Source organism: Podarcis erhardii, assembly GCF_964252035.2.
Source record: "Podarcis erhardii genome assembly, chromosome: 8".
Lineage (NCBI taxonomy): Eukaryota > Metazoa > Chordata > Lepidosauria > Squamata > Lacertidae > Podarcis > Podarcis erhardii.
In genome coordinates, this window is record NC_138499.1 from 30,007,666 (window position 1) to 30,079,754 (window position 72,089).

The following is a 72,089-nucleotide window of genomic DNA, read 5'->3' on the forward strand; positions in this document are numbered from 1 at the left end:
GTTCAAACTGTGCAGGCGGGGTGGGTATTGTTTGTTACCATAATGTGCATTTCTGTGTTTTCATACTGTAAATCACCTGTGATCCTCAGACGAAGGTGGGGATATAGAAATTTAATCATCAACAACATTAACAACAATATCTGCACTGGGGATTACAACAGACTTGAGTTCCAATCACACAATTGGGGCACTGGAAAATTTCAGTGTGAATATCATGCTATTAGCATCTGTACACATAGACTCATATGGAAGATTTGTGATCAGTAAGTCATCAATGCATGGACATTGGCTCTGGCTGAAAAGACAGAGAGGCCAGCTACTATGAACATACACTACCTTGGTAGCTCAGTCAGTAGAGCATGAGACTCTCACTCTCAGGGTTGTGGGTTTGAGCCCCATATTGGACAAAGCATTCCTGCATTGCAGGGGGCTGGACTAGATGACCCTTGTGCTCCCAACTCTACAATTCTATGATTCTACACACACCCAGCAACCACAAAACATCTACTCGTGCATTTTGCACCTCTCTGTAAGCATTCAACTTCAGGGGACACGTCACTTTTAAAATAATAATAATAGACAAACAAAATACTGTTACAGCAATGACATGACCACCTTCTGCCTGCATCACACAAATTGCTTCATCTTCAAAAGGAAGGCAAGCTACCACAGCTCGCAATATGAGCAGCTCAAAACAGCTTGTCATTCGCTCCCATGCTTCTGCATATCTCAATACCCTTCATGCAACCATGACCTAATATGGTCCTAATAAGCCCTTGCCTTTTCCAGAGTGAATGCCAATGCCGCCTCATTGTACGGTCTCTCATTTGATCTTCTTTGTTATTCAAATGAGTGTCTGATAAATGATGAATGTGAGTGGGCATTAAGTTTTAATTAATTGCATGGGGTAAATCAGATAACACCAAATGACTGCAGAGTGCCTGAAAAATGTATGGACCCATGATCTCTGTATGCTCACTGCCTTTAAATATAGATGAACCTGCAGCATGTAACCGGGGGCATGATTTAAAAATATTCCACAATGCTAATAAAGATGCCAGTTATGACCTGATGGAAGAAATGAGGGATTTATTATTCCACTGAGATCCAAAGGACATTTCCCCCCTTTAAGCCATTTTAAAAACTGCAGATGAAATCCTTTCTTAACACACACACACACACCATTCAGTTAGGTTATTCATTAGCTCCTTAACACCTTGTGACACAGATCTGCACAATTAAAAAAATCTGTAGGCAGCTGTGGCAGCTGTGCCTGTGTGCTACAGATCCACAAAGTACCAACTCCTCAGGCATGTGTTTGCAAACGACTTCCAAATTTCCAATCAATACAGAATAAGGTTCCAGCACATCACAGGATTAGCTATTTGAGTGACAGGCTGCACATGACTGGACACAGGAGCCTGGCATCATGGCCACTTTCCAGGGATGGTGCAGGACAATGGCACGGCCAGGGCTGTGTGGATCACTAGTTAGTGTGTAACCTGCACAGCCCCAACTGCACTGCCATCCTGCTCTGCCCCCACACCATCCTGGTAACCAGAAGTGTGTGAGAGAAGCATCTCTGCTACACTGTCCCACCATGCTGGCTACTCCTGAATGGATATCTAAAAAGCAGGGGTTTCAATGTTTATAATCTCTGTTCAACCTCTTTTGTCTGTTGAGTCTTCATGGATTACTCATTAAGCCTTCATGCAGGAATATGTTTGTCTGAGTTTATTCTAGAGTTCCCTGGCTCAAGAAACAAGTCTATAGCAGGGTTTCTCCCTAGCCCCAAGTGGGGGAAAGAGGAGAAAGGAATTGTCAGCACATCCTGGAATTAAGACTCAAGATACAAGAGCTATGGTAAAAGGTCACAGCTTTATCAATCATTTAACTCAGAATCTGCAGCAATGAAACCAATATTAGGCTCTCTTGCTGTGAACATAAGAATATAGGAAGAGCCTGCTAGGCTGCAGACTATATTAGCCTTCAATGCTCTCCAGGCTGTCATTGGAGCCTGTTCTGCCAGGACACAAATGTGTAGACCAGAACTTGGAGCTCTCCAAGGTCCTACTCTTTGCTGGTATCCCTCCAGCAATGCATATGAGCTCCACTGGGAACAGAATATTGTATAATGGGATAGCCATTTGTTGTATTTTACGAAGAACATTCCTCCATTTGAAAAGTTGTCAGAAGACAGTCATCTAACTGAAGGGCTGCCTCATTATTTTAATCTGTTTTTATTATGGATTCAGAAATATGTTGCCAGTTACTGTTCAGAAAGCTGCTTTGTCCATTAGCAGTACACTGAAACCATTTTCTCTAAAAGGGAGAAAGCACGATTACATCTGGACCACATTCCTCAAAAGTCAATCTAATGATCTATGTTGCACAATTTACCCGCTAATGAACAAGATATGTTGCCAAGCTTAGCCACCATAACCTTTTCATTCCCCAGTAAGGCAAGAAAGGTATTTAGGCAGTCAATGGGCATTAGAGCTGTGAAGTTATAGTCCTCAATTAATAGCATCTTGCAACTTCTGCATTTTACAGACTGCTTAGAAGGCTTAAATAGCTGTAGTTGACAGGAGACTACCATTATCTAAAAAATAATCAAATATAGGAATTGCATTCCCCCCTTAAAATGTGCCAAGTTGCATATCAATTCAGTTTCCTCACAGCTATGGCCACAGGCCTGATCCAGAGCAGCTCTTGCATTAAAAGGGCGTTTCAAAGATATTTATAAGTCACACTGAAATGTTCAAGTGTTAGGACCCTATTGCATGTGTAAGTTAATGCTGTGTGCAGAGGGAAAGGCAAATTCCTGCATTGTGGCCTTGTGGAGTGCCAAACATGATCTCTTCATCTGAATGAGGACTGTGTTACCGTGTGTTGGTTTCTTGGCATGGCCATTTTTCACATGTGACTTACAAATACAGTGGTACCTCAGGTTACAGATGCTTCAGGTTACAGACTCCGATAACCCAGAAATAGTACCTCGGGTTAAGAACTTTGCTTCAGGATGAGAACAGAAATTGTGTGGCAGTGGCAGTGGGAGGTCCCATTAGCTAAAAGTGGTAACTCAGGTTAAGAACAGTTTCAGGTTAAGAACGGACTCCAGAATGAATTAAGTTCTTAACCTGAGGTACCACTGTATCTTTGAATAAAGTTATGTTTGGTCTCAGCTGGGGTGGGGGCTTCCACATGTAAATATTCTGCCTTGCAACAAAATAATAGATTCCTTTACTCTACATGTTGGTTCTGCTCAGGTTTCAGTTGCCTCGGCCTTGGAGATAGAGCAAGATCAAGCCAATTACTGGAGATGCTTTCCTCTTCCACCCAAGATCAAATCGAGGAGTGGAAAAGATAATGGTGCCTGGATCGGGGTTCCTCCTGCCACATGGCATTTCTACCATACAGATAGCAGCGAAAACTCTTCCAGGAGGTGGCTGTGAGGTTTGGTGTTTATAGGGTTAACCTGCATCTGGGGAGGAGCTTCCTACATCCAGGAGCTGAGTTCTTTGTCTGTGAGTTACTTTCACTTCTCAACGGAGAAGGAGTAGAGACGTACGGGATGGCTGCTGTCTCTGACGGTGTTTGTTATTTTATCTGTCTGATGCAAATAAAGCTGTTTAGATTAGAAAGAAACAGCGTATGGACTCTCTCTTCACTCACACATCAAGCACGCACTGCTGCTCTGCTAGTGGCTGGGAATTCTGGCGCAGTGGAAAGGTACCGGACCCAGTCAGCTGTCCAACAGTGGCTCGATGGCATTGCCCTCCCGTGGGAATGTCACTGGTCTCAGTGGTTGGGAAAAGAGCAAACAGAAGTTCCCATTCACCAGACCCATGAGCAAAACAGGTATAGTAGGCCAAGCTTCTCCTGCCATGAAGTACTCCCCACAAGTAGCTAATTCTTGGTTGTTAGAAGCCTCGCAGGTGTGTCCTTGGTGATTATCATATGCACAGGTCAGCCTTCCCCATATGTTGCTGGGCTTTAGCTCTCCTCACCCATGACAATTGGCTTGAGCCGGTGGGTGTTGAAGTGCAACAGTATCTGCAGGGCAGGCGTATAAACATAAAAATAGGGCACGGGGTTGGATCCAGGCTTGCCCTTCCACAAATGAAAAAACTCATTTCATTCATAGAAGTGGCTTAGATTCAATTGTGGGGGGGCTCTTGCTGGAGGAAGAGGAGAGTCCCCCTTCTTCCTGAAACTCCTAGCAACATAACCCAGACTGTTCCAGAACTCCAGAGAAGCTTTCAGTGGGAGGCACAGGGGACTTCAGTGGCGAGAGGGGAATCAACAAAACCATTTGTCAAATGCCACAAATGGAAGAATCCTATGGGGAGAATCCTATGGGCATGGATAGCTTGGCTCTAACTCACTGAATTAAGATAAGTAGTACAACAGAGGCAAGTTTGATTGCCACCTTTCAATACCCTTCATACAATTAACTCTGGCTGCTTTCCCATAAGAGTAGAAATATCAATATGTGTTGAAAAAATGTGCCATAATAGAAGCATCTGGCCTTCTGTCCAACCCATCCATTCCCAGCAGAGGAGACTGGCAACTTTTCACTGGCATTAAATTCACTTAAAGTTCCAGAGTTTCAGATCACTCAAGTTTATCCTCTTTTCTAAAGCATAACAGTTCAGATAATAATGGGTCTTTCATCCTGCCAGGATTTCTTTATTGATGTTTCAGTTGATAATAACCAGAAATGAATGGGAGAAACTTGAGTTCTATTTTTGCTAAAGAAACGGTGACCTTTTCATGCATCTTTAATAATAGTTCTTTATTTCCGAGATCTAGACATTGGACTAATGTTCTTTCCCCTGCAAAGAGGTTTTTTGAAGCTATGTGTACTGGTATTTTTATGGGAGTTCTTTTTAATGATTTACCTGCTTCTTTTTTCATTTGCATTCATGCCATTACAATACTTTAAAACTAGCTGGTCAGATAAGCGTGAGAGACGATCTCATAAGGAAACCGATTGTATTCCCCTTGTTTCTTACCAAGTGCCCCTCCGGCACTGGACAGCACCACAACACAGGTTTGCATTCATACTCGCACAAAGATATGTTTCATTTTTGTATCCATGTCTCAGTCATCCATGCGTTTCAGACAATACAAGAATCCTGACTTTCACTGGCTTCAACTGTCAGGCCCTATTAAAATTCAGATGCGAAGATAGGGACATTCTCCTTCTGCTCCTTGACAATCAATGGGTTTTATGCAGGGGTTGAATTATTCAACAAAAACTTGTTCTTGACCAGCACTCACCGGCTGGAGGTGACTGATGGTTTTAACTAATATTTATTTCTGTTTCTTTTAGCATTTATTATTTCCAGCCTATTACCTGGTTCACAATGCAGTTCACAAGGTCACCATTAAACAATTTTAAAACCAGTTATAATTAGTCCCCATGATGAAAAAAAAACCAACCCATCCCTATTTAAAAAAAAAAGTCAAGGGGAAGTTTTCAGGCTGATTTCCTTGGCTAGAGGAGAAGGAGGTGGGTGGGTGGAGCTGCTGGGTAGGACTGTGAGAGAAGGTGGCTCAAGTCAAAACCTGAGGCAGGGCACAAGAGAAGGTGGGCAGAGCTGGCAGTAGGAAGCTTTCAGTGCTGATCTCCATGGCACTGGAGCTGATCACTGCAATGAGGCATTGGCAGAAGGGGTGGTCTGAGCACAGTGAGAGGTTGAGGAAGAGCAGAGGCCAGCAGGCCAGATGGAAAGGTGTGGTGGACCAGTAGTTCTTCATCACTAGTGTAGGGCATAATCATGCTGTTTTTGTGTACAGAAGGGCTGCAGGGTTCCCCTTTCCCACCTTCCTTGTTCCAGCAAGCTTTTGGGAACTGACTGCTTTTAAGGAAAGGTCTGGTGCCACACTGTTTTTATTTTAAATATTGGTATGGTTTCAATAGATTTTATATATGTACAGCATATAGTTTAGATCAGGGGTCAGCAAACTTTTTCAGCAGGGAGCCGGTCCACTGTCCCTCAGACCTTGTGGGGGGCCGAACTATTTTTTTGGGGGGGAGAAAAAAGAATAAATTCCTATGCCCCACAAATAACCTAGAGATGCATTTTAAATACAAGGACACATTCTACTCATGTAAAAACACACTGATTCCCAGACCATCCGTGGGCTGGATTTAGAAGGCAATTGGACCAGATCCGGCCCCCGGGCCTTAGTTTGCCTACCCATGGTTTAGATTCTATCAATGTTTAATTGTTTCAATGATTTTTTTTTCCTACATCTTTAGCGGTTCTCATTTTTATCTGTAAGCTACCCTGAGCTTTGTCAGGGAAAAAGACAGGGTCTAAATAAATATATTATAACAGTAATAATGATATGTGTGCACAGGCCCACGCATGCATTGCAATTCCTTTTGCCCGTGCTTGCCTCCTTGAGTCGCACTTCCAGCCCTTACCTTTCTTAGCACACAAGCAAACTGATCAAGCTTAAAGTAGCATTTAGAGAAACGTATAGGGTGAGGATCCTACCCAGCCCAATGTTGTAGAACCTCAGGCTTATATACTAAGTAACCATCCCATCAGTGCAAAATTTTACAATTGCACATTAAGACTCCCCAACCTTACCCTCACATGCACCCTATTCCAGGGGTTGGGGGAAACCAGAACAGATTTAGGGGTATGTGGGATGAGAGGAAGTACCATTACACAAGTGTAAATCCTTGCACTTATGGGATAGTTACTTAGCACTATACTTGGAGTTCAGCAAGAGGCATCAAAAGGAAATCAAGGAATGCCAACAGGACACCTTAGCTGAGTGGCAGAAAGAAGAAGAGGTCCACAGGAGCCTTAAGTAACATCCCAGATCTGGTTTGAAATAAGTAGATTATGGACTTCGTAAAGGGATTTCTACAAGATAATCCTTTTTCTAGAGAGTAAAATTGGTAAACATTCTCTATAATTGCAGTATGTGAGCATTTTGAAAAATGAGCTTGTTATTTCATTGTGTGAAAGAAAAGTTCAAAGGTTTAACATGATTTAAAATTCCTTATTTGAGTATGCTTCAACACAACAGGTAGGGACTTATTTATCCAATGCATGGTTGTTAAATTCCTGGAGAACTTGGTTTTAAATCCGGGTTTGGAAATGTCACTGGAGCCAGGCAACTTCCTTTTTACCCCCTGACCCTGCACTACCATACCGGCACACAGATATGCTCATTAATGGGGCATCGCTCATCAATGGGACCAGGCAAGAGGAAGAATTTGAACAGTAAAATGAGAGAGATCCATTTGGTCAGCAGGATAGCACAGTAAACTTACCTGAATCTAATTTTGCTTATGTCTCTCAGTCATGGATGCCTGTCAGCCCCAAATGCCTAAACTCAGAAACACTTTAGGATTTTTGCATCGATAGCAAGCAACCAAACAGAGAAGACTTTTCCTTCTACAGCTGGTTCCAGTACCACAGCCAGCTCAATACATTTTGCTAGCTGAAACAAAGGACAAGATGCCCACCCACCCTACATATAGAAGCTGGCTGGTCAGTGATGCAAATCTTACTTTTAATACTGGTGACTGAGCAACATCCTCCACTGTATCTGAAAGAATTTAGAGGGTGCCTAGTAAGTTGTGTGGTTTTTGCCTCCCAACACCTGCCACCTAAGGCAGCTGCCTCACTTTGCCTAATGGCAGGGCCGTTCCTGTGCTGTACTAAACTAACCGTGAGCCTGACCTTTAACCAAGTTGACAGTGGAGATGCTTGTGGTCCAGAAGCGGCCCCACAGTCCTGATTGGCACACAACCAGGTATTTGGTTAATCAGAGGATGATCATACAGAGAGTAACCTGGAAAAGACAAGCTGATGCATTTTCTATCTGGAAAGAATTGTTCATCAAGACAGTTTGGCCAAGGAATCAGGCAGCTATCCTCCTGTTTTGCAATAAGGTCAGGCCTGTCTCCACAACCGCCTTCCTTTGCCCTGGTGATAACAGCTCTGTTTCTAAAGGGACTTCATATTATCACTGAAAATCTAGCCTATATGCAGCTGAAGAGGCAACCAACTGCAAAGCGCTATGACATGTCTGCCTGCACCAAGTTAATTATTCAGAACTCCGGGTGGAATACTCCCCACAGTCAATGTCTCGAAAGAACCACAAAATCACCATTCCATTCATATCTGGTGAAAGGCTGTGGATTCTGCATAGCAATATACAGCCTGTGTTAGGGATATATCTATTAAGGTGATACATTTTTCTCTAATCTCTATCTATTGTATTTCTGAATTTCAGCCTATGCAGTGATGATACTTTCCTAACACACTGGCTAAACATACAGGTTTTTTTAATGCCACAAGTTAAGCAAATTAGGTTACTAAAATATACAGTATTGCAACACCACGTTACAACAATCAAGTGCTTGCATGATATACCACCACAAGCGTCCTCAGTTTGGATACTCCTAGTTTGCAAAACATTTCCAGATTTCTGCTTTTAAATGTTATTTCAGCGGTCACCTTGAGGCTCGCCACATCCAGAATAAATAAAAGCAACAGTCAGCTACCATCTGAGAAATTGAAGCAAAATTCTTAAGCAAAGAACCCTTCTTTGATCTACAGGTACAATTTTCAAACACAATTTGTTAAGTTAAACTACTCAGTAAACCTCCTGCAAGATCTAAATTCCCTTTTAGATTTTGCACTACTTGTTCGTGGTTGTAAGAATGAACTTCATTTTCGGAACAGGAAAGGAAAGGAGTCTATATGATTTATAAGGCCAATCAGAAACAAAGGCCAAAGTTCTCACTTCTGCTTTAGCACACCGAATACCTACAGCAAATTATTTTTGGCCAGGCTGTGAAGTGCCATAAACATTACAGCAAAATATAGCTGGCAATTCCAACAAATATATCTGGGGGAAACCAGACCCTGCTTGCAGGCAATGCTGAAAGGAAAGAGAGGTCAAGCCTCGTGTTGTAAATTATTTGCTGAAAACTACTTCCTCAGCATTTTAGGTACACCCATTTTCAGTATGGGTTTGCTTTAATCAGTCTGCTCCCCTCTAATGTGACAAGAAAATGGTTTCAGGGTTACTTTTTAAGGTGTTTTAGAACCGGGTTCTGATACTTGAGGGGGGAAAATGTGCTTCTCATGTTAATTGTGACATATAGTTTCACTACACATGCATAATATATGGATTTCCCCTGCAAAATAGTCAGGAAGCAGGAACCCAGCCCTTAACCAAATGCTGTTGGTGAGTGTTTAGAAATAAATTATACTTACATGAAAATTATACCCACGTGCACCCTTCAAAACACACAAGCATTTAATGCATGGGGTTATATCGTATTCTGCATCAGTGGGTTTCTCCTGGTGCTGTGGGACTTCTATTTCCTCTCCTTCTCCTCTCCATGCACTTCCAAAATCTGCTCTGGAGCATCTCTCTACCATGGGGAGGCCTACTTTGAGGGCATGCAGAGACTGGAGGGGACAGGAGAGAAAAAAGAAGTTCTGTGGTGCACACAAAAGTCCCTTGCAACAGTGGAGTTGCAGTGTTTGATGCATCCCATAATTTCTGCTTGGGCACCAGCACCTGTTGCCAAAATGCCATAAAAAGAAAGGTGCTTGATTTTATTTACCTATTTATGCATATTTAAAATCTGGAAATTCACCAGATGAGCCATTGGCCTGATCCTGCAAGCCTGATCCACCAATGAGTACTTTTGCTTGACTTGAATGGGTGCTTGAACTGTGATACTGTCTCTTGCTTGTCTGAATAGATGATGGAGAGGTGTGTGTGTGTGTGTGTTTCTGTAGAAATCTCTGGTGTTCTACTTTTGCCTCTTGCCCTGGCTGTTCTTGGGATGCATCCCTCAGACAGTTCCTTGCAAGGGAATGTGGCTTTTTCAGGCTGAAAGGGGTATCCCATTTTGGAAGGTAGTAGACTGTCCTTCAAGGGAGGTTTGGGTTGCCATCTGTCAGGGTTCTTTAGCTGTGATTCCTGCATTTCAGGGGGTTGAACTAAATGGTCGTTAAGGTCCTTTCTAAGTCTACAGTTCTATGATTCTATGATCCCAGATTTATATAATTGTTACCTGAGAAACCATAAGCTGATGTAATATATTAAGTGTAAAGCTTCAGGTGCATAAGGTTGGGGGAGTACTTACTAAATATTACAATACAGTGGTACTTCTGGTTGCGAACGGGATCTGTTCCGGAGCCCTGTTCGCAACATGAGCAGAACACAACCCGCGTCTGCATGCCTGTGCATGCACAGGTCACGATTCGCTGCTTCTGCGCATGACAACATTTTGAGCGTCTGCACATGAGAAAGGGGCGAAACCCGGAAGTAACCCTTTTCGATACTTCCAGGTTGCTGCGGGACACAACCTGAAAAGATTTAACCTGAAGCATCTTTAACCCAAGGTAAGAGTGTAGTTTTTAATAGACAAAGAACATACAGTGGTACCTAGGGTTAAGACCTTAATTCATTCTGGAGGTCCGTTCTTAACCTGAAACTGTTCTTAACATAAGGTACCACTTTAGCTAATGGGGCCTCCGGCTGCGCCACCGCCATGCGATTTCTGTTCTCATCCTGAAGCAAAGTTCTTAACCTGTGGTACTATTTCTGGGTTAGCAGAGTCTGTAACCTGAAGCATCTGTAACCCGAGGTACCACTGTATTTGTTTTGAAAGCAGTGACATACACACACACCAATCCGAAAGCACCAGTTTCAAAGACTTATGATTGTTTGTTGGAACATAACACAAAGTTACATGAAAGTCTGAAATGAAAGCAATTAGGCAAACAACACTGGGATACTGTGTAGAAGGCAGCTTTCCATTAACTACAACATCGGAGAACTATTGAACTGTACAGCCCAGCCAAAGTCGAGCACTTTTGAATCTCATTAATTTCAACAGGAGTGTTGAAGAAAAGATGTGCTTCTGCCTCTAGCTCTCAGCACTTATTTTTATTTGTAAGATGGCTATGTTAGAGCTGCTAGGATCTTTTGCTCCTCACTGGAACAGTTTTCTTCATGGTGGCATGAAGAAAATTGTCCAAATGTCATGGTAAGCTTTTGCAGTTGTTGTTTTTTTAAAAAATCGCATGATAGTAGCTCTCGCCTAACGATGAGACAGAGCCAAACCAAACATGCATCAATCAGTTTGACTATAAAATGGCTATAACAGGGATAGATGTTTTTATCATTTGGGGTTTCTCATTTGGTGTTCAGCTGGCATAGTTTTGTAAGAATATACGGGGGAATAGATTTTAGGACAAATCTCCCATTAAAAAAGCTATCTATCCAGGGAGCCCCAAATGCTGGGAGGGCGGGAAAATATTTTTCTTTTCTCTTCCTCAGCTGAGGTAAAAACACACTTCAAGTCAGTCACATGTCATAGCACAATGAAATACCTTCAATATGAATGTATTCTTGGTGACAGCTTTCACAATATACTTTCTGTTGCTGACAGGAAAAAAGGCTGAATTGATAAGAGGTGGCCTTAGGTGAGAGGCTTCCTCAACAATTTCAGCTTTCTGCTTCAGAAAGGAAAACAGCCATCTTGAACCTAACAATAAATACTGTTTCCCAGTGGATATAAATATCAGGAACATACATGGTAGTCACAAGGTCATCTTATGCTCCTAAGCCAAGATTTTTTGTAATAAATCCAATACTCCTTCCCCCAGCAAGAAACTGTAACATCTCTCCATCCCCCACCTGCAAGCTTCATGTGGTAGTCAAAAGTCCCTCTTGGAAGCTTTAGAGTGATCACAGACTCCTCTGACATTTTCAACCCACTGAAATCTTCTGTCACAAGACCTGAAAAAATACAAGGGCTTCAATTGCTTAAGATCTTACATTACATCAGTTTCCTAGGCATTGGTTTTATGGTTTTGAAGCTCCTGCTGCCACCCCAAAGTTATCTGTTTGAAGCATTAAAATATAGTGTCCAGTATTTCCTGCTGAAAGTATGATCTTTGTTTTCTTCAGCATTTGTCAATGAGCTGTAGAGTTCACAACAAACCAAGGAGGCTAGCACTGGCCTCTCTGGGTTGCCGCTGAATCAGTGCCTGGCATTTTCTTGCCAACTTCTAATTTTGCAACCTTGAATCATACAGGATCCTACCTTCTTGATAGACAAATATGCAGTCACACTGCACATGTTTCAAGCAGATGCATAACAAGGGAATGCCAAGACACATGGTCTGGGAAAGTCTCTCTTACCTTTGACTTGTAAGCATATGTGTGCATAATCCTTCTGCCAGAAGATGGCAAGCAAAGCAACAAGGGCAGGATTCAAATGACCGTTTATGAACAATTAACAGAATTTCTGTACTTAACTTCATCTGCAAGGAAATGCATCTAGCTTGTGAATGACAGTGAAAGCGAAAAAGGGTATATAGATGATGCTATTAGACATGTAGCTGTGATTCTTGGGAAAGAAAGAGCTTTTGATATTTGTATCTTTATCTGTACAGAGTGTGTTGTAGCTGTATATAGCTATTTTGCAGAATAAGAAGGGCAATGGACAGATCCCTTCCCCAGTGAACTCGCAGTCTGAATTTTAACAGTGTAGGAGACAATGAAAAGATGGGTGGGGTGCAGAAAGAGACACGGATAAGATACAAGACTGTGTGGATTTAATGACATGAATGTACACTTGACAAATGTAGGGTAGGAGTAGCCCTTCTCACTTGTTTGGAGTGCAGCTCCCAACACCTGTTACCATTGGCCATGATGGCTTGGGATTAATGGTAGTCTAACAAAATCCAGAGGCCACAGGCTGCCTGCCCCTAACATAGAGGAATGAGTAGCAAGCAAGTCCAAGTCATCATGTGAAAGCTTTTGAGGAGTTTATTTGAAGGATCAGAGAGAGGCAGCACCAAGTATGTGTTCTTTATGAGTTCCTTAAATGAACAGGAAGACAGGCAAGAGGTATTAGAAGAGAAATAATGGGCAGTTGAGGGTAGTGAATGTCACAGGCAAAATACATACAAATGGAGGCAGAAAAACGAGCTCCATCCTGAAGGATGCTGAGAGCAGCTGAGACTCCACTTGGCAGCCTATGCTTGCTGTTAAATGCACACTTTATACCAGTCCTTGAAGAATGCAAAGCAGGAAAGAGCACACTTCCCCCAGTAACTATATCCTATTGTTGTTCCATGGTTTGCTCTGCCCTGTAAGCTGCCCTGCCTGATTTTGATTGAACCCAGGAAAAGTTAAAAAATTAAGTTTAGATCTGATGCGTGTGCAGTACGCTATAGTTTACAGTTTGTTCCATCCCTCCCCCTCAAAGATTATCAGTGGACATCAGTGCCTATGCAGATTGATTAAATCACAGGGGAGAGATCTTCAATGATAACAGAAGCAGATCAGGATTCCTTTCTGAACTGTGATTTAATCAAGGTGCACATGTGCTTGGCATACTGATAGACAGAGGGGAGGGGACAGAAAAAGACATGAACTAAAGAACTAGGGCAAAGCTGCACATGTGCAAGGTGGTCTAAACAAAGTATGGAAAGTCCAAAATACAAAAATTGCCATATACTGGTGCATCTGTGCACCCAAAAACAATTCCGAAATCAACGCTAAGCGATTTCAAAATCAAGAAATCCACACAGAGGAAATTCTATAAGCATCACTAAACAATAATGCCACTACTTCTACACGTAGGTTTTCTGTGCAACTGAAAAATAAGCTTTGGTGGTGACACCTTTCTAGAACTTTATGAAAAAAGCAAAGTTTGCAGTAGCTGGCATAGAGAATGTATTTTTAAATTCACAAACCTAGCGATACATTCCAATTGGAGACACCAAACACCACTAACAGTGCAATTCTGTACATCATTACTCGGAAGCATGTCCCCTGTGTTCAAACGTTCCAAAATAAATAAATTCCAAAATAAAGCCATCTGATTCAATCCGCAGTGTCTAAGTCAGCCTTCACAAACCAGGTCCCTACAAATGTTTTGGGCTACAACCTCCACTAGCACCAGCATCTTATATACTGGGGCTGATAGGAATCATAGTTCAGAACATCTGAAGGGCATCAGGTTGGTGAAGGGTTGTCTAGGTTTATTGCAAAGGAAGAAGCATCTACACCTGACAGTCTGTTAGAGTAGATGTAGATTGCTGAGTTTCTAAGTAGGAGCTTGTGTCAACTGTGTCAGATACTCAACACCATATTCTTGCCACTGTATCGGTAGGAAGGTTATAAGCTCATTAAAAAGGCACATTTTATAGGAAAAACCACAAAGGTACATTTTAATAAGTGAAGAGTGAATGACTATGCTCTTCATAGGCAATAATGCAGTATTTTCAAATTATTCAATCACAGCTGAGAATAGAATTCCAGCAATTGTTAAGATGCAAATAATGACAGCCAGAATCAAAATCTTCACAGCTTTCAAACTGTGCATATTCACATACCTTACAGTCAAAAGGAAACACTTATGAACCTGAAATAAACGTGTTTTGCTCTGGTAAGTGGTTTATTTATGAACAAAGACTTCCAGCTTTTCATTAATAGCTTTTATGGAAATTTACATCAACATTGTGTTCACCACAGAGGCACCACAGAGTTCAAGGTGTTGAGAAGTTCTCCTTGTTCTATTTTGCAATGAAATATAATTCATTGTTTTTGGGCTGCAACAGAACATCGTATAGCAGAACGCACCTCAGTATTAAATTGCATACCATGCAAGTGTTCTGTTTTGAGCAGAACATTTTGGACTGACAGAAGCAGACCTAGATTACGATCACAATCCCAGATGTGCCATTTTGGTTCCCTCTGCCTCCTCTTCCTCCGTCACCTCCAACATGGCCTCCACCACCGCTGCTGCTGCTGCACTCCCAGAAGCACCTCTGACCGTGGCATGGAGGTGGAGGAGGTAGAGACCGTGGAAGTCACAACAGCAGAGACAGAGGTGGGAGTGGTGGAAGCCACAGAGCCCACAGCAGAGAGAGAGCAAGAGAGATCTGCTGTTGGTGATGTTGGTCCAGGATGTCCCTATGTAGCTGCTTTAGCAAGCACAAGCTGAGGAGGTACTCAGGCAAGGCAGTGGCAGGCAGCAGGCAGCAGGCACAGGGTAGTGGCATGATATGGGGGTGGGGTCCCAATTTGTCCTCCTGAAAAGGAGGGTATGAAATCAATTCAGGAAGTTTGCTTCCACTTCAGACATCCCACTTCAGGCATCACTCCAAAGGGCAGCTGTGTGTTGCAAGGAAAGCTCTTATAAATCATCCTGCTTAAGAGAAAGTGGAAAATGACAACAAAAGTGAGGTCCAGCGCCAAGGGCCTTCTGGTGGTTCCCTCACTGCGAGAAGCCAAGTTACAGGGAACCAGGCAGAGGGCCTTCTCCGTAGTGGCACCCGCCCTGTGGAATGCCCTCCCACCAGTTGTCAAAGAGAACAACAACTACCAGACTTTTAGATGACATCTGAAGGCAGCTCTGTTCAGGGAAGCTTTTAATGTTTGATCCATTACTGTATTTTAATATTGTGTTGGAAGCCGCCCAGAGTGGCTGGGGAAACCCAGCCAGATGGGCGGGGTACAAATAATAAATTATTATTATATTATATTATTATGTTTGTTAGGCCTGCCATGCAAGGCCAGACCAAGACATTTTGCTGCCAAAAAACAGAAAGCAGGATGCATTTCGCGTACAGGAGCTGACTGGATTGGCACATAAGGGAAACTGGTGAGGGTTTTCTTTGGGGGGAGGGGGTTATGATAGGCCTGCAGTACACATACCTCTTGTATGCAACAGAGGGCAATGCCTGGGAGGCTTAGGAGAATGGTGTGGGGTTGGCACTGTTGCCCCCCCAGCATCTGGTACATGAGGCAATGACCTCCCTCTGCTAGCTCTGCTGCACGGTTTAGGCCAAATACCCTTTGATTGACTAATGGCTGCAGTCATTTGGACTTCTCTCCTGGAGATCTGGCTCAGATGCTCTGACTACTGCTCTCAGTGTTCATAGCTCATATGAAGAACCAAACTAGGCATTGCACAAATTGTATGAATGCAATTAATGCACACATTGTTTCTTATGTCAATAGCAGCTGCAGGGAAGCCTGAACAACATTCAGACCCAGGAAAATGTGTAATTTCTTCTCTCTCTGCCCTGGTCCTTCTCTGAAGCTGCTATTTCTGTGGAAGCCGCCCAGAGTGGCTGGGTTTCCCCAGCCAGATGGGCGGGGTACAAATAATAAATTATTATTATTATTATTATTATTATTATTATTATTATTATTATTATTTGCATTTCAAGGGAAGATCCTATCAGTGGCAAAATTGCATTCACACAATTAATAGCATATATTAATGGCCCTTAGAAGTTGTTGAAGCAAACAAGTTAGAAGGGAATAGGTAAGGACAAGAAGGTTATGCAACAGGTCATATGAAAATGAATTTGTGGTGAAAATGTGAAATGGAAAATGAATTTAAAAGGTTCATTTAGAAGGGATTCTGATATACAGAGTCCCATTAAATCCAGTTATATATTTTTGCTGAATTATCTAGAAGGGCTAGTGAAGAAAGAAAATTAGAAAATGCCTTCTTATTTGCTGGCAGCTGCAAGGACTTTATTTGCAGCTTGGAGAGATTGGTTACTATTATTAAAGAGAGCCATAATAAGATACAGGATCATCCAATAATGACAAAATTAACTTACTACAAAAGATGTAAGGAGTATAATTATAGACAAGATACTTTTATACTAAAATGGATTAAATTTGTTGATTATTGCAGGGTATATGGATTATCTCTGAATCTTAGTAATGGATTCTCTACGTTGTGAATGATAATGGAATATGTGTATATGTGCTTTGTGGAGTGTTGTGGAACTGAATACAACAAAAAGCCAGGGGAGAAAATGAATTGCCAATTTAAGAGATTCTGGACAGGAGTCAATTCCAGGGGGATCTTTGCTTCTTCCCTTGTCCCTCAATCAGTAGCAGGGCAGTTAAACTAAACCTTGCTTGAATATTTACCCATAAATCTTTACAAGTAAAAAACAGTTTTAAACCCCTCAGGCTTTTCTCCCCCCCCCCCCTTTTTAAGGGAAAGCTGGAAATTTGGAGGGAATGTCTACTGTATCTCAAAGGAAGGTAAGTCCCCACAGGGCCTCTATATCAATGGATCTGCACAAAACCATGGGGATTAGCATCAGCAAGACCACAATGGTTCACTTTGGTTTGAGAAGCTCCATCAATCCCACCACACTTAGAAGGTGTTCCCTATTTTGTGCTAACTTTCTGCGCTTTCTTGTAGGCTTCCCGGCTTGTATCATCCATCACTGTTTGACTCTGTGACAAATGGCGCTGCTTTCAAATGATAATCAATTGTAAAGCCATTGCAGCATGTATCACTTTAATGAAACACATTTTTAAGTGTACCTGTAGACAAGGATAACAATTAACCCTTGTCCAGGGGTAGACTCAAGACACGGTCCCACTTATGCAAACATTTAAGATTTGTGTTGTGGCCAAAAGAAAAGAAAAGACCACGTGGTATGAAAGGATTGCAACAGCCTTTTGTTATCACTGCACATTCAAGTCATGTGCAGAGATTGTGCAGCCCTTGGTATGAAATCAAGTATGAAATCAAGTACAACAACAACATCAATAATAATAATAATAATAATAATAATAATAATAATGTATTTATACACCGCCTATCTGGCTGGGTTTCCCCAGCTACTCTGGGCAGCTTCCGACAAAACATTAAAATACAATAATGCTGAGCTCTTCTATTTTGAAGGCAAAGCACCCAGCTGGGAGCACATTCTGGATTGGGACCTCACATGGCTGATTTTTCTTTAGCACGTCTTAACAAGCATGTACATGGACTGCTGAAGTCCTACTGTCTCCTGTGTACATTCAGACTAAATGTATTTGTCCTAGGGGAAAGGCTATTGAAACAGACCATCTATCCCAGTGTTCTCTATATACAGATGGTGACTTTCCACAGTTTCAGACTGCCTTCTACCTGAAAGAGCACATCATTTTGAAAGCACGTCTCTCTCTCTCTCTCTCTCTCTCTCTCTCTCTCTCTCCCACACACACACACACACAGAGAGAGAGAGAGAGAGAGAGAGATGCCATCTTGTTTGTTTTGCTTGTTATTATCCCTAAAGAAGACAACCACAAGGTGTAATTTAATACTGTCTTCTTTTTGAGATCTCCAGTAAGGGAGCAACTTCTATATGGAAGAACATCTCATTTTCTTTATATGATATTTGAAGTCTCTCTCTCTCTCTCTCTCTCTCTCTCTCTCTCTCTCTCTCTCTCTCTCACACACACACACACACACACACACACAAACATGCAAAACCCCTTTTGAACACCAACTTGGAATTATGACATTTTGCAGACCTTTTTTCCTAAGTAGGGAGATAAAATTAAATGCATTAGGAAAATGCTGTTTAAATTGTCTGCCAGATTGCTGCTCTGAATGTTTAATTCTACTGTCCTAAGGTTGTATTAATGTAATTTATTTACATTTAATATGAGCAAGTAATTTTGCAGGACAAGAAAAAATTCAAACAGTGACAAAAGCCCAGTTATGCAAATAATGCTCTGAAACCCTATTGTGATTCAAAAGAATGGCAACTGCACTCAAAAGATTGAGAGTATTTATTTCCTATTAGAGAAAATGGATTATAGTGGCAATATAGAGCACAGTCAAGGGCAATTAGTAGAATGGCTACATCAATAAGCTTTTCAGTCAGCTATAAATCCAATAAAGCATGAGAAGGAGCAGACAGGTTTTTTTCCCCTGCCTACGGTACCATTTTCATATTGTCATTGTCTTAGCCCTGCAGGTAAATATTAGTGTGTCCATGAATATTATTCACTGGGCTATATGTGTTGGACTGAACTTCAAAACCTGTTATGGATGCCATCTGAACCTATTGCACACCTAAACAAACAACTGTCCCAAAAAATTAAAATTATGTGTATCCTTCAAAAATGTTCCCAATTTTTCATATAGGGAGGAAGTCCTTGGCCAAGAAGAAAGGTGAGCATTGTTGGAGGAGGCAGGGATTGCCAAGTGAAGTCCCTATTTCATGGTATTTGAATTAGAAGTATTAACCAAAATTTAAAAAATCCTTCCAATAGCACCTTAGAAACCAACTAAGTTTGTTATTGGTATGAGCTTTCGTGTACATCACTCTGCCGACAAAGGTCCATATAGTTAAAGCTATGGTTTTCCCAGTAATGATGTATGGACAGTGTTCTCGAAGCTACAAACATGAGTTTGACCAAACTGTGGGAGGCAGTGGAAGACAGGAGTGCCTGGCGTGTTCTGGTCCATGGGGTGACAAAGAGTCGGACATGACTAAATGACTAAACAACAACAAAGGCGAAGGGCAAGAAAATGCCCACATACAGGAGCTGAATGAACCAGTAGTTGATTCTTGCTTTAACACTGATGATTAGATAGCATCCTCTACTGTATCAGAGGCAGTGAGCCTAGGCACCTGGTCCTCCACTTCTACCCAACAGTGCAGGTTTTTCTTCTAAGTGCCGTATGTTGTACTCATTTAGTCCACAGCCGAATCTTGAATGCAAGAGGAGCCCTGCTGGATCAAAACTCTGGTTCATCAAATTCCAAAATCAAAGAGTGGCTAACCAGATGTTTCCAGATGCTAACAATCAGGACATGAAGACAATAGCTCTTTGACAGAACACAGTGCTAATGTCACAATGGATCTGGTTATCTTGGCTGCACAATGGACCTAGTTACGTAATAATGCCACAATGACTCTGTAGCTCAAACTCATTCAGCAATTTTGTTTTTAATCTGGAGAGGCAGTTATGTAACTCTGTTGCATACAAGCACATAAAACTTTTTCAAAGGCATTTCCAGGGACAAAATAGGAACATGTGTACACACACACACACACACACACACAGAGAGAGAGAGAGAGAGAGAGAGAGATGTTAGCAAACCAAACCTCCTAAGCTTTTTTTTTAATAAAATTTATTCAAAATTTTGAAAACTACAAAAGAAAAAAAGAAAAAGAAAAAGACAGAAAAAATACAATCATTTAAAAAAGAAAAAGAACAAATTAAACCTTTACATAGCTTTCTTCCTTTACTTATTTCCTTGACCTCCTCACACCTCCCATTTTTGTATTCTAGTTCAAGTTATTATTTCAGCAAATCCTTCCAACCTTGTTTTTATCTTAATAATTTGTTTTAATATACTGTAATTTTACATTCTCTCTTTCATCAATTCATTTTTACTTAATCCTTTATATCATTTCTGCCAAAACCACATAATTTTCTTTTTCCAACATCTTTCTAACAATCCTTAATTTTACAATATTTTTGAAGATAAACTTTAAATTTTTTCCAGTCTTCTTCCACCGACTCCAAACCTCCTAAGCTGCATTGTATGATTTGTGTGATTCACACGCCTGTCTGTGAGGGGCGTGAGAAGGGAAGACAGGCTTATCTTTCTTCCGGTATGAGACTGTAAAACTGTATTTTCACTTTTACGCTGTGGATTCTTCTGCTCTCAGAGCTGAGAGAGAGAGCACCATGATTGCTTGTCTATATTCTGTAAATAAATTAGTAGTTGAGAAGTACAATGTCTCTAACTTCTTGCTGTGTTAAGCCAGAAGGATAGCGTGCTTACACCAGCTGGTGTAGGTCACTGGGAGCGCCGTGGAGAAGAAGGGCATACCTTTTCCAGAGCTACGTCCAGAGTACATCCAGAGGAATGGGGGTTGCAGAAACCCCATGGCATACGCACACACACACTTGGAGAATATTTAATGTGGACTGGTTTGGGGCCTCAAATAGAAAATTGTTGTTGTTTAGTCATTTAGTCGTGTCTGACTCTTCGTGACCCCATGGACCAGAGCACGCCAGGCACTCCTGTCTTCCACTGCCTCCTGCAGTTTGGTCAAACTCATGCTGGTAGCTTCAAGAACACTATCCAACCATCTCATCCTCTGTCGTCCCCTTCTCCTTGTGCCCTCCATCTTTCCCAACATCAGGGTCTTTTCCAGGGAGTCTTCTCTTCTCATGAGGTGGCCAAAGTATTGGAGCCTCAGCTTCACGATCTGTCCTTCCAGTGAGCACTCAGGGCTGATTTCCTTAAGAATGGATAGGTTTGATCTTCTTGCAGTCCATGGGACTCTCAAGAGTCTCCTCCAGCACCATAATTCAAAAGCATCAATTCTTCGGCAATCAGCCTTCTTTATGGTCCAGCTTTCACTTCCATACATCACTACTGGGAAAACCATAGCTTTTACTATACGGACCTTTGTTGGCAAGGTGATGGCTCTACTTTTTAAGATGCTGTCTAGGTTTGTCATTGCTTTTCTCCCAAGAAGCAGGCGTCTTTTAATTTTGTGGCTGCTGTCACCATATGCAGTGATCATGGAGCCCAAGAAAGTAAAATCTCTCACTGCCTCCATTTCTTCACCTTCTATTTGCCAGGAGGTGATGGGCCCAGTGGCCATGATCTTCGTTTTTTTGATGTTGAGCTTCAGACCACATTTTGCGCTCTCCTCTTTCACCCTCAATAAAAGGTTCTTTAATTCCTCCTCTCTTTCTGCCATCAAGGTTGTGTCATCTGCATATCTGAGGTTGTTGATACTTCTTCTGGCGATCTTAATTCCGGCTAGGGATTCATCCAGCCCAGCCTTTTGCATGATGAATTCTGCATATAAGTTAAATAGGCAGGGAAACAATATACAGCCTTGCCATACTCCTTTCCCAATTTTGAACCAATCAGTTGTTCCATATCCAGTTCTAACTGTAGCTTCTTGTCCCACATAGAGATTTCTCAGGAGACAGATGAGGTGATCAGGCACTCCCATTTCTTTAAGAACTTGCCATAGTTTGCTGTGGTCGACACAGTCAAAGGCTTTTGCATAGTCAATGAAGCAGAAGTAGATGTCTTTCTGGAACTCTCTAGCTTTCTCCATAATCCAGTGCATGTTTGCAACTTGGTCTCTGGTTCCTCTGCCCCTTCGAAATCCAGCTTGTACTTCTGGGAGTTCTCGGTCCACATACTGCTTGAGCCTTCCTTGTAGAATTTTAAGCATAACCTTGCTAGCGTGCGAAATGAGTGCAATTGTGCGGTAGTTGGAGCATTCTTTGGCACTGCCCTTCTTTGGGATTGGGATGTAGACTGATCTTCTCCAATCCTCTAGCCACTGCTGAGTTTTCCAAACTTGCTGGCATATTGAGTGTAGCGCCTTAACAGCATCATCTTTTAAAATTTTAAATAGTTCAGCTGGAATACCATCACTTCCGCTGGCCTTGTTATTTGCAGTGCTTTCTAAGGCCCATTTGACTTCACTCTCCAGGATGTCTGGCTCAAGGTCAGCAACCACACTACCTGGGTTGTACGAGACATCCATATCTTTCTGGTATAATTCTTCTGTGTATTCTTGCCACCTCTTACAGTAACATAAAAGGATCCACTTAATGGCTTGAATATGGTTTGGTATTTCCCATGGCACAATTTTAGCTCAATGAGGCATCATGTTTCACAGGAAGCTTTCAAACACACCTTGCATCAAACCTAATCTGTTTTTAAAGACCAGTTCACAACCTTTAATCCAAAGAGAAACTTGTAAACCTTTAAAATTACATTGTCTGGTGACTCTCAGGTGCTTTTAATTGAACGTATTTGTCTACCTTTTAGACACCACTGATGCACCATTTCTTGGTGTTAAATTGTTCTTTTTAAAAAAAAACACACACACACTGCCATTGGGGTCCTTTTTGCTAGACTGAGGAAATGCTTTTTTCATGTTCCCACCAGCACTGTAGTTCTGATACTGCTCCTCCAATTATGTTCCTGTAGGTCTTTTCAGGCCAACTGAGCTTTGCTTATGTTAAATGCATGATGTTGTGACAGCTGATCTGAAGCTTTGACAAGAGGTGCTTTCATTTCTGAGCATACCAACAGTCCTCTCCATCTTTCTGCTCAAAGTTCAGGTGTAGACCAATGCTAGAGGTCTGGAATGCTGCTTTTAATTCACCCCTGAGCAACACAGAGCTGGTTCCGAAAGCAGGCCACAGACCCTGCAGAACACCACAGTGCACCAACAGAAGCACAAAGCTTTTAACAGCAGCAGTTATCAAGGGCAATCGGCAGAACAACTCACATTTTTGAGGTCACCTCCCTAATGAATGAATGGAGAAAAAAATGATGAAGCACATTTTGTTTCAAAGACAAAGCTGTCTGCAGCACTGCATCCTTAATCCCATCAATGCTATATGCAATGATATTATTGCAGAGAAGCTGGTAAGATGTGGACGGGATGAGGTAACTATTCAGGGGATCTGTAGCTGGTTGACTGACTGAACCCAAAGAGTGATCACTAACAGTTTCTTGTCATCCTGGAAAAGTTACAAGGGGGGTGTTGCAGGGTTCTGTCCTGGACCCATTGCTGTCCAACATCTTTATAAATTACTTGGATGAAGGTATTCAGGGGGGTGCTCATCAAATTTGAAGATGACACCAAACTAGCAGGGGCAGCCAATGCCACTGAAAACAGATTCAATATTCACTGATTCACTGAAAACAGATTCACTGAAAACAGATTCAAGCTTGCAAAAATTTATCATTTGCCCGATAACAAATGTTGGAAATGTAGAGAAACTGAAGGTACATTCTTTCACCTTTGGTGGACGTGCCCAAGGATTAAGGCTTTCTGGGAAATGATATATAATGAACTAAAAAAGGTACTTAAGTACACTTTCCCTAAGAAACCGGAGGCTTTTCTCCTGGGCATAGTCGGCCAATTGGTGTTAAAGAAGGATAGAACCTTTTTTATGTACGCAACAGCAGCAGCAAGAATTCTCATCACCAAACATTGGAAGACACAAGATATACCCACGCTGGAAGATTGGCAGATGCAATTGATGGAATATATGGAAATGGCGGAAATGACTGGCAGAATCCGGGATCAGGGAGAAGAGTCGGTGGAGGAAGACTGGAAGAAATTTAAGATGTATTTACAGAAACATTGTAAAATTTTTGAATGCGTATGATGTTGGAATGAAATGAAGGGGTACTAGCAATATGATTAGAAGTTAAAATTCGTGAGGATAATTAACTAAGGGTAAAATTAAGAAGATATGAATTTGCTGTCTAAACTTTTAAATGGGATACAAAAAAGAGAGATGTGAGGAAGTCAGGAAAATAAGTTAATGAATGTTATGATATTTGAAAAAGGGATTTTTATTTTCTTAAATTTTCTTTTTAAATTTTGGTTTTGTTTTTTCTTTTTTATGTGTGTATATGTATTTTCATTTTTGTTTTGTTTTTGTGAACCTTTTTTCTGTAAAACTCAATAAATATTATTATAAAAAAAAAATGAAAACAGATTCAATATGACCCTAACAGATGAAAGAAGTGGGCCAAAACTAACAAAATAATTTCAGTAAGGACAAATGTAAGGTTCTATACTTAGGCAGGAAGAACCAACTGCACAAATATATGATGAGGAACACCTGGACTGCCAGTAGTACATGTGAAAAGGATCTAAGGGTCTTAGTAGACCACAAGCTTAAATGAGTCAACCGTGTGATGCATCAGCAAAAAAGGGAATGCTATTTGAGGCAGCATCAACAGAAGTATAGTGTCCCAATCAAGGGAAGTACGGTAATAGTCCAGCTCTATTCTACAGAGCAGAATATTCTATTGGTCAAACTACACCTGGAGTACTGTGTCCAGTTCTGGGCATCACAATTTAAGAAGGCTATTGACATGCTGGAACAAGCCTGTTCTTGTTGCTCCTTAGAATACAGATACCAGGCTGCTAGTCATTTTATAAATGCTTGTAAATTGTTTACTATTATAGAAACCAGCCAATAAAGTTGTTAATAAAAAATGGTGCTGAATGAGGAATTTATTAATTGAGCTACAAACGCTAGACACGTTTCAACAACTATGTCTTCCCCAAGGGCAGTGGTTATATATTCTCCTGTTTTCATGGGATGCAGCAGTAATCTGCAACCTTTGGTTTCTAACACAGACACTTGTTTCACCTATGTGAACAATTTTCCTGTACTGTTGTGTCCAATTCCATAAGGGGAAGGCAGGAAACTGATTTGGTGATGGAATGTGCAAAATGTTGTGTGGGCTAGGAGGAAAAGGGCAAAGCAGAGACTGAATGCAAAACAGAATGAATGCACATCCATGTCTGTCTGTACTGCATTATTGTACAGTTCACTGCACATACAAATGTGAAGTCTCATCTACAACTAGCACAGTTAGTCTACCTGTAACTATGTGCAACTGCTGGGGCTTGAGTAAAAGATATATGGGTACACCATAAGAATAGCAATTTTTGAACATTTCTGGGATGATCTGTACACCATCCCAGAGATCCAGCATGACTCTTCTCCATTTCTCAATGGGTGCGAGTACTTGCTGTAAAGCTAAACTGAACAGAAGTGGTAGCACAACCACTACCGGTATTGTGTGTGCATTTATGTCAACAAGACCCCTGAATAGACAGAATTAGTTGGGATGGGGCAAGATATCCAGTACTCTCTGCAGACCTTTACATGGATATCTGAGTGTAGGGGAAAGACAAAACACAAAGGTATGAAGAAATAAAGGAGTAAATAGGTATCATGGATGCATGGACCAAGCATTACCAAGCTTTCTGAGCCTACGGACACATTTGGAATTTCCCCCCACTTCACAAATGAAAAACTGGCAATGATGAGAACATACACAAGCATAGCACCTACACCTCCCAAAATAAAACAGACAAAAGGTCTGACAATATCCCCCCACCTAAAAAAGCACCCCACTACCAAACAAAACAAAAAGCAAAATAAAAATAATTAAATCATTAAACAGCAGGGGAAAGAGCAGGGGTCCCTGGTTGGCACCAGGGAGGGGTATTTGAGGACACCTTGTTGGGGACCCCAGATTTGTACACACAGAGAGAAAGAGGGGGGCTACCTAGAAGGTTCTGCACTCTAGCCAGATATCTGATACCAGGTATGAAAAAAACAGAGGCCTTGGATAACTTCTGTTGGAGCACTGCAGCTGATGGACCAGTGATCTTGACAATAAAAGGTAACTTCCTATGCTTATAGCATGTGGCAAATCCTGAAATTACTGCTTTCAGTGTACTTCTGTTCTAGTGCAGCATTAAAACATTCATATCTGAGAAAATCAGCTTGCCTACTTTGAGCTTAAATGAAACTGATGTTTTAATCTATACAAAGCAAACTATTAGTATAGTATTACTATTTGACATCAACGAGATGCAAATTAACTCTAGGAATTTTAATAATGTGGCTCAATAAAACAATATGCTTCCCTCCCCTTGTGTAATTCCTCAGCAGTTTCCTAATGAGATCCACAGGCTAAATCATATCAGTCATGCATTAACACAATACCCTCTGGAGTTTCTACAGCTTGAGTTTATGATGACTCACCAGCTAGAAATCAGAACAACTCTCAGTGACTTAACTTTGAGAACATAAGGTTTAAGGGCACAGTGCAGCAAATACATGCTCTTCTGTTCAAGTCTCATAAAAACAAAGGGGAGCTACACAAAAGCACTTACCACTAAATGGATGTTGATCAAGAGCAGAGAAGTATCAATCCATTCCAATTTGGCTTGTAAACAAGGGCACAAGGAACAACTAAAGAAGCACTAAAAAAAAAAATAGATCCCCCAAAAATGTCCAGAATACCTGGAATAAAAGATTTAAGGTGCCCATAGCCAGAAGGAGTAATTACTAGATAGCAGGGCCAGACAAATACATTTTGCTACCTGTTGTGAAATACTCACATACAGCAGCGTTCAGATGTTGAGGGAGGTCTTCCTGAACCTCAAGTGTGGGAACCATTCAAGGTCCATGGGGATTCCCTTTTCACCTTCTTGGGGACTCAGGACCTTGCAGTCAGGCAGAGTGAGCAAATACTGAGGTGGGGGAGGGGTCAGAGCTGTGAGTGCCATGTGGCCTGCCCTGTACCCACTACACTAGCAGTAGAAGACACTGTCTTTTCAGCCCCATTCGATTAAGAACCAAATACCAGTCAAATTGGTTTCTGTACATGCCTTGGGAGAGAGCACTATCTTGTCCTTTGATCCAGACAGCAAAATTTCTTGAACTGGCCCTAGCTCAGGAAATACTACAACCAGCACTATCTCCCAGTTCCCCACATGTCAAATAGTACAAGTAGGACAGGGCAATAGGACAAGTGTGTGACATGCAAACAAACAACAACCTTCTTGGCTCTTTTCATGGCCAGGCTGAGACTGTAGTGCAAAACTAGGAAGTGCAGACAAGCTCTGAGCAAACAGCCGACTGAGTCAGCAGGATGCAAGGATGGCCTTACATTGCATTCTGATACCTTCACCCCACACTATCTGCATATGGGCACGGAGTGCAGATGCATGCCTGTACCTCGCCCTCCCTTCAGAGGCAAAGGCAGCATTGCTCCTCTAGCACCTGCTGTAGTAAGCTGAAAAGGGAAAACAGGACCTAGGACACTGGTGGAAAACCCTTTTCAGCCCAAAGGCCACATTCCCTCATGAACAACCTTCTGGGAGAGGCCACATTCCCATAGTGAGAAGGACTCCAGAACAAAAGTGGTAGAGCAACAGATGCGACTTACCTTTGTAAAACAGGCTGCAAGACTTACAGGCTTCTATAGACACACAGAGAGCATTTGAGGGTGGTGTGCAGCCCAGATGTGACTGGTGTGTGCAGCTAGAGGAGGGTCCCAAGGACCAGGAAGAGTGGGTGGTCCTGTAGACCAGGGCAGGATTTAGGTTTGATGAGGCCCTAAGCTACTGAAGGTAATGGGGCCCTTGATATGTCCAGCTGTTCCTTGTCAACAACAAATTGTCACTGTTTTTTGTGTTGAATATATGCTATATGGTAATTTATGGATCTAATAGGTATCTAAAGCTGTTTTATTTGTTTTTTATCTTATATTTTGAAAATGTACATCCAGTTGTTGTTTTCTTTAAAAAAAATTGGGGGCCCACTCTCTTGGGGCCCTAAGCTATAGCTTGTTTAGCTTATATGTAAATCCAGCGCTGCTCTAGACCCCTGTCTCAAGCCATGAACTTCCAAAGAAGAAGGGACTAAGCAAGAAAAGGCACAATTCAGAATAAACACTATTTAAGGAATGGGACAAAAGTTCATATTTCATAGTGTTATTTATTTCATTTCATTTATATTCAAGGGACATAACACCTTTGGTGAGTTTGAAACCACTCTCACAAAAGATTAATTGCAGGTATCACACAAAGATATGTACAATCTCAAAGGCGCATTTCTAACAACCATGGTGACATTTTGCAGACCAAGCTCCAAGACGGTTGGAATGCCACCAAAACCCATTTGATACGCCTGCAACATATTATCTTCAGTAACAAATCTACAGTGCTCTCTACCATGTCTGTAGAATATTATTTATAATTTCAGCAGATTACATGACTATAAAATTAATCATAGAAAATAAACCTTAATGATTTGTGGCACTGCAACTACGTGAGCCATAATAAATACTTACATTTGGACAAAAATGGGTTGGATTGCGTATACCAAAGCTTGATCCAACCAATTTAGTCAAATTACTTGGATGTCCTCCCGGAATACAATTTTGTCTTTTACTGATACTGAGGGAAAAGCACCCTGAACATTGAAAAGGCCAATCAAAACATAAATACATAACGACTGGCTTTAATGGGGTTGAATCCATTTCATTAGAGACCCTAAAACAGCTAACAGGTAATTGATGTACCCTACAACCCTGGAACCAGAGACTTAGGCTTAGCTTCAAGTCAAATATTATCTCTTGGCAAAAGGAAGCAGACCTTGCTGTTGCCCATATTGCCCACCATTCATCCTGCTCTTGGCATGTCCTGCCCACTTTCAAAGCCCAGTGTCTCCTTTGGCACTCTAAGCAAATTCTCTTCTATTGATTTACTCCTCTCCTTGCCTTCACTTCTTGTGGTTCAGCAACCTGCTTATCAGTTGTTTCATCCCAGCATGTGTTTTCTCTAAGGATTAAGATACTTGCTGTCAGAGCCACCCGAGGTCCCAGCTCACAAGAGACCAAAGTCCAGTCCAAGTTATGTACAAAAGGATTTATTGAAGATCATTGTAGCCATTACATCCCAACTCCGTGGCTCCGCATCTGTTATCCTTAGATGTTAGAAGTCCCCTCTGAGTCCGTCCCTCCCCTGCACCAATTTAAGAGGCTTGTACTGCTCCACCTTTTCCTCTCTTTCCTTTTCCGCAGGGTCTTCCTGCCCCCCTGTCTTCCCTCTTTCCGGGACTCCCCAGAGGCTGAGTCTTCTCCCGCCTGCTCCCCCCTCCTTCGTGCTTTGGCACCAGGCTCCTCCTCAGAGCTCTCCTCATTTCCGCGCGCCTCTATATTTGAACTTGGCGCGCGTACGTTGCCTCTGACCTTCCTTTCTACAGTTACGCTACTCTCGGTACTACACTCCTCCCTTTCAGGCAGGACGTCTTGCTCCGAACTCCTCCCCCTTCCTCCTTCCTGTTCTGCTCTTTCTGACACACTGGTAACTCCCCCTCTATTGCCCCTTGGCCTGACCAGGGGGGCTCCCTTCTGGGAATCCTCTGATTCGCTAGACGGACTTTGGGACAACCTCGGGTCGTTGTCGTCCTCTTCCTCGTCGCCCTCGCTCTCTGTCTCCTCTCTCCCTAAAACCCTGACATCCATCCCCCCCTCGAAGCCCCCCCTTCCCCCCTCCCGCTCATCGGGTGCAGGTTGTGGAAGCTGCAGCTCTTCGGAGGCGGACGCAGGATACAGATTCTGCACCTCCATCTCCTCTGTTTGCAGTTCGTTGTACGAGTGTTCGAATTCGGGTTCTTGACCCAAGGTGTTCTCTTCTCCCTCCTCCATTGGTACCTGGTCCGGTGCTGCCTGCCAAGGTCCCGTCAGCCATTTCCTGCGCCAGTCCTCCTCTGGTTGCTCGTCCCACCAATAAGAGGGTTCTGTGTCCACCCCCGAACACGATCCCCTGGGCGAGTTGGAGTCCGGCGCCCTTTCTTCGGCTGAAGAAAAGCCGTGGAAAGTGCTGCCTGAACATGTGGGCGTAAAGAGCCAGTCATCAAAGTACTCGGCTGGCATGGGTCTATGAGGGAAAAGGGCATGGAACTCGTCTTTTAAAAGAGGTTCGTCTAAGGCGTAGCCCGGCACCCAACCATTGGCACTGACTGGGGCACCCTCTCTGACTAGAAAATATTCTACTCCCTCTTGCCCCCATCTCGAGTCCAGGATCTCTGTGACCTCGTTGAGTGGTTCGGCCCTAGGCACCCTCTCCCTCTCCTGTGACTTAGTGTGTTGTTGCGGGACTGTGTCAGACTCCTGAAACCTGTGCGGTGCCTTATAGGGAGTGAGCACCGATCTATGAAAGACCGGGTGCACTCTGGAACCTTCGGGGAGGGCTAGTCGAAAGGCTACAGGGTTGATTTTAGCCTCCACCTGGTACGGCCCTAACTGCCTGTGCCCTAGCTTCTTCTTGGCCAACGACTTGGCTGGCATCGCTTGGGCCGCTAACCACACCCAGTCCCCCACCTGGATCTCCTCTCCCTCTCTCCTGTTTTTGTCAGCCTGCACCTTATATGCTTGCTTGGCCAGCTCTAAATGTCTCCGCAACTCTTCGTGCACCTCCTGCAGCTCCGCTGCAAACTGGTCGGCTCCTTGCGGCACCCCCTCTTCCGGTGCCACGAACCCCGGGAAGGTTCTGGGATGACGACCGTTGTTCGCGAAGAAAGGCGTCACCCCCGTGGACGCGTGCTTCGTGTTGTTATAGGCAAACTCTGCCATCGGCAGGTAGTCCACCCAAGCTGCTGGTCGCTGGTTGGCGTAACATCTCAGGTACTGCTGCATGATCGCGTTGACCCTCTCAGCTTGGCCGTTGGTTTGTGGGTGTCTCGCCGACGTAAGGTTGATCTTGACGTTCAGGATACCTAAAAGCTTCTGCCAAAAATTGGAAACAAACTGGCGCCCCCTGTCGGACAGGATGGACTGCGGCAGCCCATGCACCTTGAACACGTGATCGATGAAGAGTTTGGCAGTCTGTTCCGCCGTCGCCACCTTTGCGCATGGAATGAAGTGCGCCATCTTGGTGAACAGGTCCACAACCACCAGTACCGCCGTCTTCCCCCTGGAGCTGGGCAGGTCAGTAACGAAGTCCAGAGCTACCCTCTCCCACGGTTGCTGTGGCGTTTCCAGCGGTTCCAACAGCCCCGCTGGCTTCTGGTGTACTGGCTTGAACCTCTGACAAGTGTCACACCTGGCGACGTAATCCGCTACCTCTCCACGCATCCGGGGCCACCAAAAGTCTCTTGCCACCAGTTCTATTGTCTTCTCCTTACCGAAGTGGCCCGCACTGGGGGCGTCGTGCAACTGCTGCAGAACCTTTGCGCGAAGCTCGTCGCTTGGCACGTAGAGGGCACCTTTGCGAGTTAGCAGCCCGTCGCGTAGTTGGAACTCTTCGCCACTCTGCACACCTCTGCGCAATTCCTCCATCTTGGACTGTGCGAACTGATCCACTTGCAACGCGCGTCGCACCGCGTCCAGATCTACTGTGGCGGCAGCGCACGACCACGCCTGCGGTGTGAAAATGTGCTTGGCTGCTACAGGCGCCGCTTCATCGAGATATTGTGGTTTCCTGGATAGCGCATCGGCTATAACGTTGGAATCTCCTGGGATGTACTCTATCCGAAAGTCGAAATCCGCGAAGAATTCCGCCCAGCGCATGTGCCTCTGGCTTTGGAGCTTCGCCGTGCGCCAATACTCTAGGTTCTTGTGATCCGTGCGGACCTGTACTGTGTGCTTGGCTCCTATGAGGAAGTGTCGCCACGCTTTGAAAGCTGCGTGAATGGCTAACAGCTCCCTGTCCCATATGGTGTAGTTTTGCTCCGCTTTGCTGAGCTTTCTGGAGTAAAAGGCACCGGGTCTCCAGTTGCCATGTGGATCTTCTTGCAGGAGTACGGCTCCAACCGCTCTGTCTGACGCGTCGGTCTCTACTCGCATGGGCTTGCCTGGATTCACGTGCAGCAGCTGCTCCTCGGAGGCGAAAAGGCTTTTAAGCTTCCGAAAAGAGCGCTCTGCCTGTTCCGTCCACACGAACCTCTTCTTCTTGGAACTCAGAGTGTCCGTGATCGCTGCCGTCTCCTTTGCAAAACCTCTGATGAATTTGCGGTAGAAGTTGGCGAAGCCGATGAATCTCTGGACTTCCTTCCGATTGCGGGGGCTCTTCCAGTCCAACACCGCGCGGACCTTGGCGCTGTCCATGGCCAGCCCCTTGTCAGACAGCTTGTAGCCTAGGAAATCCACCTCCGTCACATCAAACTGGCACTTCTCTAACTTGGCGTAGAGCCTGTTCTCCCGTAGTCTTTGCAGGACTTCCTTTACGTCCTTCTCATGGGCCTCCTCCGTTTCCGAAAAGATCAGGATGTCGTCGAGGAAACACACGCATTTCTTGTAGAGAAGTCCCGCTAGCACGTGATGCATAAAGGCTTGGAAGACGTGGGATCCATTTTGGAGACCAAATGGCATAACTCTGTATTCATACGTGCCCAGAGGCGTGAACATGGCCGTCTTCCACTCATCGCCCTCCCGGATGCGTATGAGGTTATACGCTCCACGCAGATCCAATTTGGTGAAGATCTTCCCCTTCCTTACGGTTGCCAGGAGATCATCTATCTTGGGCATAGGGAAGGCCTTGGGCTTGGTCATACTGTTTATGAATCTATAGTCCACAATAAGTCTTTTTTGGGGCGTGTCCTTCTTCTTTACAAAGAAAACAGGACTGCCCCCCACTGCTTTCGATTCCCGGATGAATCCGCGCTGCAAATTGTGCTCTATGAACTCCCTGAGCTCTTGCATCTCGTCCTCAGACATGGAATACAGCTTTGCAGTCGGCAACTGCGCCCCTGGCACCAGGTCGATGGCACAATCATAGGGTCTGTGGGGCGGCAACTGGTCAGCTTCCTTCTCGCAGAAAACCTCCAGGAACCCTTCGTACTTGCTAGGTACTGCCTGCACCATGCCCAGTCGCAGCTGCTGCTCAGCCCCCTCCTCCTGGCACGACTGGATGCAGTTTTGAGCACAGTACGATGAGCAAAAGGTGATCTGGCGTTGGTACCACGCTACAGCAGGACTGTGTCTCTCCAGCCAACTCATGCCCAATACTATAGGCGTGTCAGACAGGTGGGTGACATTGAAGCTAATGACTTCCCGGTGATCTCCAATCCGCATCACCATGGGAGGCGTCTGTTGCACCACTTGCCCTCCAAGCAATTTCCTGCCATCCACCGTGACTACGTTCAGAGGAGTTGTGGCTGGCAGAAGCGCTATGCGATGCTGCTTGACAAATTGCATCCCCACGAAATCGGCGTTGCTCCCGGAATCGATCGTGAGGGGCACTTCTATGGTGGTCCCATTTGGCAACTGCAGTGTTGCGGTGAGCTGCACTGCTGGCTTGGGTGGTAAAGGGTCTGTAGGTTGCAAAAATGCTGAGGACTGTTCTACAGATCTGCCTGGCTGAGCCCCAGCATTTGTGCTTCCAGCCAGGCATTGCCGTTTCCCTGAGGCTCCTCTTCTTGGGTCACTTCTGCTGCTACCGTTGCTAAAGCTGCAGTGTGCTTCTGGAGCCTCTGGGGACACTCTTTCGCCATGTGCAGTGCACTGTCGCAGATGTAACACTTCCTGGTCCCTCTAGGAGGCTTCGCCTTTACTGCACCGGAAGCCGGGGCTCTGGCTGTCGCTTGAGCCTTAGCACCACCAAGTTCCATCGGCTCCTCCCCCTGCTTGCCCAGCGGCGCGGGATGTGACTGACTGAACTCCCTGGGGATGAAAGAAGGCGTCCTCGCTGGTGGACGTACCTGCCGTTCTTCCTCATTGTGCCAAAGACGTCCCTCGTGCCTTATCCCAATCGATAAAGCCCTCTGCACAAGTTCCTCCAGGGTCTGAGGTCTGTCTCCCCTGGCAAGTTCATCCTTAATGGGACCGCTGAGACCCTCCCAGAACAAATCCCTCACAGGTGTGCAGCCTTTCTCCCAGCGTAGCGCAGTCAGTAAAGCAAAAAATCTGGAATGGTACTGACGCACAGTGGCTTTGCCTTGCCGCAATCCAAAAATCTCCCTGCGTGCAAGATCCAAATCTACAGTTGACTGGAAGCAGGCATCCATCGCCTTAATGAATTCATCCGCATCGCGGCGGGCAGGGCCATCTTCACGCCACAAATTGCGTAACCAGTCTCTGGCCGGCCCATGCAAGTGAGAAACAATAAACCCCACTTTCTCCTCCTCATCTTTAAAGTCATGACGAAGCAAGTGCAATGCATACAAAACGTCTGCTCTGAAACTGGGATAATGCTTCAGGTTCCCATCGAAGTGGGTGACTAGGCTGCCCCCCCTCCTTCCAAGTCCAATTCCCTCTGATCTGGACCCTGGGAGCCCTTCCCTGCTTGCACGCTCCCACCTTGTTTGCAGGTCTTGGCAGCGCTTCTCCATTTCGTCATGCTTCTTCTGAGACGCAAGGACTGCAGCTGTGAGTTCGGACACTGTATTCCGCAGCGCTGTCAGCTGATCCTCCGCACTCATGGCCGTTACCGTTTGTGAGCTTTGCAAAAAAAAAAATTTTGCGTTCTGTGGAGGGGACTTACTGTCAGAGCCACCCGAGGTCCCAGCTCACAAGAGACCAAAGTCCAGTCCAAGTTATGTACAAAAGGATTTATTGAAGATCATTGTAGCCATTACATCCCAACTCCGTGGCTCCGCATCTGTTATCCTTAGATGTTAGAAGTCCCCTCTGAGTCCGTCCCTCCCCTGCACCAATTTAAGAGGCTTGTACTGCTCCACCTTTTCCTCTCTTTCCTTTTCCGCAGGGTCTTCCTGCCCCCCTGTCTTCCCTCTTTCCGGGACTCCCCAGAGGCTGAGTCTTCTCCCGCCTGCTCCCCCCTCCTTCGTGCTTTGGCACCAGGCTCCTCCTCAGAGCTCTCCTCATTTCCGCGCGCCTCTATATTTGAACTTGGCGCGCGTACGTTGCCTCTGACCTTCCTCTCTACAGTTACGCTACTCTCGGTACTACACTCCTCCCTTTCAGGCAGGACGTCTTGCTCCGAACTCCTCCCCCTTCCTCCTTCCTGTTCTGCTCTTTCTGACACACTGGTAACTCCCCCTCTATTGCCCCTTGGCCTGACCAGGGGGGCTCCCTTCTGGGAATCCTCTGATTCGCTAGACGGACTTTGGGACAACCTCGGGTCGTTGTCGTCCTCTTCCTTGTCGCCCTCGCTCTCTGTCTCCTCTCTCCCTAAAACCCTGACACTTGCCTTCTACTTAGGCCACCAGGGCAATAGGCACTGGCACCATCAGGGCAGGTGACCCCCTGGCTCCCCATAGAGCGGACTGAGCTAGTTGCTCCTCCACAAAAAAAGCTTAAGACATGTTGATGCAAATGAAGAAATATTATACACCTACTATCTAAAGTGGGAGGCCCCCATAAGGCCATTAAGGCCATTAACAATGACTTAACTTCACTGGCAATAGGGCACAAGATAGATTTCAAATACCAGTGTTTCCTCCATTGCTAGTCAATAAATTAATAATAATAATAATAATAATAATAATAATAATAATAATAATAATTTATTTATACCCCGCCCATCTGGCTGGGTTTCCCCAGCCACTCTGAGTGGCTTCCAAAAGAATATTAAAATACAATAGTCTAATAAACATTAAAAGCTTCCCTAAACAGGGATTGTGGGATGGGGGGGGGGGAGTCCTTTTCAGTATGAAATAATTATGCATCACTCCAAATGGGTAGATGAAAAGCCTGATATCATCTTACTTAGCAGCTTAGCAAGGGCATGAGTAAAAGGCAGAAGATTTGATTGACTGGAAGAAAACCCAGCACACAGAAGGCAGGCAGAGTAGCAGCATTTCGTTTCCTCAATAGTTCTGTGCTGTTTACAGCTTATCATGGTAAAACAATTCAGTTACTGAATGCTGTGGATGGTGGAGGAAAAGGCTCTGCCTCAGTTCCTCTGCCTAGGACACTGCTATATAATACAGTACTGAGGCTAAAGTGGTTCCATAATGTCAAGCTGCCCAGTCTACAAAGAGAAATTATTTTTTCTTTGACGGGGAACCCTTCTCTTCCCTTAGACACATATCAAATCCTGGAAAACACCTCCTCCATTGGGGGGGGAGGGGGGAGATATTTCTTTTTCCTTCATCTAACACACAAACATGGTGAGATTTCAGTATTCAGTAACTGACCCCAAGCAATGCAATGATCTTTCAGAAACTCTCTCTGCGATTCAAAGAGACATTGATTTTGTTCTCCATTTATGTGAACAGAGTTTAGATTAGGGTGAGCTACACTTCTTAAAGAAGCCTTCATACCTTGGAATTTCAAGTGAATTTCACCTTTGACATAAAATGAGTACTCTTGCCCTTAATGCAACTGCCAAGAAATAGCTGAGTTTATCAAATTCAAGACCAAGATGTGATAAAGCAGGGGGTCAAATTGGTGGGGAAGCAAGACTAGCCCTTCAAGTCCATGCCCTTCCCAACAAGTTCCCTCCAAACCACACAAAACAACCCCCAATTATCTATCCTGGAGCCATCTGAACGGTCCTGAAACAGTTTCCAGGTTCAGGAGCAATATGACTCCAAATATAAAGTGGTACCTTGGGTTAAGAACTTAATTTGTTTTGGAGGTCCGTTCTTAACCTGAAACTGTTCTAAACCTGAGGTACCACTTTAGCTAATGGGGCCTCCCACCGCGTGATTTCTGTTCTCATCCTGAAGCAAAGTTCTTAACCCAAGGTACTATTTCTGGGTTAGCGGAGTCTGTAACCTGAAGTGTCTGTAACCTGAAGCATCTGTAACCTGAGGTACCACTGTATATTGCTTGTGAATGTGACACAATAGAGATAGTTCCTATCGGTATCAAGCTACTGGCTATACTTGAAAGTGACCCATTTCTAATTTTTTCTTGTTTCAGCATTTTATTTTACTTAAACAAAAAACAAGGAAAGTAAGGCACTGGATACAAAGAGAAGAAGATGAAGATGAAGATGAAGATGAAGAAGAAATAAGGGTTTCAAAGACGCCCCTCTCAATTTATCATTATCGCTAATGCATAAGTTGTTTGGGTGGGAGGGGGGAATCTTATATTCAGAACCAATATTCTGATGCACCTGCTTTGATCTGCTGATCAGCGTTACCTGCAATAAAGGGGAGGGATGCTTTGAGTACCTTCTCTTTTGTTTTCTGCTGCTTGACCTATTCTGTCCAGCAGTAACCCTTCATGCTTGTTACAGACCCAAGGGCTGCCACAATCATACTAATTAGTGCCTCTGTATATAGCCCCCATAGGGATGCAGGTGGCGCTGTGTGTTAAACCACAGAGCCTAGGACTTGTCAATCAGAAGGTTGTTTTTTGTTTCTGTTATGAAGAAAGTTCTGTGAAAGAATATTTTAAATCATATTTCTGGGTCTGGGCAATTTTTATTCCAAGAGGAGTCAGTTTTTATGCATCCTATTGCTTCAAGCTGCACAATATTAACATTTGCAATAACCAAAGCTGCTGGTTGGGGACGCAGGTGGCGCTGTGGTCTAAACCACAGAGCCTAGGGCTTGCCGATCAGAAGGTCGGCGGTTCGAATCCCCGTGATGGGGTGAGCTCCTGTTGTTCGGTCCCTGCTCCTGCTCACCTTGCAGTTCGAAAGCACGTCAAAGTGCAAGTAGATAAATAGGTACCGCTCCGGCGGGAAGGTAAACGGCGTTTCCGTGCGCTGCTCTGGTTCACCAGAAGCAGCTTAGTCATGCTGGCCACATGACCTGGAAGCTGTACCCCGGCTCCCTTGGCCAATAAAGCGAGATGAGCGCCGCAACCCCAGAGTCGGCCACGACTGGACCTAATGGTCAGGGGTCCCTTTACCTTTATATAGCCCCCATATTCAAAGTCTGAATCGATGCAGGCCCAAAATACCTCAAATACCACCTCCCGCCCTACAGACCCTTCTGGGTGCTTAGATTGCCAGAGGCCACCCTCCTGGTAGTTCCTCCAGCTTCAGAAGCCCAAGAGATGGCAACTCAGGAGAAGACATTCTCTGTGGGAGATCCTAAGCTGTGGAACCCCTCCCCAGAGAGGTCTGTCTGGCACCTTCATTAGACAGCTTCCAGCAAATACTGAAGACACACCTTTTAGTCCTGGCTTTTGACACTTGAAGTGTATATTTTTAAGATCCACGTTGTTTCTGTAACTGTAAGTTGTTTGAAAGTGTTTTTAATATTGTGTTGCAATGTTGTTTTTTAATGTTGTAACCCACCCTGGGACCTAAAGGTGAAGAGTGGGTAATAAATTTAATAATCATAATAGTAATAATAATGCTGATGATGGATATTCCTGTTTTCACAAATAATCGTCATCGGTAAACTTTGCCCTCCCAAACTCCTCAGGTGTTTCCAACATGGGCCACTGAAAGTGTAAACCAAAAGTTTTACAGTTGTTTATTCTTGACACTGGCTATGTGTGTGCCAGACATGCCCACATTCCCCCCCCCCCCCAGCGTTTAGATATAAGTCATCTTTCAGGCAGCTCTAGAAAATTCTCTCCCACGTGTGCTCTGCTGGCTGGCTCACTAAGAATAACAAAAGATACACTGCAATAAGCCTTTATGCAAATATATAAGATTGCTAAGTTGGTACTGAGCAGGCCAAGAAGCAATTTGTTTTGGTATTTACACTATGCATATTAAGAAAGTGCAGAGGAAATAGCAATTTTAAAAAAATAAAATCCTTTCAAGAATCAAAGGGGAATTAGAAAATCAAATTGATTTAAATGCAACTCCACTTTAGCGTTCAACCGAAAAGCGGAGGCAGAATAATCTTTCATTTGGCAATGCTAAGAAAGTCACATGCAGGCACAGCATAGTCCAAACAAATAAATGTCAAACACAGAGAGCCACTCTAAGTCCAAATGTGATTCAGAGAGAAAGTCAACATCATAGGGAGGTGGCAGCGGGGAGCGGTGCAGGGAGGTCTAGACTCAGTAGCAAAGAGCAAGAGACTTGTGTCATTTCCAGCAACTAGAAGGCTTATGTAGGAGCCCTTATATACTATGGCTTCCAAGACCACACTCTTGTTAAGTATAATTGTTTAATTGAACACTGAAATGGAAAATGACTGCTTGTGTATTACTGAAGGGTTTAACACTGGAATATTCCATTGGGGTATACTAAAGCTAAGGATAGCACAATAAAAGGGTTGATAATTAACTTAGAGTGTTATTTGCTAGCTCACAAAAGGTGTTTAGATCATGAGAGTAAGGTAAAGGGACCCCTGACCACTAGGTCCAGTCACGACCGACTCTGGGGTTGCGGCGCTCATCTCGCTTTATTGGCCAAGGGAGCTGGCGTACAGCTTCCGGGTCATGTGGCCAGCATGACTAAGCCGCTTCTGGCAAACCAGAGCAGCGCATGGAAATGCCGTTTACCTTCCCACCGGAGTGGTACCTATTTATCTACTTGCACTTTGACGTGCTTTCGAACTGCTAGGTTGGCAGGAGCTGGGACCGAGCAACAGGAGCTCACCCTGTCACGGGGATTCGAACAGCCAACCTTCTGATCGGCAAGTCCTAGCTAGATGATGATCCCAGTCAAAGCCACTAAAAGAACAAACTTTGATGAAAAACTTAGAATCATAGAATCATAGAATCATAGAGTTGGAAGAGACCACAAGGGCCATCGAGTCCAACCCCCTGCCAAGCAGGAAACACCATCAGAGCACTCCTGACATACGGTTGTCAAGCCTCTGCTTAAAGACCTCCAAAGAAGGAGACTCCACCACACTCCTTGGCAGCAAATTCCACTGTCAAACAGCTCTTACTGTCAGGAAGTTCTTCCTAATGTTTAGGTGGAATCTTCTTTCTTGTAGTTTGGAACCATTGCTCCATGTCCGCTTCTCTGGAGCAGCAGAAAACAACCTTTCTCCTTTAAAATATACTAAATTTAAAAGACAGAAAACCAATCTTATATGTATGAGTAACCCTGGAAGGTGATTGGGGGAGGAAAGACATCGCTTTGCTGCCAACTTTGGTAATCTTCAGGCAACATTTGTACTGGGTTTGCAGCTTGATAATCCCCATTGGCACCTGGCTCCTTTGTTCTGAAACTAGACCAAAAGGTAAGAACTGAGAACCTGAACCACTTAAATCATAACTCAGGATTTGCAGCTGGATAATTCCCCATTGCATGATTGTTCCCCATTGCACACCAGAGAGTATTACTGCTTGGTGCAATGCAGAAGTTACCAGCCGTTGGTGGTGGTTGCCTCACCATCTCTCCACCATAATATGGAAGTGGGCAGTTGTTTGCCTGGGAAGTCTCACAAAACCCAGTTCCACCAACAGCAGCTTGCTGGTAATGAACCAGGTTCAGTTGTCTGGTGGTATATGACAGCTTCCTACATTGCTATGTCTATCCATCTCCATATTGAATGCATTGTAGAAATTGACTGGTAGAAGTTATCTAGAGTTTCAGGCAACCATTTTCCCCACTTCTACCTGGAGATGCCTGCAGTACCTGATGGGCCCCTCAAATGGATCCTCTGCTCTGGTTTCAGGGGACCCTGCTTGCTCCTTGATCTGTGGAGTGTTTGGCTCAGCATCTGCTACCAAGTCAGGGCTAGTTGCGACAGATTCCTGCTTTCAGCTCCTTTCTGCAAAATCTGAATCTGCTCTGCATTCTGAAGTATGTAGCATTTTACACATTTGTTTCTGCCATAGCATGTCTTCTGTGAAAAACAAAGGGTAATATAATAATATGGTCCAGAAGTGACCATACAAACATGAATCTCACCACAAATTCTTAATATTTTATCAAACAATTCTAGTGAATATGTGCTCAAAGCATCTTAAGGACCAATGGCAGGAATTGAGTCTGCATCAGGTTGCTTGTGGTTGAATGCTTTGTTAGCAGACTTGAAGCCTTTTCCTTCTTGTTATTTGTATCAAACCTGAGGAGAATGTTCATTCGAGCCCTTTAGGCAAAGGGCATGGATCACATGAACTATGCTGTCAAACATACATTAATCTCTGAAGTTCTGCTTTACAAGAAGTGCATGGTGGGCCAAAGACTCTTCTACAATGAAGGGACTTTGCCTATCTTGATAAATTTCTACACAAAGATGTTATCACTACCTATACTAGAAATATGGAAATGGCAAAGATGCATAATTAATCTAATAATGTATGGAGAAGGCTAAATACTTCCTTCAGCTTTGGCATGTTAAACTCATTTGCAACCATAATCATATAACTGTCTGAGAACATTAATAATGTATTCTGTGACCTAATAGGCCTCACTCGGAGCATCCATTATATAACGAATTGGGTTCCCCCTCTCATTTTCATTGGCATAAATCAAGGAAGAAAACTCCACTGCTGGGAAGTCAAAGTCAAAGTGGTACACATGATTTGTAAAGGTCATCCACTTGCATACTAAATAAAAGAAACAGAGACTCTCCTGGCTCTAATGTTAGGAAAAATCTGAGAAGACATGGAAGAGAAAATGATTCCTCTGATATTTCAGGCTTTGCCCTCTCTGATACGAGTTCATAGCTCTATTAAGAAGGGCAGGGATTCCTTTGAACCACAGCAATCAATGGAGATAGTGGAAAAATTGTAATGTGTTACCACCTCTCCATTACAGGTCAGGTGAATCAATGCTAAAAATGGACAAGGAGTCATTGAAGCAATCTAATATACTTCAGGTCATCTTTAGAGAAAGTACTTCAAATGCTACATATAGACTTTATGTGAAATAGATAGACAGGAGAGCAAGGAGGAGTTCAAGAAAGGGTAGAAGGTATCCTATTTTACTGACCTGGAAAGTGCGCTAGAGAGGAGCAGGGTAAGGAGAGAAAGTGAAACTAAGGAGGCAATTGGTCTTCATAGATTTTTTTTCAGTGTCACTGTTAACACACTGAAAACCAAATATTACTTCTTTAGATATTTATGTACCGTCCTTTTAACTCTCCTGGGTTTTTTAAATCTATGATAGGTCAGGGGAATTATATGTCTAGGTTCAAGGGGCAGGAGAAACCAAGGTATATGGATGAGAGAAGGAGGGCTAGTTACTTCAAGGCCCTTCCTCCCTCTCCTTCAGCTACCCATTGTGATCCCATGGACTGCTGGCATTATTATTTTTTATAGACACCAGGTTTTCTCAGAACAAAACCTCCTTAACCAACAGTCCAGGCCCACTGATGAGGCAAGTTGAGGCGCCCACCTCAAGTGGCTGAAGCCCAAGAGGTGGCACCCACCTCACCTCTGCCACCCGCCCAGAGATCTCTTGAGATCTTACTGGAAGCTGCTGCTGCTGCTAGTGCTTCACAGACAACACCTGTGCAACACAGGTAAGAGAGTCGTGATTCAGTGGGCAGCAGATGCGGGTGGCATGTTCCCCATTCACCTCAAGTGGCTAAATGGGACATGCCACCCCATTAACTGAGTTGTAGGAGAATAGGTGGTAGTATGTAAAGGTCCAAATTAATGTTTTGAATACTATACAAAATTCAAGAGGGAACTTCAGCATCACCTGTGCAATGAGCCATGCAATTCCCTGATTCTGTAGGTAATTCTGTACGCTCTGTGCAAGGTACAAGTTCCCCTTTACACTATACATCAAGGGTGGGGAACCTCAGGCCTGGTGGCCTCCAGGCCTCTCTGTCTGGGCCTTGGACCTCTCCCCAGCCTCTTCCCCAAGCCATACCCCCTCACCAGCCTCACTTCACACCCTCTTCGATTGTTTTTGCCTGGCTAGAATGAGTCCTTGAATTCTGTTAATTCCTCTTGCCTGCCTGGATAGAGAATAGAGAGGCAAGTGGGACTGTGTAAAGAAACTAGCCTGCTGTACAAGGTAAAATTTACATTAACAGCTTTGCCCACTTTTGCTCCTGGCCCTGCCCTTCACTGCCATGTAATTCTCAGGAGGTTACCCAGAAAGGAATGCAGCCCTGGAGCTGGAAAAGGTCCCACAGCCTTCCTTTATAGCAAGAGCATCACTAGTTTAACTACTCTGAGTCCATCCATAAAGCACCTGAAAGGGGTTTAGTAGCATACTTGCAGCATAAGAGGGACTGAGTACTGTTAGAGTGGAGAAAATGGTAACAAGCAGGTTTGTGACATATCTACATCCACGCACTCAAACACTTCATTCTCCCTCTTGAGTTCCTGTGCTGTCTTTTAGCTGACTGATACTGCTGATTCTAATAGCCTGGAGTCTCTAGGTCCCAGAAAGTTTCCACTCACCTGGACACTGCCACATATCCTATTCCTGCTATGGTGGTGGGTGGTGGTAGCGACCCTTTGTCACACTGACAAATGTACATAAATAATGCAACAGACAGTGCACTAGCTTTGATCTAAATGGACCTTGCCAATGCACTAGCATGACATTTCTTTAATGATTTCACTGAAGTGTTACTATGGTCTTCCAAGCATTAAGTCTTGTTGACTACAAAACATTTGTTTTCAAATGCCGATCTTCTAATGCTTTTATTTATTTCTCTCTTTCTCATTTAGTCATCTTCCAGTTTGAGCCAAAGGAAATATATATATCTAACTGAACCAATTACAAGGAAATTGAGATTGAAGACTTAATTCCATATGGTTCCTTGGCTTACCGCCTTACCATGATGGAACAGCTTGTGTCTTTCTCTCTTGGCTTTACTTTATAGATAGGGGTGGGAGGAAGATGCTAGGAATTTCTATTAAGACTCCATATTAATTTTGCGTTCATTTTTTAAATCCCAAAATGAGGTAACTTTGAACCCCAACTTCAATTCCCGTCAGTCCAGGTCATTGGCCATCCTGGCTGGAGCTAATGGGAGCTGTGGTCAAAGAACATTAGATTTCTGAGCCCCTGTTCTACACAATTTTGTGGGTAATTTGTGAAAATCTGAAACACTTGATTTTTCAAACTGGTTACTTTAAAAGCACACTGTAATGGTTCTAGGGGTTGCTCGTGCGTAAATCAGCGCCACGCTTGGCTGAGTTACCTGGGTGAACCCTTTCTGTCCGGACAGCCACTCACCCGTGGCTGTCTCAATCGCTGGCAGAATCCGTCAGTGGGCGTTTCTTGAACTTCTTCCAGCAAAGAAGCTCTTTGACGCCTAGTCTCCCCCTACTCTCCTTGCGCGGAAGCCTTCTGCGCAGGGAGGGTGTGGGCAGCGGAGGACCCGTGCTCTCCCCGCTGGTCTCCGGTGAGGAGTCATGGAGCCACCTCGTCGATTCCCCCATCTGCCCCCCTACTCCACTAGTGTTACGCTGATTTCCTTCCCCGGAAGATGGGCTGCTTCTCTCCCTCCTGGTACGCTCTCCGGAATCCCTCTGGAGCCCTCCCTCTCCCTCTGGCTCCGATGGCAGTTCCCTGACACACACATAGGAGCTCAAATGGAACACCTAGTTGCAAGTCCTTCTTAAATTACCATAATTTTAGTAAATTGATTAGCATTTCTCAAAAGAACATCTGTGATTTCTTGTTTGACTTGCATAGTTATAACTTTCAGCACAAGACTGTGACTTTCGACAAATGAAATATTAGCATCTTTTCCAGGAAGTAAGTCTTTGTGTTCTAGTATATGATTATCAGCAGAGATGACGGCTGAGTGAGCAGAAGACTTCTTCACTGTTCTAATTTATAATGGGTGCCATATTTATGTTCTCTCCTTTCCTGTGTTATGCACAAATTCCCCCTTACATTTTATGTGCCTCTATTGCTAAGGGGTTAGCTAGGCTATATTAATGGAACATAATAATATTCCAGTTTCCAGCTGAAAATGTATTTTAAGCAGGCATATTTAAGGCCCATGAGAAACAGCTAGAAATGGAAATGACTTATTAAACTATGGAAAGTCTATGTGGCAAGTAACAATAGTAACAATTTTACCTTCATGCTGTCACTCAGAAATGTTTCCATGAGATAGAGAGAGATTAATTATGTATTTCTGCCAGTTCCATACTTATAACTATTGAGAAAATCTTTGTGTAGACACTTGTCAAAATAGACAAAGATAAGAAAAACTATGTAAAGAAAAAACTTTTGTGCACAAATGTGATGTTATCACGGAACATCTATTTTCAAAAGAGCTTATTTGATCAATAGGATTGAAACAGGTCTTGGTCAACCCTTTTGAACATAGTCTACGACAAGAAAAAAGCTCAACAATTCAAACACTAAGGTAAATTATATATATTAGAAAGAAAACAAAATAGAAGTTGGAACTTGGGGGGGGGGGACTTTCTCAGTTAGAACTTTACTCTCCCTACTGCCCATGCATTATAATATAAATGTCCTGAGTTGACCTTATTAGCAGTGGTGCAGTTGGATAATTTTAGACTCTAGACTTAATGGTCTTACGGGGAGAGTCCTCTTTAGATGTTAACATATATTGCTCGACTTGCTTCAAACTATGGTGATTCAAATCCCTACTCAGCTATAAAGCTTACTGGCTGACCTTGAGCCAGATGCTCTCTTTCAGCCTAGCCTACCTTGCAAGATTGTTGTGATGGATAATATGGGAGGAGGAGAGAATAATGTATGCTGCCCTCAGCTCCTTGGATACAATATGGGATATAAATATGATACATACCGCTGTATGCATGGATCTCCATGCTACCATCTCTGCAAAACAAATGGTTGGCAAAGTAATCACTGCCACTACCAATCATCTGATGCAAGGGAGGGGAATATGGTGCCTGTTTTTAGATCTCTTCACTAACAGGTGAGCACGTGTGTCAGAGATGAGAGCTCCAGTGTGGTGTCATGCATGGGATAAAGGTTATTCAGTGCTGTGTGGGTAGGGATGAAATCAGGCTATGCACTAATATGCATCAGGAACTTTCCAGAGAACCTAAAGCTAGTCTTCTTAACCTGGTGCCCTTCAGATATTCTGGACTACAACTTTGGCCATATTGGCTGTTGCTAATGGTAGCTGTAGTCCAAAACTTCTGGAGGGGACTAAGCTTGGAAAGGATGCCCTGAACTCTCAATGTACATGCCTGAAAGTATCCTGTGTAGCAGCAATCCAGTGATGTTACTGAACTCTCACTGTGCTAAGGCCTTGAGGCAGTTGAGATGGGCAGCCTAGTTGCCCATGCAACTTTGGTTCCCACATTCATTCCAGCAAGGATAGATAGCTTGTGGCTCACCAGATTTTCTTGAACTACAACTCCCATCATCCCTGACCATTGGTCATGTTGACTGGGGCTGTTGAGAGTTGGGAGTCAAACAATATTTGGAGGAGGGCACTAAATTGGTCACTCCTGAATTCCAGATTCTATAATCTATTGTACTTTCCCTTCAGACATTTCATAGCAGAATGTAGTGGTTTCACTCATTCCTAGGTGTTGTGTGTTTTCACCTATGAGGTGTCCCATTTTGTGTGCAGGATCGAGCCTCCATCAGCAATCCATATATGGAATCCTGCTTCAATATATTGCACATTCTGGCTGTATCAAGGCAGAAGTGAGCCCCTTTACCCCATATTCTAACTGATGGTGCTCTACTTTGCTCCTACTGATTAAAAGTATCAGATTTCTAATTATTATTCCCAGTAATCTACCAGTCTATATAATTTATCTGTTTTAATTTGGACTGGTTCATATGGTCTCCCATTCAGCTATCTGACATGAACTGGCAGAAGACAGTATAGTAGAACCTCTCAAAAATGACTTGCAGTTTGAAAATTCTTATTCTCCCTTAAAGAGGGACTGATGTTCACCATCATAAAACCTATGAACTGTTTGCATAAAAACAGCATAGAGCAGCTATGTTTTATTTTTTATGGTCTGCATGAAATTCAGACATCTTAATATTTCAGCTCACTATTTTTCCACTCTCTCCTAGTCATGTGGTGTTCTGCCATTTATATAACGGTTGTGAATTTTGTTGATTGCCTGGTGATACAAGCCAGAGAGGTAAGGTGTTAAAACATATCTATAATATTGGTTCTCACACTGTTTGGAAAACACTTGGCTTTAGAACAGAGATTTGCTGTAACACTGCAATAAAGGTATCCAAGTTACAATTCTAGCATGAAGTCCTGAATTGAAAGGACAGGCGGCATGAAAACCTGACTAAAGATAATGTGCTCACAAACTGTAATGGTCAAAAGGTAAAGAGATAACATTTTGCAGTCCTTTGTTTAACTACTATGCTTCCTGCTTGGTGGCTGGTTACTAGAAACAGCTACAGGGGTGGGTGGATAAAGCACTGTTCTGTTCTGGTAGCTAGAAAAACAGTCTGAAAGATGTTATGTGGTGAATGAAAGAGACAGTCTGTCTTTTTGCAGGAGGTGGAGATTTTCAAGCATGTTCTCTTTTTTTTGCTTTGAAGCTTTACCCAGATGCTCACAGCAGCTCCACCAAAGGCAGGATGCTGGAGAACTGAGGAAAGGTCCCAAGGAATGTACAAGTGAAAAAGAACAGAGGCAGAAATATACAAAGAGACCAGATGAAAAAGGTTTGCAGAAGGAAGAGAGAGTGGATGGAGGAAGAAAACTGGATTTAGAGGTGGGAAAGAGATAAAGGGTTCCACAAAAATTCAACAAAGTCTTATGAAGAGTAATGACATTGAAATCAATGCACCTAACTTAGCCATGTTCATTAATTTCAGTCTATGCTGAGTAAAAGATAGTTGACCACCACCCTAACAGAGAAATTCTACATTGGTAAGCCAGTGGCAAGCTAGAAGGAGAACTCTGTAGAGTACTGTGGGAGAGCAAAGGGAACCACTGTGCTACAGAAAAATCGCCACAAGTGTAGATTAAAAAGACAGAAAAGGAGTCCTGTGATGAAAAGGTATGAAAACTCCATGAGCACAAGAGGCTCCTCACTTCAGAAGATCACCCTGGAGGGTGATCACAGGCTAGAAGGTGGCGAGAACAGTGACCAGGGGTGGAACTAGCACACTCCTCCTTACACACACACATATGCACACACACAGGCAACATTTATTGGTAGTGCCTGAAGAGAGCCATATATCTTGTTATATTTGGACCTGGAGCTAAACAGGCCATTTATCCATAACAAGGTATAAAACTTTGGATTTCAGATAGGCTTACCCCACCAGGTATATGTCAATTTTGCTTTCTTGCCAAGCTTTCAATGTTAAATTTCAAAAATGCCACGCACTGTCACCTAATGATGCATGAGCCCCATTGATAAAGCAACAGCCATGCACTGCAAATGTAAAGCAATGCATAATAGCTGCCTGGTAAGAATATAGTGTCTTGCCTTTTTCCAATTGAAACCCAGTGACAAGCCAGCAGAACTTAAATAGGTGCAGGAAATACATTTTTAATTTTCTGGTTTATAGTCTAAGATAAAAACCTTTCTGCATTCCCTGGCAAAGTAATATTGCAAATCTAGTTAAAAGGAACCATTTGAAACTCATGGGGATGCTTCCTAAATGTCACATTGAGAAAATGGGTGGCAGATCACTGTATTTCAGAAGGCCCTAAAGCAATAAAAAATGCAGATGATTTCCACAATGCATTATATACCCTTTCTCGCATGTAGAATATCAATGATAAGACTAATCAGAACAGAATACTTAACCAGATGCCTAGCTCTAACAACAGAAATTTCCCCTCAAACATATAAGGAGAGCCAATGTTAAGATTCTCAGAATATTGATGGAATTTTAATTTATGCAGAACACATTACCCAGGTGTTCTGGCCGAGATAGCAAAAGGAGAAACTAGCATATATGACATACTGCTTTCCATTAACCCCCTGGCACTGGGCAATTTCAAACTCCCCTTACTAAAGGCTAATCCATTTTGCTTTAGTACTTAGCATTCAAATAAAATTCTCAACTTCTGGTGCCAAAATATTTACACACTTTTTTGAGCAGAAGAAAGGCATATGGCGATTTTGATCGCTTGCCAACTCTACTTTTTGTTATATCAAGTTAAGAAGAATGAAACATATGCTTCAAAACCAAAGCAATGCTTTCGATTATTACATCAACAGGCTCTGCCTCTTAGAGGGAGGCAGTTCAGAACCCTACAAGAAAATAGAGCCTTGGATCTTGGAGAATCTTGACCTCGAGGGTTGCCTTGCCCTTCTGGGACATGGTAACTGCTGCCCTCCTAAGGATTTGTGGATTCCTTCATACCAGTGCTCACTCACAACCACAGGGTTGTGCTTTCCAGACATTTTAAAAACAATTCTCTATGCATACCAAGCAGGTGCTGATTATTTTTGCAGCCTGCCTTTTCATGGCCCTGCCTTGTGACAAACTATCCCAGAAGGAGTGTGATGTGTCCCCCACCAGTGGTACTACCCCTCCCCTAACACCCTATATACCCCAGGGTATATGGGAGGTGCAGTATAATTTTTCATAAGTTACTCTGCATACAAACACACACACACACACACACACAGAGAGAGAGAGAGAGAGAGAGAGAGAGAGAGAGAGAGAGAGATTGCAATTTCTTTCCACTTCTATTGCAAATTGCAATTGAGTAGGTTGGAAGTCAAACACAAAGGTGGGGTGAGGGGTGGTGGAGGGTGATGGGAAAATGAATTACCGTATTTGTGGGATTGAGTGTAGGTATGTTTGAACACTTTTAAGGATTGTATGAAATGTATGATTGTATGCGTGTATATTTGTAATATATGTGTATTAAAAATCAATTTTAATTAATAAAAAAATTAAAAAAAAATTGAGAGAGAGAGAGAGTGCTTTTTTTCTTTTAAAAAAAGTTTAGGGGTACTCTCATTTTTCTACTCATATTGAAATACTGCCCCTCAGTGAGGTCAAACTTAGATTCCCAAAATGTTTAGGGGTACCCCTGCATATCCCGGGGGGGGGGGGGACACTCTGTGTCTGTGTGTGTGTGTGTGTGTGTGTGTGTGTGTGTGATGACTTCACAACAAAGGATTTATGATGAGACAAACAACATGTAACTCTCGAACATCAAGCAAGCACAATTTTCTATTATACATACATATATAAGGATTTTAGATAAATGTCACAATAAAACAGAGCACTGTGCTTTTAAAGTGCTGTCTTTCAGGCTGCTGCTACTACAGAAGCTCTTTAGTTGGTTCAGTTTTTCTCCTTTGAAGCTTAGTCCTCGCTGGCCACAAAGAGGAACAATTGTCTCTATTCAGTCACCTCAGTTCCACACCAGTCCTCTTAAAATGGCTTCCAGTGCCAATAGTTCCATGAAGAAAGGAAACTTTAAAGTCCATTTTATAACACAAAAGAACATCAACAGACAAGGAACTTATACTTTTGGAGAACTTCATAACTCCTTTTACATTTTTAAAGGAAACCTCAATACCAACCTGTCCCTAGAGGTTTCAGGACTTTGCACAAAGGAGGCAGCCAGGAATCATCTAATCTAACCAGCACTTCCTACATGCACTGAGGAAAGTAATCTTCCTTTCTTAATATAGGCATTTTGCCCATAGTAGTAGTGGCTGCTCCATGCTTCAACTCTCTACTGAGCAGGTGCAGGAATATCCTCCCTCCAGAGGAACATACTCTTAAAAGGAACATATTCCAGCAGGTTACACTAGCCCTGCCTGCATCAAGTCTCCCCACTTTGCAACACCCTCTCATCTCCTGACTTTCATGCACTGAAACCACAAGTTTGCATGGAGATTCTAAGCACATTCAGCTGAAGGCAGTTACAGTCCTCCTCTGATCGGGAACCTTGATTGTGGGAAGGATTTGATGTGTGTTCAATTGAATGCAGTTACAAACCACATTCAGATCTTCATGTTCAATGTGTGAAAGTCTGGGACATGGTGAAGTGCTCTCTTGACATGGTTTTGACGCTTTGACTACTGCAAACACCCCACAAAAGTTTCAATCCAGTACCCTCTTAATGGAAGCAAGCTCCAGTAAACTCAATTGAGTAGACATGTATAGGATTCTACTGTGAGCGTTGGGCTTGTGGCACCCTAAAAATAAATGGAAATATGAAATTCAGTGGACTCTGGGAAGAAAAGCTCCCTATTGCCCTCACTGAGATAAAGTGAGTAGAGTTTGCCTTCTGCAATTAAACAGCAACATCAAAGAGCAATGTTAACCTCAAGATTATTGGTGACATTCCGATAATACTCAAGAAAAATGCAGAATTTAGCACAGGAGCTTTGAAACAATGTAGCCCTATAGCTACATTGTAAACCCTGAAATGGAATATATATGACCATGTTGTTGTTTAAACTACCAAGTGAGAAATAATTTATCCTTAGATCTCCAGTGGCAATAAAGATAAGTCAGAATGTAATTAGTTAGACTAGAATATGTTCTGCAGAAACAAAGTGGTGGACGTGTGTGATTTCTAGATAAGTTTTCATTTTATTGAGTTGTGCTTATTTCATGTAATAAACCCTCACAGAGAGAGAGAGAGAGAAAGCTGTAAATGAGGACTGACATGAAATACAGATAATTAATTATAAATAAATAATTGCAAAAAAGAAATCATAGATTATCTTAGAAATCCAAGTCGAATGTACCAGTCATGGGCCAGTGTTGCCTGCTGCTATCTCATATCTTTAGCTCCTACCTCCTTCACAGGCCCAGGATGAAAGAAAAAACACTCGCAAATAGTAATGTGGGGAAAATTCTGTTCAGTGCTTATTTAAAGGCAAACTTACATCATTTGCACTTTCTGAAACAATATGTGAACCAAAACACAGCCATCTTTCAAAATGTCCACTACTCTGAATTTTGCATTACAGCTCTCCAGTAAAGTAAAGGTAAAGGGACCTCTGATAGTTAAGTCCAGTCATGAACGACTCTGGGGTTGCGGCGCTCATCTCACTTTACAGGGTGAGGGAGCCAGTGTTTGTCCTCAGATAGTTTTTCCAGGTCATGTGGCCAGCATGACTAAGCCGCTTCTGGCACAACGGAACACCGAAACCAGAGCAGCGCACGGAAACGCCGTTTACCTTTCCTCCGGAGAGGTACCTATTTATCTACTTGCACTTTGACATGCTTTCCAACTGCTAGGTTGGCAGGAGCTGGGACCGAGCAATGGGAGCTCACCCTGTCACGGGGATTTAAACCGTTGACCTTCTGATCGGCAAGCCCATGGCTGAAAAGCATGTATGACTGTAAAGTGCCCATGAATGCATATATTAATGAAAATAACATACAAAACTATTGGAGAAAATTGCACTGCAGAAATGCGTATATCTGGCAAAATTGCATATAGATAAATGACGCAAAATATTCTTATGAATTTGTAGTGAGTAGATGTATAATATTCTACAGGCAAGGAAAATCAGAAAAAGGTAGTCAACATAACCTGAAATTTTTTAATGAAGATTAAGGAGACTTGTATTTTGAATAATTATCTAATTCCACTTTTCCTACTAGCTTTTTCCTCAGTTGTTTTTTTTTTTTTCTCCTCCCCTGTTGTCCTGTTGCTTTTTCCTTCCAATTTCCCTCATTGATTTTGAATTTATATTGATGCAAATACTTCGAGGACCGCCTCTCACCATATGAACTGACCTGGGCCCTGAAATCATCATCTGAGGCCCTTCTTCTTGTGCCTTGTCCGCAAAAGATCCAGAGGGTGGCAACACAAGTGTAGGCCTTTTCCGTGGTGGCTCCCTGCTTGTGGAACGCTCTCTCCGAGGCTCACTGGGTGCCTTCATTACATATCTTTAAGCTCCAGGCAAAAGCATTCCTTTTCTCACAGGCCTTTGGCAAATTAAACTATCTATGGCCTTTTAAATTGTTGGGGTATTGTTTTTGTTTGCTACTATGTTATGTATTTTCCTGCTTCTATATTGTTAACCACCCTGTGATCCTTGGGCAATATAGAAATTTAATTAATTAGTAATTGTCAGCTGGAGTAGCCTGCATGCTACAGAGCAGAGGTGGGAATCTATGACCTTCAAGAGTTTGTCCAAGTCTTATCAGCCCCAGCCAGCATTGCCAATGATCAGGTGTGATGGCAACTGGAATCACAGGTTTCCCTCACCTGCTATAGAGAGATGACTGCTTCCTTTCTTTCCTAATTAGGAAGGAAGGAAGGAAGGAAGGAAGGAAGGAAGGAAGGAAGGAAGGACAGTTAATAAGAAAATTAAGAAATATTTAGCGCTAGTAACGAAATGAACTATATGACCCAAAAGAATTTTCTCTCTCTTGCCTATAATTCTGTAATTTCACATTTGCAGGGGTTAATTAGAAGCTCAGACAAGGATCATGGTATGTAATCAACTGCTGATTCCTTCACACCAGGACATATCATTGTGTAGCCTCACCTTTTCAGTTTGATATGCCTACCAAATTCGTTCTTCCTGAAACAATACTTGAACCAAAATGCAGCCATCCTCCAAATTCACACTTCTCTGAATTTTGCAATGCAGTTTTACAGCCACACGAAGTGTAGAAAAGGGCATATACTAGAATAAAGTGCCCATTAAATGCATATATTTCACCGCTGAAAATGTGTTCTACCAGTGAAACGTGTACATTTGACAGAATTGCCTTTTAAAAGGGGGCAACTAAGAAAATTTGCTGATAATTTTCATAACATTTTTTTATTAAAAAAATATCACAAACAAACAAAATACAAACTGATATGGGAATGTGGAGAACCTAAGATCTGGAAAATTAGAAACTTAGAGAAAGCAAAAATGACAGATTCGCATTCCGAACTGCATAATGTTGGTTTTCTGATGACTTAAATGGGAAAATCCTGTGGTGGGATTTCTCAGATTCTCCTATTGTTGACATTTTCTGCATCAATATGCTTGTTTTTGGACTATTTCACGGGTGGATAAAAGCGGATGGGAAGTAAAAGCTGCAACATAACCAGATGCTTAAAGATAGGCTGCCAATCATTCTTCTAAGCATCCATCATATTCAAAATTGTACACTCTATTACATGCTCAGTATAAACAGAATAGAAATGTCACTCTAATATTGATATTCTGACACATTTTTCAACTTAAGTTACACTGGCACTTAAACGGGGGGGGGGGGGGACCAAAACAAGCTATAAAACCACAAAGGAAACAAGGAAAAATGCTAAATGGCATAAGCTGAAAGACAGGCAAATCTGAAAAGAAAAGATGAGCAGGGAGGAGGAGAAGAAGAAGAGTTTGGATTTGATATCCCGCTTTATCACTACCTGAAGGAGTCTCAAAGCAGCTAACAATCTCCTTTCTCTTCCTCCCCTACAGCAAACACTCTGTGAGGTGAGTGGGGCTGAGAGACTTCAAAGAAGTATGACTAGCCCAAGGTCACCCAGCAGCTGCATGTGGAGGAGCGGAGACGCGAACCCGGTTCACCAGATTACGAGTCTACCACTCTTAACCACTACACCACACTGGCTGCATGGCAAACAGGAGGTCCTTTAGTTGCACCAAAGCCAATTGAGATCTTGTATGCAGCATCAGAAAGCTCCTCTGTAGTGGTGCCCCATCTATGGAACGCCCACCCCTCAGAGATACAGCTGGCACTATCTTCTTTGAGCTTTCATCACCAACTAAACTCCTATTTCTTTATCCAGGGTTTGAGTTCCTAGCTACTTGATGTGCTGGATTATGCTGTTTTCATCTGTTCTATGGGGTTTTTTTGTTTTTGATGTTTTTGCTGCTGGTATGGTTTTACCTGGGATTGCTTTGCCATGAAATAACTTTTAAAATACAGTGGTACCTCAGGTTACATACGCTTCAGGTTACATACGCTTCAGGTTACAGACTCCGCTAACCCAGAAATATTACCTCGAGTTAAGAACTTTGCTTCAGGATGAGAACAGAAATCATGCTCTGGCGACGCGGCAGCAGCAAGAGGCCCCATTAGCTAAAGTGGTGCTTCAGGTTAAGAACAGTTTCATGTTAAGAACGAAACCCCAGAACAAATTAAGTACTTAACACGAGGTAACACTGTAAGTAATTAATTGTTGAAATAGGCACTCAAGAGCACCATCAGTGTTTTTTGTTCAAAAGCAGATAAGATGTTGGGAACATTGGACAGAGATTATTTTTAAAAAAATGTTTAATGTCAAATGGAAATTATTTGTAGTAAATAAACGTTTGCACAAGCCTACTCTCTAATTAAAATAATTAAGAAGAATCTAATATATGATGCAAAGGAAATAAATAACAGCCAGCAAGATAAATAAGCATTGCTGTGCTCAAGCTGTAGTATATGGATTTTTGAATAATTTTTATGTCTGGTTAATCAATCTGGATTAGTTAATAAGATTAAGGAGATTGCCTTCTACTTCCATATTTAAATCTCAGCAGTTGTTTGGTAACCATGGAAGCAGATTGACCACCACTTAGGCAGACTTTCTCCTCCCTCCCTGCCTGTATGTTTTCAACCCAGTATTTTTTACTTGAAGCTAAATATCAGTATAATCAGCTTTCTTTACACAATACTATATAATTGTTGCACTAGCTGGGGTGGATTTAGAATAAAGCAGGGTGTCTGAAAGAGCTTCAAATAATTGTGAGCCTGGTGTAAACAAAGACATTTATTCTTAGTGTTGGAGAAGGAAGTAGGGAAGACCACTGTGGTTCAAGAGTTAGTTGTATGTAGACCATGGAGATGGGCATGGTTCAATTTCCCATTCCTATGCTTTTAATCGGACCCCAACACACAGACCTGCATCATTGGGGGGGGGGAGGCACTGCTTTAGGGAAGTTTTCAATGACTGGTGTTTTTAAGCTTTTGTTGGAAGCCGCCCAGAGTGGCTGGGGAAACCCAGCCAGATGGGTGGGGTAGAAATAATAAATTATTATTATTATTATTATTAGAGTTGCTTTATGCATTAGAATAGCAGTTTTAATCAGTTCTTTGAATACTGTAACCAAAATGTATTTTCAAAAAAAGAATTTTCCACTTCTACTACATGCTCCAGCTTCTGCTATGCAGAAGGGTGTTAAAGAGAATCACAGTGGTACCTCTCTTGACCTTAGAATGCATGAACGATGACTTCCTTACCAGTTCTTCACACACACACATGCACTGTGAAGGTCTTTCTGAGACTATGGTTCATGCAGTTCTCTCTTTCTTTCCTACAAGTTAATAACCACGATGTTTTCTTCTTTCTGTCGGGCAGTGAAACATGCTACACGTACCACGATCTGATTAAGTCAAGCCCTTTTGCATTCCAAGTGTCTCCGTGATTAATGGTTGCTATAAGTGTGCTGCACATGCTATTACTACCTTGTAAGAAAAATTATGATGACGTTATAATGCACTAACTTTTGGACACAGTTAGTAAAAAAAAAAAAAAAGGCTTTGATTTTAGCAGCCAAAGAGATTATATAGCATTCTCCTTTTCATCTTTTTCTTGCATCTTGACAATGGGAGTTTTCTCCTCTGGTTTCATAGCTTGGGTTTCTTCTGGACTTAACCACACTGGTGCAGGAGAACTAAAGTATGCCTAGAGTTATAGCTGTAGTTCACTGGTAGAGCTTTTGCCCTATGTTCAATACCCAGCATCTCCTGGTAGCCCTAGGAGATTCCCAGTCTGAAGCCCTAGAGAGCTGCTACCAGTCAGTGTAAACAACACTCAGCTTGTTGTTGTTGTTGTTGTTTAGTCGTTTAGTCGTGTCCGACTCTTTGTGACCCCATGGACCAGAGCATGCCAGGCACTCCTGTCTTCCACTGCCTCCTGCAGTTTGGTCAAACTCATGTTGGTAGCTTCGAAAACACTGTCCAACCATCTTGTCCTCTGTCGTCCCCTTCTCCTTGTGCCCTCCATTTTTCCCAACATCAGGGTCTTTTCCAGGGAGTCTTCTCTTCTCATGAGGTGGCCAAAGTATTGGAGTCTCAGCTTCAGGACTCAACACTCAGCTAGAAGTACATAAAATTAAGTATGCATAGAGAAAAGCTTTTTTCCTCCATCTCTCATAAGACTAAGAGCTTGGGGACATCTAATTAAGCTGAATATTGGAATATTTAGAACAGGCAAAAGCAGGTACTTCTTCACACTATGGAATTTGCTCCCACAGAAGGCAGTGATACTTCTGACACCATGTGTTGTCTTCAGCTATTTATGTAGAAATGCACTACAAGCTGAGTTGATGGTTGACAAACTTTGTTTCTGAAGAGACCTGGGAGCACACAAAGATTGGAGACAAATGTATCCAGCCATGCCACACCTCTGAGTCAGCCCTCCAGGAGCTGGCCTCTTGGGTCATAATTGTTTCTCTTAAAGAAGCCACATGGCAGATATTTAGTTGATAATGTATACATTACAGAGATGGCTGCCAACTTTTTGTTAGAATTCCTGCTCCCTGATTGCAGTCATGGGATTGTTGTCTTTCACATGATGGTATATGTTTCCACAGAGTGGGAAGTGACGGAGACAGGATGTTTGTGTTACTATGTTCCGTGAAGTGGGACTATTGTCCTTTGTTCTTTCTCTTTGCTGTCTGATGCTAAAGAGAGAGGGAGCCATGCTGCAGTGCTCCGTGTGTGTTTATATGTAAATAAAGTAGATTAGCCAAAATGCTGAGTTGCTGAGGTCTGTTATGCAATCTGTGAGGACTCTGCAGATCCCTGAGTGTGCCGATGTCTGTTGGCATCAGTCACTGTGATGTTTGGGCAGAAGAAAGCTTTTGAAGCTCCCGAACAAACAATCAGGAGGGAGAGAACATGCCAGTCAGGCATGTGTCTCTGCCAGGGTCCTACTCGAGAGTAGGATGAGCTCCTGACACATTTATGGCTTTACAAGAGGTTTAGGCATAATTACTGGCAAGGCGGGTAAAGAATCAATGGCTACTAGCCACAGTGCTTATGCTCTGCCTCCATGCTCAAATCAGTAGGCTTCTGAATACTAGTTGCTGGAAACCACAGCAAGAAGAGTGCTGTTGTGCTCAGGTCCAGCTTGTGAGCTTGCAGGGCTCTTGTTTTGCATGGAGAAGGTCCCACGTTTAATCCTCAGCATCTCCAGGTAGGAACTGGCAAGACTTGCCTGAAACCCTGGAGAGCTGTTGGCATTGAGTGTTGACTACATGGACCAGTGGTCTGACCCAGTGTGAGACAGCTTTCTGGGTTTCTAAATTCAACCCTCCTCCCAAAAAGCCCAGAATGCCATATCCATAGAAACAAGATTGGCTTTCAGCATTAGATTCATCCTGCCACAGTACAGGGTACTAATATCATTGCACACCACTTAAATACATCTATTGGAAGCACTGTATGATGGTGGTGGTGGTGGTAACGATGATGAAGAATTTCTGGCTAGGTTGGCTAGCAGTTCCGCTATTGTTTCTCTATCTCTCCCTGCTTAAAACTGGGTAAGGTGTGAGTGAAATTCAGGTGGCTAGAAGGCCGTTTCCCTTCAACAGCCCTGGTCTCAGTACAGAGACAGAAATTAATATTTGTTCAACATCATGAAATTAGGCAACCCATGAGCAATTACATTTTTACATTAAATATTGAAAACTCATGTCAGAGTCACCCGTGGTCCCAGCTCACAAGAGACCAAAGTCCACTCCAGCTTATGTACAAAAGCTTTTATTGAAGAACATTAGTAGCTTTACATCCGAGGTCCGTGACCCTACGTCTGTTACCCTTAGACCGCTGAAGTCCCCTCTGAGTCACTCCCGCCTCGACACCAGTTTAAGAGGCTTGTACTGGTCCACCTCTTTCTCTCTTTCCTTTTCCGCAGGGTCTTTCTGCCCCCCTGTGCTCTCTCCCTTCGGGACTCTCCAGAGGCTGAATCCTCTGCCGCCTCCTCCCCCCTCCTTCGGGCTTTGGGACCAGGCTCCTCCCCAGGACTCTCTTCATTTCCGCGCGCCTCCCATTTTGAACTTGGCGCGCTTACGTTGCTCCTGACCTTCCTTTCGACAGTTACACTGCCCTCAATCCTACTTTCCTCTCCTTCCGGCAGGACGTTTTGCCCTGATCTCCTTCCCCTCTCTGCTTCCTGTTCTGCTCCTTCTGACACACTGGTCACTCCTCCCCCCTCACTCCGTTCTAGCGGAGCAGCCGGTCTCGCTCTCCAACTCCCACTGGGAGTTCCCCCTTCGTTTCCCTGCTCCTGACTGCTTCCCCCTCTAGCTCCCCTTGGCTTGACCAGAGGGGCTCCCTTTTGGGAATCCTCCGATTCACTGGACGGACTCATGGACAATCTTGGGTCATTGTCATCCTCTTCCTCGTCAGTCTGGAATCCTTCCCCCTCACTCTGCATCTCTCTCCCTGAACCCCTGACATCCATCCCCCCCTCAAAGCCCCCCCTTCCCCCCTCCCGGCCCTCGGAGGCAGGTCGTGGGAGCCGCAGCTCCTCGGAGGTAGATGCAGGATACAGTTCGTTTGCTTCAATGTCCTCTGCTAGCAGCCCGGTGTATGTGTGTTCGAATGCGGGTTCTTCGCCCAAGGTGTTCTCGGCTCCCTCTTCCATTGCTACTTCGTCTGGAGCTGCCTGCCAAGGCCCCGTCAGCCATTTCTTGCGCCAGTCGTCCTCTGGTTGCTCGTCCCACCAGTAAGAGGGTTCTGTGTCTACCCCCGAACACGATCCCCTGGGCGGGGTTGATTCTGGCGTTCTCTCCTCGGCGGAAGAAAAGCCCCTGAAAGTACTGTCTGAAAGTGTGGGCGTAAAGAGCCAGTCATCAAAATACTCGGCTGGCATGGGTCTATGCGGGAAAAGTGCATGGAACTCGTCTTTCAGAAGAGGTTCGTCTAAAGCGTAGTCCGGCACCCAAATATTGGCACTGGCCGGGGTACCCTCTCTGGCTAGAAAATATTCTACTCCCTCTACCCCCCATCTCGAGTCCAGGATCTCAGTGACCTCGTTGAGTGGTTCGGCCCTGGGCGCCCCCTCCCTCTCGGGTGACTGAGTGCGTGCGTGCGGTACTGTTTCAGACTCCTGAAACCTGTGCGGGGTCTTGTAGGGAGTGAGCACCGACCTATGAAAGACCGGGTGCACTCTGGAACCTTCGGGGAGGGCCAATCGAAAAGCTACAGGGTTAATCCTAGCCTCCACCTGGTATGGCCCTAGCTGCCTGTGTCCCAGCTTCTTCTTAGCCAACGACCTGGCTGGCATCGCTTGGGCCGCTAACCATACCCAGTCCCCCACCTGGATGTCCTCTCCCACTCTCCTATTCTTGTCCGCCTGCACCTTATATGCTTGTTTGGCTAGCTCCAAATGTCTCCGCAGCTCCTCGTGCACCTCTTGCAGCTCTGCTGCGAACTGGTCGGCTTCTTGCGTCACCCCCTCTCCCGGTGTTACGAACCCCGGGAAGGTTCTGGGATGACGACCATTGTTCGCGAAGAACGGCGTCACCCCCGTCGACGCATGCTTCGTGTTGTTGTAGGCAAACTCTGCCATCGGCAGGTAGTCCACCCACGCCGCCGGGCGCTGATTGGCGTAACATCTCAGGTACTGCTGCATGATCGCGTTGACTCTCTCTGCTTGGCCGTTGGTCTGCGGATGCCTTGCCGACGTTAGGTTGATCTTGACATGCAGGATACCTAGAAGCTTCCTCCAAAAAGTAGAAACAAATTGGCGCCCCCTGTCGGACAGGATGGATTGTGGCAGCCCATGCACCTTGAACACGTGATCGATGAAGAGTTTGGCGGTCTGTTCCGCCGTCGCCACCTTCGCGCAAGGAATGAAGTGCGCCATCTTGGTGAACAGGTCCACCACCACCAGCACCGCCGTCTTGCCTCCGGAGCTGGGCAGGTCAGTGACGAAGTCCAGCGCCACCCTCTCCCATGGTTGCTGTGGCGTCTCCAGCGGTTCCAGTAACCCCGCTGGCTTCTGGTGCACTGGCTTGGACCTCTGACAAGTGTCACACCTGGCGACGTAATCCGCTATCTCTCCCCGCATCTGGGGCCACCAAAAGTCCCTGGCCACCAGTTCTATTGTCTTCTCCTTGCCGAAGTGTCCCGCACTGGGTGCATCGTGCAACTGCTGCAGAACCCTCGCGCGGAGCTCTTCGCCCGGTACGTAGAGGGCCCCTTTGTGAGTTAACAGCCCGTCGCGTAATTGGAACTCATCTTCTCTCTGCGAACCCCTGCGCAGCGCCTCCATCTTGGATTGTGCAAATCGATCTACTTGCAACGCACGTCGCACCGCGTCCAGGTCGACTGCGATGGTAGCGCACGTCCACGCCTGCGGTGCGAAAATGTGCTTGGCTGCCACTGGCGCTGCTTCCTCGAGATATTGCGGTTTCCTGGAGAGCGCGTCGGCTATAACGTTGGATTCTCCCGGGATGTATTCTATCCTGAAGTCGAAATCCGCGAAGAATTCAGCCCAGCGCATGTTTCTTTGGCTCTGGAGCTTCGCCGTGCGCCAATACTCTAAGTTCTTGTGATCTGTGCGGACCTGCACTGTGTGCTTGGCACCTATGAGGAAGTGTCGCCATGCTTTGAAGGCAGCGTGGATGGCCAACAGCTCTCTGTCCCATATGGTGTAGTTTTGCTCCGCCTTACTGAGCTTTTGGGAGTAAAAGGCACAGGGTCTCCAATTTCCTTGGGAATCTTCTTGCAGGAGCACGGCTCCCACCGCTCTGTCTGAGGCATCGGTCTCTACTCGCATGGGTCTGCCCGGATTCACGTGCATCAGCTGCTCCTCGGAAGCGAAGAGGCTTTTAAGCTTCCTAAAAGAGCGCTCCGCCTGTTCCGTCCAAGCGAACTTCTTCTTTTTGGAACTGAGGGTGTCCGTGATTGCTGCTGTCTCCTTTGCAAAACCCCTGATGAATTTGCGGTAGAAATTGGCGAACACGACAAATCTCTGGACCTCCTTCCGATTGCGTGGGCTCTTCCAGTCTAACACGGCGCGGACCTTGACGCTGTCCATGGCCAGCCCCTTGTCAGACAGCTTGTAGCCGAGGAAATCCACCTCCGTCACATCAAACTGGCATTTCTCCAACTTGGCGTAGAGCCTGTGTTCTCGCAGTCTCTGCAGGACCTCCTTCACGTCTCTTTCATGAGCCTCCTGCGATTCCGAAAAGATCAGGATGTCGTCGAGGAAACACACAAACTTCTTGTAGAGGAGCCCCGCCAGCACGTGATGCATAAAGGCTTGGAAGACGTGAGATCCATTTTGGAGACCAAACGGCATAACTCTGTATTCATACGTGCCCAGAGGCGTGAACATGGCCGTCTTCCACTCATCGCCCTCCCGGATACGGATGAGATTATACGCTCCACGCAGATCCAACTTGGTGAAGATCTTCCCCTTCCGCACGGTCGCTAGGAGGTCATCAATCTTGGGCATGGGGAAGGCCTTGGGCTTGGTCATGGAATTTATGGCCCTGAAATCCACAATGAGTCTTTTCTGGGGCGTGTCTTTCTTCTTTACAAAAAACACAGGACTGCCCCCCACTGCGTTGGACTCCCGGATGAATCCACGCTTCAAATTATGCTCTATGAACTCCCTGAGTTCTTGCATCTCGTCCTCAGACATGGAATACAGCTTCGCAGTCGGCAGCTGCGCCCCCGGCAACAGGTCGATCGCGCAATCGTAAGGTCTGTGGGGCGGCAGCCGGTCAGCTTCCTTCTCGCAGAAAACCTCCAGGAAACTCTCGTACTTGCGAGGAACTGCCTGCGCCATGCCAAGTTGCAGCTGCTGCTCCGCCCCTTCCTCCTGGCTGGACTGGATACAATGTTGAGCACAGTACGATGAGCAAAAGGTGATCTGCCGTTGGTACCACGCTATCGCAGGACTGTGTCTCTCCAGCCAACTCATGCCTAGTACTATAGGCGTGTCCGACAGGCGGGTAACATTGAAGCTGATGACTTCTCTATGATGTCCAATCCGCATCTCCATGGGAGGCGTCTGTTGCACAACTTGTCCTCCCAGCAATTTCCTGCCATCAACCGTGACTACGTTTAGAGGCGTTGTCGCGGGCAGAAGCGCTATGCGATGCTGCTTGACGAAATGCACCCCCACAAAGTCCGCGTTGCTCCCAGAATCGATCGTGATGGGGACTTCCAGGGTGGTTCCGTTCGGCAACTGGAGTGTTGCAGTGAGCTGCACCGTTGGCTTGGGTGGTAAAGGGTCTGTACGTTGCAAAGGCACTGGGGACTGCTCTACAGATTCGCCTGGCTGAGCCCCAGCAGCTCTGCTTCCAGCCAGGCACTGTCGTTTCCCTGAGGCTGCTCCTCTTGCATCACTTCTGCTGCCACTGTTGCTAAGGCTGCAGTGTGCTTCTGGGGCCTCTGGGGGCACTCCTTCGCCATGTGTAGTGCACTGTCACAGATGTAACATTTCCTGTTCCCTCTAGGAGGCTTCGCCTTTACTGCACCGGATGCTGGAACTCTGGCTGTTGCTTGAGCCTTAGCACCACCAATTTCCATCGGTTCCTCCCCCTGCCGCGCCAGAGGCGAGGGATGTGCCTGGCTGAAGTCTCTGGGGAGAAAAGGAGGCGTCCTTGCCGGTGCACGCGCCTGGCGTCCCTCCTCATTGTGCCAAGGACGTTCTTCGTGCCGTACCCCTATTGCAAGAGCCCTCTGCACGACGTCCTCCAGGGTCTGAGGTCTGTCTCCCCTGGCAAGTTCATCTTTTATGGGGCCGCTGAGACCCTCCCAGAACAAATCTCTCACTGGTTTGCAGTCCTTCTCCCAGCCTAATACAGTCAGTAAGGCGAAAAATCGCGAATGATACTGACGCACAGTGGCTCTCCCTTGCCGCAACCCGTGCACTTCCCTGCGTGCAAGATCAAGATCCACGGTAGACTGGAAACAAGCGTCCATCGCTTTAATAAATTCATCAGAATCGCGGCGGGCAGGGCCGTCTTCGTGCCACAAATTGCGCAACCAAGCTCTTGCCTCCCCATGCAAATGAGACACAATAAACCCCACTTTCTCCTCTTCATCTTTAAAGTCATTACGAAGCAAATGCAGTGCATACAAGACGTCTGCTCTGAAACTTGGGTAGTGCTTTAGGTTCCCATCGAAGTGGGTGACTAGACTGCCCCCCCACCTTCCAAGTCCAATCCCCTCTGATCTGGACCCTGGGAACCCTTCCTTGCTTGCACGCTCCCACCTTATTTGCAGGTCCTGGCAGCGCTTCTCCGCTTCATCACTCTTCTTCTGAGATGCAATGACTGCAGCGGTGAGTTCTGTAACTGCGCTTCGCAGTGTTGTCAGCTGTTCCTCCGCACTCATGGCTGCCACCGTTCGTGAGCTTTGCAAAAAAAAATTTTGCGTTCTTAGAGAGGGGACTTGCTGTCAGAGTCACCCGTGGTCCCAGCTCACAAGAGACCAAAGTCCACTCCAGCTTATGTACAAAAGCTTTTATTGAAGAACATTAGTAGCTTTACATCCGAGGTCCGTGACCCTACGTCTGTTACCCTTAGACCGCTGAAGTCCCCTCTGAGTCACTCCCGCCTCGACACCAGTTTAAGAGGCTTGTACTGGTCCACCTCTTTCTCTCTTTCCTTTTCCGCAGGGTCTTTCTGCCCCCCTGTGCTCTCTCCCTTCGGGACTCTCCAGAGGCTGAATCCTCTGCCGCCTCCTCCCCCCTCCTTCGGGCTTTGGGACCAGGCTCCTCCCCAGGACTCTCTTCATTTCCGCGCGCCTCCCATTTTGAACTTGGCGCGCTTACGTTGCTCCTGACCTTCCTTTCGACAGTTACACTGCCCTCAATCCTACTTTCCTCTCCTTCCGGCAGGACGTTTTGCCCTGATCTCCTTCCCCTCTCTGCTTCCTGTTCTGCTCCTTCTGACACACTGGTCACTCCTCCCCCCTCACTCCGTTCTAGCGGAGCAGCCGGTCTCGCTCTCCAACTCCCACTGGGAGTTCCCCCTTCGTTTCCCTGCTCCTGACTGCTTCCCCCTCTAGCTCCCCTTGGCTTGACCAGAGGGGCTCCCTTTTGGGAATCCTCCGATTCACTGGACGGACTCATGGACAATCTTGGGTCATTGTCATCCTCTTCCTCGTCAGTCTGGAATCCTTCCCCCTCACTCTGCGTCTCTCTCCCTGAACCCCTGACAACTCAATAATGATTTAATATTATTTTTTCATGCCTTCATAACTCCCCGTACCAAAATGCAACAAGTTTGTTAAAAAAAAAAATTCAATGTGCTCTGCAGCAAATCAAGACTGCAAAATTACCTTCCAGTATCTGATTATAGCATAATGCCAGTTACAAGAACTTGGTCAACATTTTGTATTATTCTGCTTATTGTACTCTCCATGTGTTATTAATCTGCAACTCCTTTTTTGTACTTCAAAATATATTGCATTGTCTCAGCTCATTTAAAACCACTGGGGCATTTTATTGTGCTGGTATTTTCATAAAGATTACAAATAACACAATCTAGCTTCATCCAAATGGTATGTCCCCAAAGGATAGATAGTTTTCTTGTTTCTAAATTTCCGCTGTGTCCATATCTTGTCACTGACATTTCTGGCATTGTTGGGGAAAATTAAAATGGATTTTCACAAAGCCTTATAGCATTACATCAAACAGAACATTAAAACCAAGGGAATTCACAGCTAAAGGTAAACTGTAGTGGAATAGCTTTGTTTTTGCATTGTTGTTTTCAGAGAAGTAAAATAACACAAAACTGCCTTTCTTAGATTAATGCTAGAGACCTCTGTTCTCAGTTATATGGCATTAAAGTCTGCATCTTGTTGCTGTAGACCGACCTTCCTTGCCCCTCAGGTGTTTGGCACTACAAATCGCATCATCCCTGAGCATAGTTCATGCTGACTGAGGCAGATGGGAGTTGTAATCTAAACCATCTAGACGCCAACAGGTTAGGGAAGGATTCTGACTGTCAACTGCCCCAGCCAGCATGGCCAATGCTGAGGGGTTGTAATAATTCTAATCCAATAACATCTAGAGAGGCCCATGTTGGCTATCCATACTGCGGACAGATGTGTTGCCTGATCCCTACATTTCTAAAGCTTACTTTTTCCAGCATCCAGTTCTCTGCCTTACTTTGCATCTTCCTCTTTCTTTATGTCCGAAATGCAAAATGTTTATTTTTGCATTCCCAAATTTTAACTCAGTTCAAATTCTAAATGTGTTGCGGGGGCCGGAGACAGTAGTAGACACCCTCCCACAGTTTTCACTGCTATAATATCTAGCTGCTTTATTGAGATGGCTTATAGTGGTGGAGAACACCACAGCTGCTGAGTTTTCCAGAAGTCTTCTTCACTAGCCAAGCAAAAACAAAAAAACCCCTAGAAGTCTTGACTCTCGAAGTATCCTCCAAGAGCAATGCAAATCCAAAGTTCTACTGTTGTAACACTCCATAATTTTCTTATTTCATTGGAGTGGGATCCTTGAGCTATTTTCTTTTGCTCCCCAAACAGAAATGAAACAATCATATTTGGAAGAAGGGTGTCATAACCTGTTTGATTCCAATAGATTGCAGTTATTATGTTTTGGGAACATGCTAGATATATTAGGGGGACCGGTTGGCCCAGTATTATTAAAACCTTTGTCTCCGTTCATTATTGGAAGTGTCCTTTGTTATAGGAACTTTTCGTTTCCAGACAGGTAGACAAAGCATATGGCAGAGTTGTTACTATATCCCTTGGGAACCTAGGTTTTTATTAAGACAGCAACTTTTTACAAAATAGATCAAAGGGTTTTTGGCAAGCAAGTTAACAACAGGAACCCAGAAGCCTGTTCTTTCAAAACTAAAACTATATATATATATATATATATATATATATATATATATATATTTTAAGAAGTTTTTTTAAAAACAACAACAACAAACAAACCTCAACTGTCCACTAAAAAGCATGAAACTTAAAATTTCTAGAGAGAATATTATGAAAATGATATACAGGTGGTACATGACACCAGTCAAGCTTGCAAAAATATATCATTTGTCTGATAATAAATGTTGGAAATGTAAAGAGACTGAAGGAACATTCTTTCACCTTTGGTGGACGTGCCCAAAGATTAAGGCTTTCTGGGGGATGATCTATAATGAAATGAAAAAGGTATTTAAATATACCTTCTTGAAGAAACCAGAGGCCTTTCTCCTGGACATGGTCGGCCAATTGGTGCCAAAGAAGGATAGAAATTTTTTTATGTATGCTACAACAGCAGCAAGGATACTTATTGCAAAGTATTGGAAGACACAAGATCTACCCACCCGGGAAGAATGGCAGATGAAGGTGATGGATTACATGGAACTGGCGGAAATGACTGGCAGAATCCGAGACCAGGGAGAAGTGTCGGTAGAAGAAGACTGGAAGAAATTTAAAGTCTATCTACAGAAACATTGTAAAATTAAGGAATGTTAGAAGGATGCTGGAATGAAGCTATGTGGTTTTAGCAGTAATGTTATAAAGGATTAAGTAAAAATGGATTGTTAACAAGTCAGAATGTAAAGTTACAATATATTAAGATAAATTAGTAAGATAAAAACAAAGAAGGAAAGGATTTGCTGAAACAACTAATGAACTAGAATACAAAAAAGGGAGGTGTGAGGAGGTCAAGGAAACAAGCAAATGATAGATATGGAAAGATGGATTTGTTTTTAATTGTTTTTATTTTTTCTGTATTTTGTATTTTCTGTTTTTCTTTTTCTTTCTTTTTTATTCTTGTAACTTTTTGAAACACCAATAAATATTATATATATATATAAAAAGAAAGAAACTTAAAATTTCTGTCTCCTTGTCTAGTCTCCTTTCAGCAAATGGTCTATTGCATGCATGAAGGCACACTAAAAAAATAATAATCAACTACCGCCACAAAGGGTGCTGGAATTCAACAGAATAAATAAGGGGCACTTATTCAGCTCACATTTTTAAAAAGTATAGACAAAAGCTAACACAGGCACTGTGCTAGCTGAAAGAATTAGTTTACAAAAAATAGATAGCTGATAGATGATAGATAGATAGATAGATGATAGATAGATAGATAGATGATAGATAGATAGATAGATGATAGATCTTCTTGTTTGGCGATCACTCGTAGCCGAATAAGATTGTCCTCCATAAACACAGTTTCAACAATGAGTCCGTAAGTGACTGTGGAGGCCGATTCTGGACCCACACGTCTTTCCACAGTGGGGACATTGGTTTCTGGGTGGGAGCAGATTATGGTGTGGATTTGCCAAGCGTGCCTTTCTCTTAGCATGTTTCTCCCTTGCGTCCTGAGTTCAAGTGTCTTCAAAGCCCATGACACCTTTGGTAAAGGCTGTTCTCCAACTGGAGCACTCGCAGGCCAGTGTTTCCCAGTTGTTTGCGTTTATACTACATTTTTTTAGATTTGCCTTGAGACAGTCTTTAAACCTCTTTTGTTGACCACCAGCATTACGCTTTCCATTTTAAAGTTTGGAATAGAGTAGTTGCTTTGGAAGACGATCATCAGGCATACGCACAACATGACCAGTCCAACGAAGTTGATGTTGAAGAACCATTGCTTCAACACTGGCGATCTTTGCTTCTTCCCGTACACTGATATTAGCTCGCCTGTCTTCCCAAGTGATGTGTCAAAATTTTCAGAGACACCATTGATGGAATCTGTCAAGGAGTTGGAGATGGCGTTTATAAGTGGTCCATGTTTCACAAGCATATAGTAAGGTTGGTAGTACAATAGCTTTGTAAACAAGCATTTTGGTTTCCCTGCCACACTCGCAGAGCTCAGGCGATGCTGGATTTTGGCATCAATGTTGGCCCTTGTAGGAGAAGTGATAAACATTTTCCAACGTTACACCACTAAGTTGGATTTGTGGCACTGCAGAGGAGTTATTTTGTACTTGTTGGTGCAGCACTTTGGTTTTCTGGATGTTGAGTGATAGGCCAAGCTTTTTGTAAGCTTCTGTAAACATATTTAGGATGGTTTGAAGGTCATCCTCTGAGCTTGTGCACACTATGTTGTCATCAGCATACTGAAGCTCTATGACGGAAGTTATGATAACCTTATAGATAGATAATGAGTGGGTATGCTTGTTTCAGGAGGACCAGGATAACACTATTATTTAATTTTTTAAAATAATATAAATAACATCCTTTATATCTTCGGCCAATTCAAATCAGTGCCACTCTTTTCTGAGATATACTTATTTTCCGAAAGGACATGAGCTGTGTAAATGAGATTACTTATTCCTAGGAGAGAATTCAAGGAGAGGGTGGGGCGGAAATCACACTCCTGTATCTGATAAATGTACAATCAGAAATTAGCATACAATTACAACATAAAAACATGAACTACAGATACAATCACAGCAAATTATCATGCATTTACAACATGAAAACATATCAAGCAGAGATACAATCAGAGAGAAAAGCATAGATGATTGGTAATCTAAAAGCAATTAACTTAGCCTTTAAAGAATGAAAAGCCCATTCCCAAAGCTTTAAAATCAACAGGAACATCATTTTTTTTCTTTAAATGTGAAACACATATACCACTTCTTTACCAAGTTAGACTGAGTTGCTGTGGCCAGTCATGAAGACCAAATCTCGCTTCTATGCTTAGTCCAAATTTTTAAATCATGGTGCATAAAGGATTCTTTGAATAGTCATGGATTCATGCTTACTCTTCAGCCATGGTTTCCTGAAGTATTCATAAATTAAAGTCTTATTCCATAAACTTATAGGTACTGTGGTTATATATATCATGAATAGTTGCAGCCTTTCTTCCAAGAAGATGAGTTGGGGAACAGTCTGTTGCATACAGGTGAAACTCAAAAAATTAGAATATTGTGGAAAAGTTCATTTATTTCAGTAATTCAACTTAAAAGGTGAAACTAATATACGAGATAGACTCATGACATGCAAGGCGAGATATGTCAAGCCTTTATTTGTTATAATTGTGATGTTTATGGCGTACAGCTGATGAAAACCCCAAATTAACAATCTCAGAAAATTAGAATATTAAATGAAATTAGCAAAACAAGGACTGCAAATAGAACAATATTGGACCTCTGAGAAGTAGAAGCATGCACACGTACTCAGTACTTGGTTTGGGCCCCTTTTGCATCAATTACTGCCTCAATGCGGCGTGGCATGGATGCTATCAGCCTGTGGCACTGCTGAGGTATTATGGAAGACCAGGAAGCTTCAATAGCAGCCTTCAGCTCTTCTATATTGCTCGGTCTCATGTCTCTCATCTTTCTCTTGGCAATGCCCCGTAGATTCTCTATGGGGTTCAGGTCAGGCGAGTTTGCTGGCCAATCAAGCACAGTAATCCCATGGGCATTGAACCAGGTTTTGGTACTTTTAGCAGTGTGGGCAGGTGACAAAGTCCTACTGGGAAATGAAATCAGCATCCCCATAAAGCTCGTCTGCGGAAGAAAGCATGAAGTGCTCCAAAATCTCCTGGTAGACAGCTGAGTTGACCCTGGACTTAATGAAGCAGAGGTCCAATATTGTTCTATTTGCAGTCCTTTTTTTCCTAATTTCATTTAATATTCTAATTTTCTGAGATTGTTAATTTGGGGTTTTCATCAGCTGTACGCCATAAACATCACAGTTATAACAAATAAAGGCTTGACATATCTTGCTTTGCATGTCATGAGTCTATCTCATATATTAGTTTCACCTTTTAAGTTGAATTACTGAAATAAATGAACTTTTCCACAATATTCTATTTTTTTGAGTTTCACCTGTATATTAATATGTTAATAGTGCAATCGTAACCATGTCTACTCAATCCTACTGAATTCAATGGGGCTGACTCCCAGGTAAGTGAGGTTAGGACTGCAGCCTAAATCTTGAAGTATTTATTAATCTTTTAAGTTTCAGCATCCTACCTGGTCTTCACATTGTTTCTATCACATGCAAGGGGTTGGTAAGAGTCTCCATTTGGATTATTCTTCATGATGCCAAATTGTAGCAGGCAGAAGAGCTTATTGTGTTGTTCTTTCTCAAAGAATGTAAATTTTAGGCAGTGGCTAGTGTTTGTGTGGAACCATCCAGGGGGTCCCTTTACCTTCACCAGTGTTGGGACATGGGTGGCGCTGTGGGTAAAACCACTGTGCCACTTGAGCTTGCCGATCAAAAGGTCAGCGGTTCAAATCCCTGTGATGGGGTGAGCTCCCGTTGTTCGGTCCCAGCTCCTGCAGTTCGAAAGCACGCAATGCATGTAGATAAATAGGTACCGTTCCAGCGGAAAGGTAAACAGTGTTTCCATGCGCTGCGCTGGTTTCACCAGAAGCGGCTTTGTCATGCTGGCCACATGACCCGGAAAAACTGTCTGCGGAAGTGGACAAACACCAGCTCCCTCAGCCTTTAAAGCAAAATGAGCGGCGCAACCCCAGAGTCGTTCCCATCTGGACTTAATTGTCAGGGGTCCCTTTACCTTTACCTTTACTAGTGTTTGTATGGAACCATCCACAATCAAGTTATCCCCAAGTAGGTTATTCCAAGAGTAAAACTAGTCTTGTTGGGTTGTATCCAATTGTGCCCTTTGGCAAATGGGAAAAGCCTCTCCACAAGCAGACTAGCCTCCACTAATATAAGGGAAAGCACAATAATTTTTGCTCAATTCTGCTTACCACCTTTCCATGCTCTTTGGAGGATTCCCCAATCCTCTGGAGAAGGGGAAATTGGGAAGAAAAAAAACCACCTTCCCTGTCTTCTGAAGCTTCAGCCAGAATAAAAATATTCTGTATGCTGTTGGATTCCAGACCTTTCCCCTTTTGACAGTTTCTTGCCTGCAAACCTTCCCACCATGTGGGGGGGAGGGGGAGGAGACATGTCTGCTATATAGAGTGCCCAAGTGGGAGAGGGAAGACTTTCAGTGGGGGGAACCCAGAGGGAAAGAAGGAGGGGGAAAACAGATCCAGACTGAGCTGTAAGCAAGCCATTCCAACCTGTGTAAATGAAGAGTGAAAGGGGAAGAAGCCAAAACAGATGGAGAGATGAAAGATGGGGAAAGCATAGAGAGAGGGAAAGAGAGATGCAATCATGCAGTGCCATAAACTCCACCCACTTTGGCTCTAGTCCAATAAAGTGCCTCAAGGTTGACAGCAGTGCAAAACCAACCTTGTAAAAAGCTTATTGAGGGCTGAGCATGTCCAATAGTCTCAGAATGTTTAGTTTCAGTTGGGGGGCAGGGTATGGAGAAGCAGGAAGGGAAAAGAGAAATGCCCTGTTTATAAACTTAATATAAGCTGAAAAATGTAGAAAATCAAGGCAGTCAACTGATGGTAAATGCAAGTTATTTCC